General features: G+C 38.9%; 3 protein-coding genes across 3 annotated transcripts in view; all 3 read right to left on the minus strand.

Moving 5' to 3' along the window:
* Positions 1-7,701, minus strand: part of fstl4 (follistatin-like 4) — a 370,155-nt gene extending 362,454 nt beyond the window's left edge. Inside the window, exon 1 of the mRNA XM_071460311.1 lies at positions 7,142-7,701. The gene's annotated coding sequence lies outside the window, so the exon portion shown is untranslated. The remainder of the gene's footprint in view (positions 1-7,141) is intronic.
* Positions 7,702-21,768: 14,067 nt separating this feature from the next.
* cunh5orf15 (chromosome unknown C5orf15 homolog) lies at positions 21,769-28,171 on the minus strand. Its single transcript, XM_071461111.1, has 3 exons — positions 28,014-28,171; positions 24,447-25,318; positions 21,769-23,578 (listed from the first exon to the last, which is right to left on the minus strand). Exons 1-3 carry the CDS (start codon positions 28,126-28,128, stop codon positions 23,444-23,446), a joined length of 1,122 nt encoding a protein of 373 aa, XP_071317212.1. The 5' UTR covers positions 28,129-28,171; the 3' UTR covers positions 21,769-23,443.
* Positions 28,172-29,629: 1,458 nt separating this feature from the next.
* Positions 29,630-39,126, minus strand: vdac1 (voltage-dependent anion channel 1). The gene is made up of 9 exons (XM_071461112.1): positions 39,036-39,126; positions 36,602-36,671; positions 35,107-35,156; positions 34,002-34,154; positions 33,652-33,704; positions 33,180-33,407; positions 32,113-32,263; positions 31,330-31,387; positions 29,630-30,754 (listed from the first exon to the last, which is right to left on the minus strand). The coding sequence occupies exons 2-9, from the start codon at positions 36,666-36,668 to the stop codon at positions 30,663-30,665; spliced, it is 852 nt and encodes a 283-aa protein (XP_071317213.1). The 5' UTR covers positions 36,669-36,671; positions 39,036-39,126; the 3' UTR covers positions 29,630-30,662.
* Positions 39,127-60,948: the final 21,822 nt, after the last annotated feature.

Consider the following 60,948-nt stretch of genomic DNA (forward strand, 5'->3'; position numbering starts at 1 on the left):
GCCTGACTGCTGGTGCTGCTGAGACAGTCAGGGGTTCTCCCAATGCTGCAGAGGACTTCTGAAGCTCTGTTAGAGTGACTGTTGGGTTCTTGGGTCACCTCCCTGACCATGGCCCTTCTAGTCCGGTCACTTAGTTTGGCCATACAGCCGACTGTAGGAAGACTCCTGGTGGTCCCAGATTCTATTTCTCAATTACTGGGACCAGTGTGCTCCTGGGAACAGAATGGTTTAATACCCATGCCCTGATCTAACAGCTATACATGCAATAAATGAAGTATTCTATATTTATAATTATGTTATCTCTGTAATAGACAGTGGTTCTCAGTTGGCATGTGTGACTTCATTTATAAGTCTGTCTCGGCTGCATTGCTACATAATCAGATGTTCTTAGCTTGGCGAGCTAAGATAAATCCCACTATCGATCTGAACCCACTGAGATCACCTTCACATGTAGAAAGTACCTGAAGGGCAGCCTGCCTTTATAGATCAAGGCCTAATTACATGCACAGTTGTGTGTGCGAATTAAATGAAAGCCGCAGGTTTACCCTGTGCTTCCATGTACAGAAATCTGGCCCTTCATGCTTCACGCATACACACAAACTACAACTAAGACTCAAGCGTAGGTGGTAAAGAAGTTGTACCACCGTTTGAGGTTATTTTTAAGTTTTCTTGAGTTAATTAGCTTCAGTACTAGTCTCTCATTTTCTTTCCTGTTCCTATTAACAAACAACTTTGTATTTTCTATCATGCATTGCTTCTTTACAGGCTGCTTTAATCAGCACAAAGTTCACAAAGTGAAAAGCCACCTGAGTCCCTTGTATCATCCACTCCAAAAAGACAGACCCAAACATCGTGATGGGAGAGACAAATATAAATTTGTTCACCAATAACAAAAAACTATCTGACTCCCAAAAAGTTGCTCAAAAAAGGTCACAGAGTTCATATGCACAGGGCTGCACTGCCCTCTTACACTCTTCCCTCGACCACCAACATTGGGTTTCAACCAAAGGAGGTAAAATTTGTAATTCCCTCTGGCATTGAAATTGTCCTCACGTTTACAGAAAACAGCTGACAGTGTAAACAAAACCACATGCAGCATGTGAGCCCCAGTCCCCCAGGCTGGAACACATGGCCGCTCTAATAAGCAATGACACATTAATGCCTCGATGTTAAGCCACTGTCTGAATGCTTTTACAGGCTGCCATTTAGCTGGCTGCCTCTAATATACCTGTCCTTATGAAGCTAATGCCTGGCTTCATTCCTGCTCCTGACCTGCCTCAGGTGACTGCCTTCACACATCTCTGAAAATGTCCAACACTCCCTCCCACTGTTGATTTTCCTTATTAACATCTGTTGGTCGCCAGTCAAAAGCAATGCTGGCGCTGCACATGATGCCACCACAACAGCTGCCATGATAAAGTGGAAACCAGAAGTAGTCAGACTCTCGGGGGGGAGGTTGGTGTGCCCTCTATATGACTCCTACTTCTCAGGAGTGGATTTTTACAGGTCTCCCAGCAACCACAATCCTCCGTGATGGAGGTCATCTGGAGAACTGGAGTTTGCTAAATGTCTCAAAACCACATCATCACATAAGGGCTTTGCAAATTATATTTAATAAGATCATAAAATTTGCTTTTGGAGGTATTCTTTTGACTTTGTTAAACAAAAAAAATAGTACGTTTTGATTATAACACTTTTCTAGTCTTATCATTCAAAGCATTGCGCCAGGTGCAACTACCTTTTAGTTTTCTTTGTACCTCTCTGTTGAGGCATCAAGAAAGAAAAGAACGAATGAGGGGGCTACTTTCCTCCCATGCAGCGCTAAAGCCAGTCTGAACACGGCCTTACCCAGTGGGGAAAGAAATACAAACTACTGCGGTATAAATGTCCTTCTAGGGATGTCGACAGTGACATGTCTCACCATCACTGTTAACTGAAGCTCTCTCTGGACAATTCATTTGTTTCAGAGGTAGGTTTCATCATAAACATCGACACTGGACAAATTCTGCAAAACTCCAGATTACCTTCAATGCCAACATTTTTTTTAAATTGTTTTTTCTACTGCATCTGAGCAAGCAGCTACAATATAATTAAGGTTAGGGAGGGGTGTAGGGATATAGTTGAGGCAAACCTTGTTTACTGGTCTTTGACAGGATGCAAACTCCGGTCTCCTGCATAAAAGTTAATGTATTAAACATCCAACCAAAACCCTGAAAAGCACTGTGTGTAATGCAGCTTAATGTGTGTATTGGAGAAAGTGAGCCATTATTTGCAGCAAGCTCACTGAGGGGTAATTTTAAATAATATTCTTATTTCATGGAGGTTTAAATATGGTTTATTTCTTAATTGTGGTACTTTGATTTGATAAGTGTATTTATTCTTTTTAAATGAAATAGCCAAACTGATAATGGAGTTAATACATTCATTGTGTCCACATCTGAACACTATCAGCTGTTATCAAACCTCAATATCACATTATGCACATTATCCTGCAGCAGACCCACCACTTCTTAACTATCCCACTCTCGCACCTGTTCCTTTTCTCTTCAGATTTCTTTCTTCCATTTAGCCATCTAATAAGCACTCACTTAACATATTACAGCATCTGTAGCCCATGCTAGAGGGATAAAAGGTGAGAAAAAAAAGCTTCATATGAAGCTGATACTTAAGTTGGTCCTAACAGGGCTGCTTGTAAGGTCAGCTGCACTCAGATAAGCCAGATCAGTGAAAAGGAGTTAGAGAAAAGCCTTCAGCGTCAATTTTTCAGTATCAGTGCCTCAACATTTAATCACCTTTAGTAGAGAGTAACTCCACTGCCTGGCTCTGCCTTGCTAACATTAGTGGTGGAAGGATGACTGTGTTGCAGCTAAAATGTCTACATGTTCATCATGATATAATCGTTTAAAACCGCCGTACTGCCATTCCCCAAGAGTTTTATTTACATGATCATAGAGGATTGTGAGCCCTGCATATTGGTATGGATGCAGCTTTGGCTCATGCATTTTACATTGACTGGGATCGGTTTAAAACAACCAGAGCTTTTGAACACCGGGGTTGTTTTTACCATTTATTTAAGTCATTTTTGCTGATTAAATTGTTTACATATGAGAAATTATTGCGCACAGAGGATTTTCAATCATATATTAAGAATCTATTAGTGCTAGCAATATTTTCAATTAACTCCATTTTCAAGCTGTCTGCCATTTAGAGCTAGTTAATTTGACTAAAAGTTAACAGTCTCCATATAAATAGCACTTGAGGTATGATAAAGGAAATTAACCCCTACCCCAGTGAGCTGCTGAATGAACTGGTAAAAGATAAGAAAAAAAAGAAACAAATTACTAACATTTGTTCTGTTTTTATCCCAAAAAAGGCACCATTAGCTTACCCTTCTTGTTTAAAGAGAAGTTGGTTCCTGAGATGCTCAATTCAGGCCAAGATAGACACAGTAGTGTTTTAATATATAGTATTAGAAATGAATTTGGCTTTTTCAATCACAAGTCATAAAATTGGTTCTGGATTGCTGCATTTTATCACAAGTGGTGCGCTCAGCAAATTGTTACTGGTAGGACAACTGTGTGGAACTACTGCGCAGATTGGACTAAAGTCCATTTGCTTCAAATTCAACTACCTCAGCAATTAATCAGTACAGGTTAAGGGCACAACGAATCACTATCTGTTTGCAACTTCTAACGGAAGAGAGCGAGTATGAGAGAGAGTGAGAGAAATAATGTAGATATATTTGAATGAAATGGATTGGAACAGGATTACATGGGGCTTAGATTGACATAGTATAATATTCAGGTAGAATTAGAAAAGAATAGGGACAGAATAGTCAGACATAGATTTTTTTCTAAATGGACCCAAAATCGGTGAGACAGAAAGAAGACTTTCTGAGGTATAATGTCTATCCTATAAGCTCTACATCCAGGAGCTGCTTTATTGTTAAGACAAGATATGAAAATTACACCATTAAGGGTAAGTGGTAGGCCTTGTCATTTCAAACTATACTTCACTCATATAGATTAACCATTATGCTGTATCCATCAGATGGGCAGTTTCACTATATATGCTGCAGATGGAAGCAAAGTGAAAATCTTGCTAAAGTGGTAACCTCTCCAGAGGTGATAAAACCGCTGTTCTTTATATGCTCATGACCATGGAGGCCATTGAGGGATGGTGAAAACAGTATATGTCATTGCCTTAAGATACTACTGGCCTAGGATGGAAAGGGACATATGGAAATGTGTGAGCTTTATCTAAATTTCTGAGTGATCTGTGCATGGTGATTTACTTCAACAACATAATTACATGTGCTTTCATCTTCATTGTTGACAATAACTGAAAGGTATTGTAAATGTTTTTCCCCCCAGTACTTTGAAATCCAAAAAGTGACTATGCTGCACATCATGTCCTTGCAGGACTGTGGCTAAACTGGTGGATGGTGATCAAGTAATGCACCGAAACATAAGGCTGGAACAGAGGAAGGGCGAGATGATGGAGAGTTCAATGCGGAGCACAGAGCAACATCGACCAACTGTGCACGTACACAGAGCCAACACCACATGTCCTCCACAAACAGCAAACTGGCTCCCCATCCACCATTTCACTTTCCCCAAGATGACCCTCCATAGTCTACTCCTGCGCCTCCACTGTGTGCCGCTGCATCTCCAACAAACATACAGGACTTAAAAACACAAGGGAGGCAAGGGTAATAGGGAACAGATTAAACTAATTAGGGCGGGGCAGGCAATTACATAAGTGAAAAAAAAAAAAAAAAAAACCAAAACCCAAAGACGGGAAGCAAAACAACCAAATACACAACAGGTAAAAGATTACAAAATAAAAAACAGAACCACTGTCCATATTAAGTCATTTAAAAAGGGGCAGATCATGACAAATAGCTCCAAAGCTCATTAAGGAAACAGGTTGGTTTATAATTAGTTTTTAGTAGTTATGGTAATGCAACTGCTGTTTATTTCAGGAAATAACATGACTCTGTAATCCACAAAGGATTTGTCTGAACTGTGTCGTGGGGGTGGTCAGCATGACACACATGCATTGTAAGGCACATCTGGAGCAGTAGCAGTTGATTAATGTCTTCATTATGGAACTGCCATACATGTGATTTTGTTTTTCTGCCAGATTGAAAAATGGATTTTGTATAGTGAAATATTGCAGTTTTTGCTATGCTCAAAATGCTCTTGATAATTTGGCATCTACCACATCTTTTATATTTGTTTAGACAGGATTTAATCTCTGATATGAGTTGTTATTAATCCACTTTGGCCAACATATAATTGTCATGGATCATTTAAGTGTTCAACACCAGAGACATCTGTGGCAAGATAAGATTCAAAACCTATTGTAGTTCATAGCACTTTATCAGCACTTGTGGCTCACCGTGTAGGGCCAGTTACTGGCAAAGTAGTCATCCTTTTGATCAAGGTGTTTGAATCATGTTTGTTTTGTTTGGTTTTTTTTTTTTTTGCTAATGGTTTATATTGGCTAAGAGTAAAGTTTATGATGGGGAGAATTACATGTGTATGTTTTTGCGTTCTGTCATTTTTTAATGTCACTTTTCATGGAGGACAAAGCAAAAATTCTAGAAGTAGCACATCTAATAATGTTTAACACCCACTTCTCATTAAACCTGCAATTGAGCATCCTGTAAATTGAGGATACCAGAGGCACCGCATACTTCAAGACAGTTTAAAGAAGGTAGAAGGGACCAGAAGAAAAGTGCCGGAAATCACTCCCTACCTAACAAATGGCCAGCGTCCACCTAAAGCTACAAGCAGCGAGTGGTATTATACTAAAAGATGAAGTGAAAACTTCTTCATGCAGGGTCAGAAATCTCTTGTGTGCTTGAAACTTATGGTTTGTTTACTACAGAACATCATTCAACTAAAAAAAAAAAAAAAAACGATATGGTCACCACATAATGCACTTCCCTACATCTGTCAGAGGAAAAGAGATGGCAGAGAGAACCTGACCAAAGTGGTCATGTCTCCACAAGAGGCACATAAAATGTGTTTTTGCTGTCCTGGCACAAAACAGGACATCAAAAAGTAAGTAGGTTGAGTGCCTCATCAGGATTAGTGCTGTACACCGATGTCCTCAATGGACCCCCCCCCCCACCACCACCCGATATGGCATACAATCCCATATCTGTAAGTATTTAAATATGAACAAAGCAAAACTATTCGAAGCTGGGTTTGTAGGTTCTGAGTTGAAAAATAAATAACTTTAACACACTCAGTAGAGCACATACCTCCACCAAGGCCAAACAATCCTACGCGTGCCTGTGAAGCCTCTGGAATCAGATGGCATGGAACTAAATGGTAAACTGACACCCACTGATTGTAGATTTCAGTGTATTTGCGTCATGGTAGAGACAAAGTGCTCAAGAAGTTACTCAATGTGTTCTGGACGTCTTCTACAAGTTTGGGGCAACTAAAAGATTCCCGACCAAGGACAGGATTTGTGCTGAGCTGAACCATTTAATTCATTTTTTGATTCGATGTCCCTCTTAGTCATTCAAGACAATGCAATGTGGTAGCTTACCAAAGTAGTAGGTGCATAAGCTAAATGTAAAACAATTATATAATATAAAGATCTCTCACTCCCAAATTAACATGGGAACTTGTGCAGGGAGCAATAGTCAGACCCAGATTTCTTTATTAGACACAAAACATGTATGACCATGTGTGTGATTTACCAGTTTTGGAATCAGTGCCACATTTGCTGTCAAATAAAGTAAAACTGCGATTGTTCTGGTCATGTGCACATTTATTCCCCCCCCCCCCCCCCCCCCCCAATTAACATGCAGATGCGTAACACTGGGTATCCAAAGACTTCATGTATAGCAGCATTAAGCTCCTTATATCAGACAGCCTGCCACGTCGCAGAGAATTAGCAGCAAAATAAAGCAGCACACGGCGCAGTGATGTATAAAATATAGAAACTTCACAGCGGCTGCAGCCGACACACATTTTTAAAAGGAGGGAATAAAGAAAGCCTCACACTTTTTGCACACATTGTAGCACACACACACACACACACACACACACACACACACACACACACACAAAGTACTGTACTACGAATTGCAACAGTCAGTGACTTTTGTTGTACTCACCTGTCTCAAAGTCTCTCTGAGTCCTGTGCGCCGTGAAGTCCTCCACAGCTTCGCTCCAGGTCCGGCTCCTCTGCGCGTCCATCCTCAGCCGGAAGCACAAACAGTTCACTGAGCCTCTGTGGCCTCGCAGCGCTCCAGAAAGGCTTCAAGCACTGGGCCGAATGAGCTCTGCAGTTACAGCACTGGTTTCCGACGGCGGTGCACACCTCGCTGACGGTACAAGTCACAGCTGGAGGGTCCAAAGTTAGCATTGAAGCATTTAGCATTTTAGCCAGACCCGACATGCACCTGTCCGCCAGGCAACATCGCAGGTGTGTTTCATTTGGGTCACTTGGCGTGTGCGCCGGGTGGGGCAAATCATGGTGGGCTAGATTTGACCTTTTTTTTTTAAACTATGACCGAGGCCGCATAATGACACCGTCCTTAATTTTATTGCATAGTTTTGCATGGAATGGGAGACAGTTTTGGTTTAGATGTAGGAACAGTGACAGCTTTTACTTTTTGTTTTTGTTTTGTTTTTTGTTTAATTTGATATATTTTTAAATTTATTAGTGTCATTTTGCAGGTTAATTCTGTTAACAGATTAAATGTTGTAGGGTCAGTGAGAGACTGAATAAATTCATCTTGTATTATAGATGGCTCTCATAGACTGCAGAGTTCCCTGAGAGAGATGTTGAATTACTGCAGCAGCGCCAAACCTCAGGGATGTTTTTTCTGATGTTTTTCAGAGAGGGCTCACCTCTCTGCCCTTTGTCACCCTATAGCTCCACAGAGAATCAAAAATCAGATGATCAAATAGGAACTGAGTGCAGAGAAGCTTGACTGCAATTAGATTTATTCACAGGGGTCAAGGTCACAAAATTCACCTGTTTGAGAACGTCATCATTAGTATTGATTTATCTTCATATTACAACCCTATTTCCCAGATATTATGTTTATATACTACTAATTTGTGACTATAACATTTTTTGAAATTGAATGCTACTTGAAGTTGGTTTTTTTTAGAAACATAATGAGGACACAATATTGAATGTGTCTGTCAAGTCACAAAATGTTATTCCTTTGTTCACTGTAATTGCATTTCATTAGCTTTTCAATATCTGCTCTTGCAACACAGTATCCACTCTTAGCAACTAAAGCATGAGGGAACTTTTTTCATTTTCATGCAAATGTGTTTATCACCCACAGCACTACACGGGAAATTTTGTGGTTAAATACTAACGAAGTGAAGACACTAGAATCATGGGATACAATATTTTTAGTTTATTAACATTTAACCAAAAACCACAGTCTGTAACTAATATAACGATTTTGTTGTCTAACCTTAAACACCATGCACAACCTGGTCTCTAGTAACAAACTCTAGTGCTTTGCACCCCACCCCAACCACCTTCCTACACCTTTTGTACCGTACTAAAACATAGTGCCTCCTTCACTTCATATTGCAGCAACTACATTTCCAAACAAAACATAACTGATCAGCAAAATTATTCGTACATGAACATGATTTCCCAGAGACAGGGTTGCATATTGGAAGACAACTATAATACTCATAATAAAATTATCATTGTTTCATATTGATGTGATTCTTTATCCACCTCAGCAAGGAAGCCAATCAGGAATAAAAAAAATAAAAAAAAAAGACTTTAATATCTTTTTATTTCCTTTCAAAATTCAGTAAATTCCCTAAAATGCTTGGCCATGCATAGTTTAATTCCTACTTTTTGTAACACGGGTAATACACACATAGGGCAATAACATGTTTTATTGGTCCCAATGATTAGAAAATAGAATAGATTTTCTAGGTCTTAGAAATAGCAGACATACCACATGGCCATCATAATTCCAAAGCTTCATCAACAGGTAGCATCATTTTGCTCTTTCCAGCTCCCCTTGGCAATAAAACCTATTAAAACCTAATTAAAACCATTAAAATCTGATAAAAGTAACATAATTTTATAGATCCCAACACCACAAGGATACCACCACCACAAACTGGAAGGCAAGTTACGTTTGTTTCTGTTACTAACACTGCAGCCTTAAACACATACTCAGAGAAAACGAGACTGGTCCACCTAAACCGAATGCAGCCATTAATGGGATTAGTTACTCCTGGGCTTGACGTGTCATCATGTTCACTGTGAGAGAGGTCTATTTAAAGGCCCCACACACTTACACAGATGTTCTCACTTATTCTGGCTGATTGAACCTCTGCTCAGATTGTTGGTGGGAGAATCCATGCTGGGAGTTGCATTAGGTCACCTCTCCACCTTATATTTCACAGAAACAAGGAGGCACTGAGACATTTTATCTTTTAACTTCCTGTTTACACAGAGATCACACTAAATAACTACACAATAACTATTATAGCTTCATTTTAATTGAACAAAATTCTTCTAATCCTGACAGCCTTGATGCTTTTACACTCGTCTTCCTTCGCTGCAGCTCAGAATAACTAGGGAGACTAAACCCTCAGATTAGAAAAATTATCCACATGCTGTTAAATATTTCCAGTGATTAAAAATGAACATTTCAGTCAGAACTCACCACTCATCAACTACTTTTCCTCTCTTCTCTCTTCTGTGTTTTCACAGCGGCAAGTCTGGCATTACTGTAACGTTGTTTTTTAAAAATCTGCATCACATATTCTTAATAGTTTATTCATCAGACTCAGTACTAACTCAATGATAATTCATGTGCCTATTTACAGTAGCTGTATCATTAGTCTGACTTTAAAAGCCTTATTGGGAATATTTTGTATTGTTTCTTTTTTATTCTAATCACATTTTTATTCTAATGTCACTGTGACCAAACTCACCTGTAGGTATCACCGTTTCTTCCCATGATTCCTACTGCTCAACGAGAAACAGCTCGACTGGATGCTTAGTTGGACAAATAAAGATTAAAAATACTCATGAGTCACTCTCATTTGGTGGAAGTTGTCTTTTTTTCAGCTTTGTCTCTAACCCTCAGTGAAGCAAAGGCCAGAAATGAAAACAAAGCAGGAGACAGAGGTTCATTATGGCACAGAGAGCCAATTGGCCACACTATCGTTTTTCCGATAGAGACGGCTAACCGCTGCTCGGGGTGATTATAGATTTATTTATCTCTGCTTCCTCTTCACCTCTTCACACATCACAGACTCTTGCTAAATGTTTCCCTTTGGGGATGAAGCGAAGAAAGTTGATAAATTGTGCTCGTGTAAGAGAGGCTTTTAAGTGATCTCCGTGAACATAAGCCCACTGAATCACTGGAGTATTTCCAGTGGTTTTCCCCATTATGTTTATGTCAATATTGTTGTTTATTATGTTTATACGTTTTATGTAGAGTCATTTAACTAGGTAGTTCCATAGAGATTAAATAGCTTGTTTTCAAGTGAGATGTAGCAAAAAAATGAAAAAAAAAAACAAAACTGATTAGAGACATAAAAGCTGCTGCCAGAAACATAAATGATGAGCACAATTGCAACTAAACACAGCATTAAAGGCAACTGCCACAATAAAAGTCATAATAAGAGTTTAAAGCTAAGCTAATCAATATTCTATTAGATCAGAATATATATATATATATATATAATATGTAACGTATAATATGTAAGAATTACCGTCCAACCCTCCCGTTCCCCATTGCCCTCCCAAGTGTTGTGGCATCTTTTAGCTGTTTGTTTTGTTTTTTTTTATCCCACAAACTGTCATCACTGCTGTCAACAACCTCACTTCCAGCCATAACAGGAGATGTTTTCAGTAAGCTCTGATAAACTGATTGTATGCTACCTGCCCCGCACCAGGAGTTGGACACAAAAAAAGGAGAGTTAATACTGAACTGAAGCAATTGTGCGCTAACACGTTAATGACAACAACTATATATGGTGACGTTACTCTAATCTTTACAGTTTCTGCAAATAAAATCAGTCAATGCAGCTTTAGCAGCAGTTATTATCTAATATTCAATTTAAACATATGTTGAATGTTGAAACAAGACAGTAAATCATTGTATTGAAGTCTTGTTTTATGATCTACAAAGGCTTTATTTTCAGTAATAATAATTTCAGAAATCAGGGTTGATATGATAACAGAATCTGTTTAGAGAAGAGAAATTGTCATGATATGGTTCTAACAGTTGAAAAAGAGAGAGAGAGAGGAGAAGGGGTTTCATTCCCATAAAACCAGTCTCTGCTGACTACTTAATATTTTAAAAGTACAATCATCTCTTACGTTACTATTTTGAAACCAGAGATAATTCATGGTAATAACTTTCACTTTAACTCCAAAGCCCTCATTTAGTAAAGGCAGCTCTCAAGTCTGTAATAATGAGAACCTCATTTTGGAATTAAAACTCCTCATTCTCTTTGCACTTTCTCTGCAGCAGGGAGACTCGACCCTCCTTCTGCTCCTGCATTGCCGTCGCCTCCATTATGAAAATTACACCACCTCCTCCTCCCCTACTTATCCCCGTCTCCACCACGTTCCTCCCCTGCTACTGGCTGCCATGACACCTCTCTCATAATTTCTCCTGCTATATGGCTGCTGTCAGGTGATGAAATGGTTTCCTTGACCAGAGCGGGGCCTGGCAGTTGTTTTAGTGTTTGGGTTTTAGCAGAGCCATAAAGCATCGCTGGCTAACCCTAGCTGACAGAGAGCTATATCTAATAGGCCTGTTCCTCTTGTGCCAAATCACTTGCTGCATTTCAATTAAGAGCTCTTCAGGAGTGAAAAAGGCAATAACAGACAGAGTGTGTGTGAGTTACTATTAATGCATACATGCACACACGCGCACACACACGGGGCTGACATAGTCCCTTGTAGAAGCGAGGTCAAAAATCTAATATGTAATAAAACAACAAACACTGAGCTGTTGGGTGCATGTCTGGCAAGGCTTCAGGTTGTCTCTCAGATTGCTCCTGATGTCAGGTCTCAACCTTACCCTGTAAAGAGCCTTGAGATAATGTATATTATGATTTGGCACCATACAAATAAAATTGAATTGAATTGAATTGAATTGAACTGAACAATAACATATGCCTGTAGGTCATAATAAGCTGCCCTCACAAACAATCAATGAGATCATTTTCGGTCCCTGTACTAAACATGGTATCATGAGGTCTCAAGTGGATCAACATATTGATCTTTCATTCACAATTCTCTCACAAAAATGTCTACTAATACTTTCACTCTTTCTCATAACACTTTTATGCTCACAACATAAACTTTTTTTGTACACCATACCATGGGTACTTTTACTGTGAAACCACCTTTCACCACAATTGGATGAAACCCGCCCCAAAAAAGCAAATGTTGGACGTCTTTGATCCATCCTGCAATTTAGTTTTCTTTACACTGAGCAATACAGCAATATAGCAATAACAGAGGTTACTGAGGTTTTGTCTCCAGTTTTAAATGTGAAAAAGTGGTTATTTTGAGCTTGCACAGTGAGCATAAACATCTATCTCTCTTCCTGTCCTTTCCTATCCTCTCTGCCTCACCTCACCTTCTTTTTCTCTTGTCTCCTGCTCCAGAAAAGCTTCATCCTCTATACCTTCTGTTCTATTGTGCAGTGGCGGCGTCCTCATCAAAGTGAAGCAAAAGGGTGAGGAGAGGGTTCAGCATCCAGTACAAAGAACAGACGGTGCAACTGTGTATGTGTGTGTACGTGTGTGTGTGTGTGTGTGTGTGTGTGTTGTGGCTGATTGAGGCTCCATTTAAGCAGTCTGTCTTTATAACTGTGATAAGTTTTATTAAGATTTATGTATAGTTACAGTGTAAGTTACAGTGCCTCAAATAGAAGAAAAACATGCAGCACAATCAAAGCAAGTAATAAAATTGGAGAAGAAAAGCATGCAACTTAGAAGAAAATGTAGGAAAAGAACAGAAACATTTGGTAATTACACTTTTAAAATGGACGTAGTGATGATTTATGGATTTTAAAATACTTCAGAGCATCTAATGATATAAGAGATGGATTGGATGAAAGGATTGTGTGTAGTGTGCCAGTGTAAGCAATAATTTTGTTTGAGTTATGGACAAACTCTGTTGTCACGTACAATGATAAATATTGCTTTGAAAGTGGGGTCAGTTGTTGATGCAGTACCCCACTAAATCATGTCATTGCAGTTTGAGGTCTAACATTAGATCCAGCTTCCTTCAGTTTTCTTTTTGTAACCTTTGTCCTTTTTATTTTGTTGGTTCACAAATACATCCCACCCAAACTTAGCTTCCTTTGAAATCCAGTGTTAAGTGTGCATAAACACCAAATGCAGGCTGAACGTCTACAAACTCACAGTAGAAATTTAACACCTGAGTGACACAGTGATCTTACCTTTCAAAAACAATGAACTATCTTTGAACTTGCAGTGACTTTAAAAAATACAAACTCAATCCAACAAACCATGGTCTGTAAGAACAGTGTGTTATTGATGCCTCAAAGAAAGCAAGAAGGAAAAGAACAGAGCGAGGAAGCTGTGAGCCATTGTTTTCGTGTGTTTCTGAGGATTCAAGTCTTTGAAAGCCTTTGGAGGTTTACTTCATTCAGCAGAATCACAGCATGCAGATGGCTTTAGGAACATCACCCTCAATTTCAGGTATAGGTCAGGGTTAGAAAAAGGTTGAACAACCTGATGGTTGTCAGCACAAAGAAGTGCATGAATTGCTCTGTCTTGCACCTGGGGTAGATGAGCCTGTGGCTGAAGGTGCTCCCCACCTGCCACTGCTCATCATTGAGGGGTTGTCAATCATGGTTGTTATTTTATCCCTCATCCTCCTCTCCACAACTCCCTCCTACAAGTAAGCCTCCATTCTGGAAGCACAGTGTTCTAGTGTGGTTATAGGGTACATGAGCTTTGTAAGATATGAGGGTGTCTGACCATTAAGGGCTTTATGGATGAAGGAGAGGATTTTAAATTCTTTTCTGGATTTTACAGAAAGGGAGGTAGTACAGAGAAGCTAAAATGGGAGAAATATGACCTTTTCATAGTTCTTGTCAGTACACGTGCAGCAGCACTCTGGGTCAGTTAGGGAGTTTTAGAGATTTGTTGGGGCAGCCTGATAGTAAGGAATTGCAATAATCCAGCCTAGAAGTAACAGATACATGCAATGTTTTAAATTTATTATAGTAACTTCAGTTTTGTCTAAATATAAAAACAAACAATTTCAGGTCATCCAGGACTTTATGTTCTTAAGGCAAGCTTGAAGTGTGGCTAACTTATTATTTTCTTCACTGATAAATATAATTGGATATCATCTGCATAATAGTGAAGGTTTATGGAGGGTTTCCCAATAATACTGCCTAAAGGAAGCATATATAAAATGAATAGTAATGGTCAAAGCACAGAACCTTGTTGTCTTTAATGTGCACAAACTGGAACTGATCTGATAAACAGAACTCAAACTAGCTTAGTGCAGTTCCTTTAATGCCAAGTAAATGTTCCAGTCACAGTAACAGGATGTGGTCATCAGTGGCATCACATGCATCTCTAAGATCTAACAAAACAAGCACAGAGACAAGTCCTTTGTCTGATGCAATTAGAGGTTCATTTGTAACTTTCATCAGTATTGGTATGATGCATTAAATCCCAATTGAAAATCCTATTGTTATGTAGGAAGTCAAACAACAGATTGGCAACTACTTTCTTGCAGATGTTAGAGTGAAAGGAAAGGTCACATATAGGTCTATAGTTTGTTAAAACACCTGGATCAAGAGTGGGCTTTTTACGAATAGGTTTAATTACAGCTTCTTTAAAAGACTGTGGTATAAAGCAGAGTGCAAATTATACAGTGACAATCGGAGAGATTGACTTTTTCTCTGGGGTGAAAGGGAACTTTCTGTGTGTTACAGTCCATACAGTGTCTTGTTTAACTAAAGCTATCAAATAAATGGAGGGGAATGCAAAAGTACAATATTTCCATCTGAAATGGAGTGGAGTGAGTAACATAAAACTAAAGTACAAGCACTGCAAAATTTTATTTAAGAACAGTAATTACGGTAAATGTATTTAATTACTTTCCACCACAGCCAATATAATTACTTAGCCTTCAGCACAAATGGATTTTAAATATTGTACAATTACCCAGGTAAAACTTCCTGAGTGAAAACAAACAGGGTGCCTATTATAAAAGAAGGTAAAAGACTAACTAACCCACCACAGCCACACAGAAGACAATGTCCCATCCATAGGGTGTGAGGGGTTGCCAATTGAACACCTATGGGAGATTTTGGACCAAAATGTTAGACAGCGCTCTCCACCACCAACATCAAACCACTAAATGAGGGAATATCTTGTCCTGCCTGTTTGTCAATTTGGGACACTTGCTTCAAACACCAAGGCTGCAAAACATGCAAATGAATAACAAACCTGAACTGGATGATTACTTTAAAAGGTTTTTGTCAGCTTATGATTATGTCCTTAACTTGACTCAGCAGATCCAATTTTTTTCATTTCATTTTTGTCATTTAACATTTTGAAAGCTCTGATAATACAGTCACTGTTTCAGGTAAGTGGCTTTGCAAAGACTGGATGTTGGCATAAAATCAGGACGGAGCATATTATGCCCCCGAAATATGTGCAACACACAGTAGTTGACATTGACTGGATGCCCCAGTGAAACTTAAGGTACATTGTGTATTTGAGCAACTGTTATATTTCAAGTATAACTTTCGTATTTTTGAGTTTTAACAATTTTGTTTTCTTTTATTCCAGGAGATCACACTGTGGGAAATAAAAAAAAACATGTTTAATAAATTAGTTTTTAAAAATCACGACTAGCCAGGTTCTTTACAGAATCCACCACACTAATTAAAACTTTGTTCTGATAGAGAAATTGGTGCATGCTCATGTGCACACATTAGTTAGTACTATAGAACTATTGTGCTAATTATCTAAGAACAACATGTCAAATTTCCCACAGACCCATCTTGAAAATACTTTTATCACCTCTGCAAAGACTCCACAGACTCCTCTCTCTGTCAGAAAACTTGGATCAGTGTAATGAAAGCCCCCAGGCAGAAATCTCTTATAGACGGAGGATAACAGGATGAGAATGTTTCCTCCAAAGCCGAGAAATACTGTGGAGAGCAAGCCAAATACAGGAGGGCCAATTAATGCAAAGGAGACATACCTAAAAATACACACACATACACTTAAACCCACCAAACAGGTTGCTTATCAGAGGCTGGGAGAGGAAGATCAAAGTAGCAACAGCAAAGCATAGAGAGGAAGAGTATGAGACTGAGACAGAGCTGAGAAGTAAGGTGCACGATGTGTAGGATAGGGGAAAAAAGAAGGATAATGGAGCAGAGGCAAAAGAACATGAGGAAGATTGATGGAGAAAAGACAGAAAGAGAAAGAGACAGAAGCAAAATGAGACAGAAATGAAATACTCAAATCCAAACCGTCTGAGAGAAAGGCAGACACACACAAAGATTTAAAAGCAAGACTTTTTGGATCTTGGTTTGAAGGATAGAATAACTCCCTCGAGTCGAGAAAAGATCCAGATAAAAAAGACAAATGACAAGGGCTGATAAAATGTTCGGAGTGCAGAGGGAGGAAAATAGGAGAAAAAGCAGTGTGAGGTAGACTGTGACAAGAACTTTGAAGAGGACTTAAAACAGCCATTATAATGAAGGATCTAATGTGGAGAAAACATTGAGACATCAACGCTTTAAACTGCATGTTTGAGCGTATTGCTGGAAGGGACAGGTGGACTTCAAACGTCTGTTTTGAAGACCAAGATATTTAAAAATCCCTTTTTTCTTTCAACTCAGAACTCTCTTATTTTATTGTTTCGGCTCATCCAGCAAAGTCCAGCCATTTGCGAAGACACTAGCCTGCTGGCAATCAGGTGTGTGAAAATCATAGCTGGATTTAACAACTAGGGCACTAAGGGGGAGCTCTATTCTTTATCTTTTTCAAAAAATAAAACAGCTATGTCCAGTTGCCACTTTTGGTGAAACGTTTTCTTGTCTCGCTTTAACCTGTCACATACTGTCCAGTTTGTGCAGCACAATGTGTTTTTCTGTTGGTACTTCTGCTAGATCTAAACTGCTCTTTTCTCTTTCTGCCTCTCTACACCCCGCAGGTCATTTCTCTGCCTCTCTGACATGTCACTGAGCCTCTCCCCTCTCAAACCATAAAGATGATGGCCCCTGTATTTTCTTCCGGGCAGAGAGCAAAAGCAAGAGGCTCCACTCTTAATGCCAACCAAGCAGAAGATAAAGAACAAGGGCGGTTAAGCTTTGTCAACACAGTGACACACAACTCAGAGATAAAACAGAATGGAGCAAACATAAAGCCCACTGTGGATATAATGTGCCGTTCCTGAGAAACTCTGGGCTATGGAACTCACAGACAGGAAATTAAATATAAGAGAAGCTGGAAAAGGAAACCAGGCACTCCACAGGTTGACAAAGGTAATGGAGAAGAAAGCTACTCCTCTTGTGTTTGTATTTCCATTTAGGGAAATATGAACACCAGCTGCCTGAAATGCAACCAAAAGTCTGAAAACTTGAATGAATCCTAGTCCATCCAAGAAACAGAAACTCCAAAAACCTCTCTTTCTTTTTGTGCCACCAAAAAACCCAGCACTCATTTAGAAAGCATTGTGGCATCACAGGGGTATAGGTATAGTGGAAAGCTTCCCAGTATATAGCAGGAGAAAAAAACACTCACTCAATACAACAAGTATGCAACAAGACTCTTAAAGGAGAAATCTCAAAGATTTCCATTTGTTGGTGATGGAGCACATGTCACTAACTTTGTGGTATTGGCTCAGTCACCATTGGGTTACCTCATTCAGGAACAGATAGTGACTTAAAAGACACCTATTTAAATAAACAATCTTTGAAATTGCCACTTGCAGTCCCCTGTTAGATTAACTCAGGTGACACTTTGCACTAACTACTATAACACAGGATACTGAAGGATAGAAACTCCTGTAGCACTTCTAGTATTGAGAGCAACTTTACTATGAAACACAATTTAGACCTGTGGGGCTGAGAGGTGTCAGTCTTTCATTACTACAAGTGTTGCTGGAGCTTTGATCCTTCAGGAAAGCTTCCTTTCTTCATGCACCTTGCATGAAGTCGTGCCAGAGCCCCTGTTCTGCAGTTATTTCTAGCCTTATACAACAGCCTTGATATTTCATGAAAGTTTCTTAGAATAGCGAAAGATTTTGAATAATATACCGTATGTAGTGGATGACTTCAGTAATTGCGCACACACACACACACACACACACACACACACACACAGAGTGTGAACCCATCAGTGTGAGTGTCCAGCCCTTGACCTTTCACACATGACGTAGCTAATAGCCCAGACCACATGGTCTGATCTGACTACAGCATGTGCTTTGATAAGCTCTGGCCTTAACCCAACTGTTTTATCTATTATACCCCCAGGTCTCCTGCTGTTCAATACATTGACGTCTTTTGTGGAAAAAAAAAAAAAAAATGGATACCTGCTGGAATGGAGTTATAAGAACTGGGCCAACCTAATCCAGCCAATGCTGAAAACACAGAAATTATTACAGAGAAGGCAAAGTCAGTCAATATCTGTCAGAATTGTCCTTGATGGATAGTTTCACACAAGCGATGTGGTTGGTCAAAGCTGCACTCCAGCTGTGCAAATTATTCCCATAAAGCTTCACAGTGCTAGCGGTGCTTTAGGTCGCTTAGATTGCTATGCCAGTGTTTTTTTTTTTCTATACTGTGGGAGGAAGATAGTGATCTGTCTCTCTGCTGGAAAGAAAAACTTTCAGACAGTAAACCTCTCTGCTGTTTAGGCCGTTGCTGTTTTGAGCAATGTGGTGTTGCCTATATTTGCCTGCATCTCCTGCTGCTATAATGAAGAAGACTCTAAAGACATTTTCGGCATAATTAATTTAAGCTGGGGTTTTGTTGTAGACATGAATTTGAGATGAACTGCAACACTTGAAAGCATTAGATATTAAATTATTCCTTCAACATGAGAGCCTACGTTCATGAAGTCACAAACAAAAATCTGTTATGTTTTCTTCTCTTGGTTTACAGCAGTCAACCAAAATGACACCTCTCATAAATCAGAATATTTATCACCTTAATCGTGGGAGTGAGAGCTTCATTTCTGTGTATTTTTGTGTGATCACTGATGCAGAGATGATAATGTGAAGAATCATTGATTAGAATAAATTGAAGAATCCACCGGGTATCCTAACAGAATATTTTGGAGCAATTTTTTTTCTTTTTTTTTGGTGTCATTTTGGTGGATTTTATTTCAACATATTCCACCCATTTTGAAAGCAACTCCACAGCTGAAGATCAAAAAAAGATTATCCTCTTGTAGCAATATTTGCACTTTGTTCTTTGTATGAAAACATTGCTGTTTTGTAAGTAAATGTCATAACAAATCAGGCTGATCAGGCTCTAAACTGAGTTTTACTCTTTTATATATTTTATAGGAACCTCAACTAGAAGGATGTTGTTCTCATGAGAAATTTCTTATCTGAAAGTTAGAAAACCGTTTTCAAAAGCTACTGGAAAACCATTGTCAAGATGTTCACCCCTCAGTGATCAAAAGTAGTTGTGAGATTTTCCGGCTGGTAGGTTTCATTTGCTGCTGTCTTTCAGATAGATTCGCCTGGCATAACTTTGTACAAATATCCACAAAGCCTGGTTATCTTATCTGCTGATGACATGCAGCCAGCAACCATCACTTCCTGCTTTTTCATTCACAGGTTTTATATTTTAGGCGCCTGACAGATGCTGTTATGCAGCGCGGCTTGTGATGAGTTCAGTATCTTGAAAAAGGACACAAAGGGGTGAAAACTCTGACCTTTCACACACTTTTCTGTATGAGCCTAATCCATAGTAAATGTGTTAAACCCAAATCCAGCCTCAGTTTATATCATCACACCAAATTAATTATTCTCATTTTCTGTCATTGATTCTATTCTAAAACTAAATTTTTTAGTCTAATTTGAGTTCAGTTTTCAGAGAATTTATCATATTGTTAAATTGGCTAAATAATTAAGGATTTTTTTAAAAATGAGTGAAGAATTAAGATGAAGGACTATTTTTCTACCCTATATTTCTGCAAAATTCTGCTCAGTAGGAATCAGATCATGAACGTATCTTGTTTCCTTTGAACCATATTTGTTGCATATCTTCGAGAAACTGTGCAACTGACAAAATAACTGCTAGCAGAGAGAAAAAAAATTCTGTTAAATATAATTTCAGCTGTGCACTATAGGAACATGTTCAGCTAATACTTTTGAGGTGATCAACTTTTCCTGGTTGTGTATACCTTGTTGAAATGATCCATCATGTGGTGCTGAACTTTAAAGCACAGTCGAATGATTTAAGAGGGATTTGTTGGCTTCTGTCAAGGCACTGTTTCTTTGTAGGTCTGTGGCACATTAGGAAGACTTCAGCTCAAAGAACAGACTGTGACAGCCATTAATCAAAACTAGACAGTCAAAGATATGCATGTCCAACTTGGTCTGCCTTTTCTTTCTCTCCGCTTCCATCTGTCTTGTCAGTCTCGGCTGTTTACATACTTTAAAAGACAGGCATGCCGTGATAAACTTTTGAAACTGTTTGCTGTCCTGAAAATCCATCTCAGTGATGTTGTGTGACATTAAAGATTCTGAATCTGAGAAACACACAGACTCAGTTTTCCTCCCTTTGCTGTTTCTAAGAGATTCTGGGTAATCGTGGCGCATATGGTTCGCACCACACATCGTCAGAAAAAAAGCGTAAAATTGTTGGAGGTTTTTCAGCTGAAATTCCCCTTTATTATGCTGATATGTTATTTGTGTCACACCGAGAGGGAAAAGGAATGGAATACCAAATTAAAAATTACATTTTTATTTGTGCAGGCAACAATTTGATATGGAGTTAGTTATACACACTCTAGACATGCTGCCTTGTCTCTCACACAGTATGTGATATGACTCCACCACCATCATTCAATTTGTTAAAGGACGCAGCAGAAAATCTGACTCTAACACACGGGTTTGACTGATCCACTTATTCGTGTGTACACACTGCCTCCTTGTGGTGAAGTTACTTATTTTACCTTTTAGCTGCCCTGGTACTAGAGTCTGCCTCCGTCAGTTCATCTTAATTACTTGACAGCGTCAGATGAAAACTTACGATCATTCAACCTGTTGTGCTGCAGGAGTTTCTTTTTATTTCAGTTCATCATTAAGTATTAAGTTTAAGATCTCCATCTAATGTAAAGAGTGTGCTCTTCTGCAAAGTAGACTTTCACTTTTGCTAAATATAGATTTATGTGTTCTAAAATCTAAACACCCTTTCAACTGCTTTTAGCTCAATAAATATGTTATAACTTTTAACTGCAATGTCTCAGCTCAGTCTGGCTGATATAATGAAAGGATACAACCTCTGAGCCAAATTCGATCAAAGGAGATGAAAGTGAATATCTAGCAAGCAGTGTCCAGTCTAGTTAATGATGCCAACACAGATAAACTAGGCATTTACCACACAGAGAGGTGGATCATAGGAGATTCTGTAATAAATACTTTCTTGATCTGACTCAAAAAATCTGCCAGAAGAAGAGCATCTCAGATTTATCATTTGAGCTGGACAAACATGGAATCATCCACCATAAAAAAAATGAAAGATACAGCACAGACTCCTTACACAATTTGTGCTTTATTGACAAAAAAAAGAGATTGTACAGTTTCTACTGTTGATTGCAAGAGCAGTGTTGATCCATCATCTCTACACAGGACACCTCCCACACTTCATATTCTAGCTAGTATGACTGTATGGCACAGTGCAAATCGCATTATATATCTACCCACTGTGTACCTTGCATACATCCAAAACAGATGAAAACAACTGGCAGAAGGCGACAAGAGATTAGTATCAAATATGTGAATTTATGTGCCAGTTATGGCAAGTTAACTGAAGGCATGAGATGGCAACAGGCAGAAAAAGCGTGGCAGTGATGAACACGGAAGAGTGTCTAAATTTCTTCTGAACATAAAACAATCCACCAACTTTGACAGGAGGTAACAAAAAATGAAAGGTTCTGTGTGAGCAGGAGGGAACACAGCCATCACTTTTTGCCACAATGAAGACCATAAATGATTAATAGAGACTTCACCGAAGTCATAAAACAAAGAGGGCCAGCCCCAGGATTTCTGCATAGCAAAATCTGGGTAGTAGAAGTAGAAGAGATACCGTATAAGACAAGTTAAATATAAACTGATGAACAAGGAAAAAGTCTAGAAATAAAGGCTTCTCCCGTACAATATTAGTACATTTCAACCTGAACCATATACAGTATCTGTCATTATTTAAATGGCTTAAGCACATGAACATACCCCCCTGAAGAGTAGTCACATTCCTTGACTTAATGCTTAACGTGCAGCTTATTTTAATGTGTAAGTAAAGGTGTAATAGAAATTATAGGTGATGGTGAAAAAAAAAAAAGTCATCTGATTAATTTTATATGAAACGTTAAGGAATATCTCAGCTTTATATATGATATATATATAAAAATCAATTTGTCTTTTTTATATTGTACAGTAGTGTCCTTAGAGGAGATCTATGACACACATTTTGACATAAGTGTGGAACAGTTTTTGGAATGACTGCATATGTATATATATGTTTAAGTACCTGCTTCTCCTAGATTGCTCTTTTGTTTGCATACTTACACCTTTCACAATACATAAGTATGCATGACACAACAAGTGCTTTGAAAACAAATGCTTTGTGTGCCAATTCATATCTAGGAAACCTGCTCAGAGAGAAATCTATTATTAATCTTGGGGAAGATAATCCACTGTCATAATTAAGCATTATATTATGACTTAGAAGTTACATTAACATGTAATTCTTCCAACTATTAAATTGAGTATTACATTATATTAAGACTGTTTGCAAGAAGGAAAACAAAAATAGGTGTAAGAGGGACCATAATGCTGAAACTCTGGAAAGAATAAAGATAATTATAAGATCCCTAATAAACCACAATATTAATTCTTAATTTCCAAGAAGTTATTAATTTAGAAAAACAAATGAGAAATAACATTAAGATATAACAAATAAGGATTAAAAGATGAAGAGTAAAAATCTCTCTATGCAGACAACAAAAAAATCCTGAAAAAAAAAAAAAAAAAGGTTCAGGATTTTTCTAGGACACATCACCCCCTGCTGTCCAGCTGGTCATTAAAGCAAGAGAAAGCATCAATCAAGCTCCACGACAAAGCACAGCATCTCGACATTACAAGTGGCCAGGAAGGAAGGCCGATAGGCTCTGTCCAGGTCATATGGACATATCGGTCCTCTGAACGTGGATCAAAAAATGTAGTCTCGGGTCATCTTGAGGGACGGCATGGCTTCGTTGACGTTCTGGTCCAGACGGTGATACTCCACGTTGTTGCGGGAACAAAAGCTGTCCTTCCAGCGCCGACTCTGAGCCAGGAGGAAGATCTGAAAAGAAGGAAAAAGAAGCAAAATGCAGATAGAAATCAAATTAATGTGATTGATGTACAAGCGCTGATCAAGTTAAATTTCTTGGTTGACGGGGTAGCAGAAAAGATGAAAGACTACATAATTGGAATCCTTACTTCAGTTGTAAAACCCAATTTTACATGAGGCCAGTATAATATACATTATTGAACCTTCCTCTGCTGATTCGACAGAGAAAGAGCTTGTGTCTCCAGAAATAAAAAACCTGCATGTTCCTCACTAAAATACTGACCAATGCTACATGCTATGCTATGATCATATATTCTACAGTACACATGAAGAATAGAACAAACTACCAGGAGTTGTATTGAAAACCATTTATGAATGAAGGTTGTTGAACTGGGGATATCTCATGTTTCTGTCACATCTGGGGGTTTTTGTTTCATTGTAAAGAGCTCTTTTTGTACTGTAACGGTCAGGAAAATCCTCACAGTTTCACCACCAAATCTTAACTTTTACACTTACATAAAGCTGTGTGTTGCAATAAATGGAAACATACGAAGGTATTTCTGGCACTCAATTTTGTCGCACTGAAAGTGTAGTTCTAGATCCAAGATCTGATCAAGCCCCAAATTATGTAAATCTTTACCCAAAATGCAACAGTGTTTTATGCTTTTTGTAGGGATGTGTAGTGCTTCATTCTTCATCTATTAATCATATATATATATTTTTTTTTTGGTCAATTAATCATTTGTTTAGTGTTTGTGCATCTGAGATTACAATAACATGCCGTCTTCACAACTATAACATATTACTGCTGAGGTAATATCATCATCTCTGGCCTCTACATCCAGAGGATCTGCCCAGCTGCTGTCATGCCAACACTCACCTTCCTCTTGTTGTGATAGGTGATGTACACAATGGCCACCAGGAAAGCCAGGATGACCAGATGAAAGAAGAAGTGGGAGTCCTCATCGTCTGTGTTGTAGCGGTCTGCTCCCTTGTAAGGAGGCTCCTCGATCCTGTTTGACTGCTGCCTGTTGAAACTCTGGTCTTTACCATCGTCAGTGTCATTGTCAAATTCGTTGCCAGTGTTTACCGTGTTCTCAACGTCATCAATGTCCTCCCAGTTACCGTTGTCGCCGTCATCATCGTCATCGTCATCATCACCATCATCACCATCATCGTCTCTGATACCCTCTTCTCTGTAATTATCCAAATCACTGTTAAGTCCTGGTCCTTTGTCAGTGGTCTGAAGCAGGTCTGGTTCAGTGTACTGCACTGTGGACGGACTTTGTTCATTGGGGGGTTTGGAGTCAGGGCCAGGTTGCTCTGGCTCTTGCGTTACTGGTTTGGTTGGTTCAGGGGCTTTCACAGAAGTGGTGGCAGCTTCTGGAGTAGAGGCTGGAGTGGCTTCAGACACAGCAGGTTCATCTGTTGCCTTAACGCTGCCTGGATTAGCACGTGTTTCTTGGTCCACATTGCTGACAGGTTGTTGTGGCTGTTGATCAGCAGAGGTAGCAATGATGGAGACTTGATGACTGTTCCCATTGTCTTTAGATGTTGTTTCGATGGTGGTTGTGTCGCTGTCTTTAGGAGCCTCTGCTTCTGTTGTTATGGAGGCACTGACAGCAGGTGTTGCAGGGCTCTTGGGAGGTGTTACAGTTTCTGCACTCTGTTCAGGTGGCGAAGGCTGTGTGTCACTTGCTTGCTTGTTGACAGTGGTTTGATTCTGAGACGTAATTCCTCCCTGATTCCCTTCTGTCAGTTAAGATAAAATAACAATGCAAGACATATATATTGGGTTACAAAAATAAGGGTAACAAAATACTACTTAAAACCCCTAACATATCAACTTGAAATGTTTGCATGCTAATCAAATTATACATTTTCAATCAAGGAGGGGGACTTTACTAACCACTTTCTACGCTTTCATCTAAAGTAACATACTGATAACTCCATCACAGCGAGACAGTTTATTCATACCAATGCCAATTAAGGCATTCATGGTGTCATACTACCTGTGTGATCACATCATCACCTATGACTGGAGAGGTGAGCTTCCCCTCCTACTCAGAGACTGCCATCTGAAAAGGCCCTTGGGCAAGGCTGTTAACCCTCTAAGTGGACATTTGTACTGAACAGGAGTTTGGTTGTGTGGGATTGTGTGAAAACATTCATTCAGTCTCCGCTTGCCCTACTCCCATGACCACAGCCCATATTGAAACAACTGTGCTTTGAGACAACGTTTCTCATTTAAAACACAATGTGATGTGTTATTGCATACTATACCATGTTAAAAAGCTTTTGTCAGCCTACCATATACTTTGCTGTGATTCACTGAATTGAAGACATTTTATTACATGAAAGATCTTTTAACAGGAGCTTTGAAAATATGTCAGTGTTAGCTGGATTTTTCCATTTTGGAGCCCGTTTAAGTTTATAAAGGTTGGAGTGTAACTGACATAGTTTCATAAAAAATGAAATGAAATTTTTAAACTCAAGTATCTCCACAGCTAAATCAGTTCCTAACTCTGTCTATAAATGAAAGTTGAACTTATTCTAATGCATCTGGCCTTCCTAAATCAATGACGCCATTTAGCCAACACATGTCAACATTATTTCATCCTGTGGGATTAGGAGGCATTTCTTAGGATGGGGGGATAAGACTAGGGACTTGAAGCACAGAGTAAGACGTACCCACAAGAAGAAAGGGACCATTCATAGACATTGGCCATGGGCAGCATGAATAATCATGACTGAACAGGAGATCTTTGTAGCAGTAACAGTCACAGGCTTTGCTGCACGAAATGGCATGTAGAAAATTCAGCTTTTGAGACTAAGCAGGTGGGTCACACTTCACAAATGTCTCAATATTAATGATAAAGCATGTTTATAATATTTCTTTAAAACACCACTAAGGATCTTCCTCCACCCTAAACTTTTGCTTTTTTGGGTCTTGGGTCAGTTTTACTTAGATTAAATACATTTAATAATTGTATGATTTCAAAGAAATATTTAGCGAGTTAGTGGCAGATCAAGTTAAAGTCATCAAAACATACAAGAATAAAACCCAAAGGGATATCCATAGTATGATTATTTCTGATTTCATGAACCAACACCAACCATCAGAGTTTATGTTAAATGTAAGCTGACTATGTAACTTTGAAATGCTTCAAAATATGATGTGGTTTTAAGTCACTAAAAGCTGCAGTTACCATTGTAATTCCAGGCTTCAACAGATATTGTGAGATACTGTGTACGTTATACATACTTGCCTATCACACACATAAGGGTCTTTCATCTTCTTTGAAATAATTTCCAGAAAAAATAATCCATTAATCAACATTTCTGGTCCAAATTAAGAGTCTAAGTGTGCGTATTCTTGTGCATCACTGATTATCTCAATAATACGTCCAGAAATAAGCTGTTTGAGTGATACAATCGAAGTGATGACTTGGCACAGTCATATTATGAAGAGGAAATAAACCAGGGACGTTTTTTCCCATGGGAACACAATGCTGCAACTTGACAGCTGTCCCAAACAGGCCCTAACATGACATTCATTTGATAAGAATACGGAGAACAGTCCAAGAAATCAGCACTGCTGGCCCTGCCTTAACAGATTTGGGTAAACTACATACACCACACAGTCAAAGTTTAGCGGCATTGACAACAATTTTACAACCTTTACTGAGGCCCCAGTTCTTTGTTGGTAAACTTCTAAAGGATTTTCTTTAATGAGCAGTGTGGCTCCTGGACTGACAGGGGGGTTAATTAACAGCTCAGATATATGACAAGGACATCTGGACCAAATCACTCTAACTGACCACCACAAATCATTGCAGCTCAGGAGCCCCTGGGGCTGGAGGTATCACAAAGACCACAACAGACATCCATGTTAACCGGTCAAAGTAAGTGTATGTCTAGTACAGGTTTACGTTGGGTGTGACGTTTGAAAAGTTATTGATTTATTGACTGATGGTTTCAAGATTTTTGCTTTAGAGTTTATACAGTTATTTAACACACTATTATGTACAAATACACATTTAGAATCGAAATAAATGTCCACATAACATCTGAACAGACAGATGTTGACGTTAGTACGTTTCGACATTGTTTCAAATGACAATCTTGCGATGGAGCATTTTCTAAACAAGACGGAGTGTCACATTTGTTACGTATTCGGTTAATAATTTACTTGAAGTGTACTGTAATACTTTGATAAGGGGTTGGGCATGACAAATACTGTTTTATGTCGTTTCCGGGACATACAGGCTGCCTGTCATCGCCCTTCTCACCTGACACGGTGGTTGCTAGCATGACGTACTAGCCAACTAGCTACACAGACGTTAGCTACCTGACACTGGCTAGCTCGCTAACTAACTGCCCTGTTGGTTGGTTAAAAAAAAAAAAGCAGTCATCGTCTCAGATAGTTCACACATGTAAGACATACCTGTCGTAGTTATTGGAGATGAAAGGCAGCCGCTGGTCAACAGCTGGAGGAAAATTACCAAAGAAAGAGCACAAATATTTATTCTGCTTCGCCCCATCTTCCTGCATGTCGCCATGTTGATGTCCGTGTAACTAGAGAGGCGTGGTTTAGCATGGCTACATACACACTGGGCGTTTGGATAAGGTAACATACACTCACCAGATATAATGGCCAAACTTTTACAAGCTTATATTTACTTTGTAAAATTAAGTAAGCCGAATTCACTATCAACAGTTTCTCTTTGCAATGCACCCATGGATATACTCACAGCTGTCAGTAAATTTCTGTCATACCGAAGAAAACTTAAAAACCCGATTATTCTCCGGCCAGTTCCACAGTTATTGGTAGCTTCTTTTTCTATGATTTCTAAGCGAATTTATGGACGTTTCTTTACAATGGACTTCAGAGATCATGATACCCAAAAAAATCTAAAAATGTGTGTATTTAAGTTGCATGCCTTAATAACCTCCATCAACTGTCCCTCATTGTGCTTTCCTACAGTTTGAAAACCTCTCAAATATACCTTTCAGAGGTGAAGATTTATTACAATCCGCCCAATGAAAACTAATGCCGAGCAGGCGTAAAACCGCTTATTGTGGGAACATTGTGAGAGAATGACTGACTGTGATTCAGAGTTTTGCAAATTGGATGCAAGAGGTGTGAGTCTGACTAATGTCAGTTGTTCCTAAATGTGTTGTCATCCTCCACATAAACAGTTTCACTTCACTGGTATGTTGTATAACGTCAAGGCTGGACTACCAACCGGGCACAGCAGGCAGCTGCCGGGGAGCCCCAAAAGGCCCAGGTTTAGATCATTTGTTAGAAATTTGCGCTATGATGGGTTCTCCATCTTCCATCTAGTGGTTCTGCTCTTGTAGAGGGACTCTGTGTCAAAATCTAGTTTAAGACTTCACTGTTTTACTTTAAATTGTCCTTAATGGTTGTAAAGTTTCATTGATCTTTTTTTTTTTCTGTGTAATGTGGTTAACACACAGAAAACCTCAGACAAGCTAGTATTATCCTACTTCATCACAGAACATTGATCATTTTCATTATCAATTTGTCTGACAATAATCAATTGCTTGCTCAAAAAGCACTGTCAACACCAGTCGCAGATATAAAGCATATAATAATCCATTAAACGTAACCAGGTTTTACAGCATGGGTTACTGAGACCCCATGCAAAAATGCATCATTTTCTGTTTAGGGTTCTGAATGTCATCAGTTCAAAAATCATCGACACAACATTATGGTCCAGGACAAACCATAGCAGAGAACATCAAATCTAGATATCTAGGGAGTATTCAGAGTTCTCACTTCTATATTATTGTCAGGGGCTGTTCAATCACTTTTTAGTCTGCTTTCATGAAACCTTATTTCAGAAACACAAGTTAGACAAAGCAATGTTCAAAATCCATCGTCATGGCCTGAGTTTTTCACGCTTGATCTTGCTGGCAATTAAAATGCTTTTCAAATGTCTTCAGCTGTCACAGGCTTTTAAATAAACATGGGTTGGAGCTATAATCACGAGATGCCGGTCATATGACAAAAGACACAGGGACACATACAATCAGAAACTGGTTCAAGATATTCTTTATTTATTTCAGGGAATGACAATACTGTCAAGTACACTAAGCATGATTCCCATAACCAGTTGTGGAAGACTGCCATTTCCTGTCCACTGTATTTATTCTTTCCATTCTCCTTCAAAGAAATACTTATCCAGAGAGGTTCATCTGTGTGCGTGATAGGTTTCCTTTCGTTTGCTCGACCAGGAAGAATTGACAGGTCTTTGCCTTCGTAAGACTTAATAGGTGGATTCAACTATGCAAGACTGTCAATAAAATAATATTCTTTTTGCTATATGTAACAAAAGACATGATTCACACCAAATGCACAGACACAAAAGACAAGTGAGACGAAAATACAGAATGTACGCATTGGGATGTAGTGTCTCTTTGAGCTACTGACAGCCGCTTACATCAGGGACAACTAACCCTTCCCATTGTATAATATATCCAGACAAACACGAGAGCTCTCCAGTGCAAAAGTGATCAAATAAAATGATTTCACCACTACATGTTTTGAGTGGGGAGTGCTTACCGGTGCTATGCAACAGCACCATCTGGTGGTGTGATTACTCAACTGTACGCCAAGTGTGTCATGCCCTTTATGCATTTTGGGCTGAACTAGTTTTGATCTTCCCTTTTATCTGCATTGGAAAGCAGAGAGACACACAAATTAAAGCGTTGCGTATCAATGAATTGAAATGACAAAGAGTGAGGCCAACATGAATGTACTCGAGGCTACTTTTCCCTTGCAAGCTACACAATTCAAGATAAAACGTTCTGTTTACCGGTTGTAGTTTTGTTCTGAACTGGGCTCGTTATTTTGAAAATATAATGTTCCCTTAAAGTGGTCCTTTAAAAGTGGTAGATCGTCAGAAGAACGATTTAACCTTTATGCTGTCTCACTTCCAGCTGTAGCACGTCTAGGGGAAACAGGGGTTTTGTGAGGGCTAGCTAAATCAATAAAGGATTTGGATTTTTTATTTTTTGGTGGGGAATGCATGTGCGCTGGGAGGACTGAGAGTGCATCTGTCTGATCCTCCTACGCTTGGAACTCGAGGCCGAGACCAAGCTTGTGGCCACCAGCGTTAATGTTCTTGCCATCAAGGAGAGCGGAGAGTGTCAGCTTGATGCCTGCAGGAACAGACATATCAAGGATAAGTGATTCAGACAAGGACATTGTGTGTAAATGTATACATCATGTACAAGTCTGCAAACATTATGCAGGGTGCTTGCTGAACTATTCCATTCTTGACTGACTGAAGAACACACCTCTCCACTCCATCTTGTCACTTTCCCTCAAGCATTAAATTCAAAACCCTATTTTTATGTGATGTGTGTTGCTACTGTTGTTTACCCTTGTGGAAACTCAAGTTGTAATGCTGAGATTTACCCTTCACAGACATTCCGCAAAACTTTTAGTAACTGTTCTTTTTGCATTTGTGCAAAGCCAAAAAAAACTCTACAAGGAATCCATAATCTGATCAAGTGTATACCTCTGTCTAAAATTCAATTCAGTTATCAACGTAAATTAAAATAATCCACATACAGAACACATCTTAATCGCACTGCTCGGAATATGACTATTTTTAACTTTGAAAATCCTGGTTAAATGGCTTTTTTTTTTGTAATGTTGTGTAGTACTTCGTAAATGTTGAAACATTGTTGTCTTTGTTAACATGTTCAAGTTATTTACAGACTGCACTTACCTGGCTTCAGAGTCTGAGTGTAGCCCAGGCCAACAAGGCTTGAGTTGTTCACCTTGGCCTGTGTGAGAAGCACAGATAAAAAATAAAATAAAATCATACAAACCTCATATTACTAATAGATACATTTATCATGCCAATTGTGGATATTGCCTGCTCCAAGCTAAATGTCAACAAAAACTAACCTGTGACTCATTTTGAACTCTGAAACTGATACTGTGATTTAAAAGTGCCGCCACTAAAGCAGTTTCACTTCAAAATGGCATATTGGCTACGTTATTAACATGTTAATAATAGTTGTTAGAATACATATAATTACACTGACAAACAAAACAGCCATTCACACTAATTGGCTCTGCTGCAAGTGGGATTTAAGGACTAATGTGATAGGACTAAATTAGCCAGGGCCTTTCTGTAGCAGACTACTCCCGTTGGCTATTTTGGCTTAGATGAGGCTGCTCTCAACTAAGCGTGATGTGTTCACATTGACTTGGTTCGTCCTTCCAAGTTGGTCAACTAGGCAAAGACATCGACCCAGATATAAATAGGGCAAAATAACCAGTCATAGTGCATCTTAGTTCATATCAATGACACCAAGAATGTGTCTCTAAAGCAAGAGAGGAAAACCTGAACCAAAAAAAAAAAAAAAAAAAAACAAAAACATTAAAGGACCAGTTTCACTGGCTTCTGCACTGCATGACACTTGAGCGAACATGACAATCAAATTTTATAAACAGACTACACCACTACTACAATTACTAAGTCAGCAATTAAAGCAATACTCACAGAGAAGGATGCATCCGGATCAATCTGATACTTGGCAGCAATGCCAAAGCGGGTGTTGCTGTTTCCAGCAGTCCAGGCCAGATTGACAGCTGTCTCCAGCTGGTCATTCACCTTCTGGTAGATGGAGCCACCAAACTCAGTGCCATCATTTCTGAGGAAAAACAGCAGATTTGAATATACGCAAGTGTTTCCCTACAGCTTATATTTTCCTCTCGACTGGACAAATAATGCTTTTGTGTTTTGTAGACTAAGTATACCTTACTTGGTATTTTGCATGTCTGTTAAGGACCTCCTCAGATGGCTGCACTGACACTGATGTAAAGCCTACATTACACTTCAACTGACCTCACATCACCACCTCAGCTGTAGACTGAAACAGACAGGCTTGGCCAAGAACACAGCAGGAAACAAGACTAACACTGTGCCCTGTCCCTCCCTCTCTCTCCCTCCCTCTCTCTCACTGTCTGGCATTACCTCACTCCGCCATTTCACTGAAGCCCTTTATAACTGCCAACCATTCACTCCAATCTCACTTGCAATATAGCAAATCCCATCACCTGGGTGTAAAAATAACTACCAGGCACCTGGGTGAGTGGCAGACAGCCAAGCAGGCAACAAGTTAGAGTCCAGACAAGGACAAAAAAACAGCGTTGGAAGGCCTTAGTCTAGTCAAGGTCAATTGTCTGGACTCGCTTTTTAGCCTGTGACTGGGGTTCCACAGAAGTACCACAGAACAGAAACACTAACTTAGTATCAGTATCTGAAAAAACATGCATACACAAGGGTGTGTCTAGGTGCTTATTCAGCAATTTTTCAGTGCTGACTGATTTTATTTTTCCTCACCAGCTCAGCTTTAGAATTAAGCATCAGGACAGTATTCGGTCTCTGCTGCCTTAAATTTAAATGGACTACACCAAATCCACGGCACAGTGGTTATGGTGTGTCACACTGTTTATAAACCACAGAGTACAAAGATGAAGAGAACTGTTCAACTGTCCATTACTATGCGTAAAGGGAACCAGGCCAGCATTTTACTCGTGTCAGTCTGCTGCTTGATGTAATCTTACACATTCGTATGGAGCTGGAACTCGTCAGTCTTGTATCCAACCGCAAAGTTGCTCTGGGTGATCCTGTTCCTGCCAGCCTCGAAGGTCATCTGGTAGCCGGCCAGCCAGCCCTCGTAGCCCACCACTGCTGCACCATGGATGGCTGTACCATTGATGTCATAGTGAACGTCACAGCCAAGGTTGATGTGGTCACACTTGTAGCCGGTCTTCATCTTGCCACCCTTCTTGCTACAAGATGTAAGAGAGAGGGGACAGTTAATCAGTTGTTAATGTCTGTTACTAGTGATCTTTGCAATATGCCCTTTATTTATTTTCCCAAATGTAAAAGAGAAAATGGCCCATTAAAGGTAAAATAAGGCCATTGGACAGTTAGCACCAAAAAACATTTTGTAATAATCTAATGAATCCACTTATCTCTTGATTTTTTAATGAAATTAACTACAATTACAGGCTCTCATTCTGTGGTCTTTACCCAGTGTTTGGCGAGAAAGAGGAATCAAACGTCAACTTCAGCCCCTTAGCCAACTGTGGAAAAAGTAAGAAAGATTTTACAACGAGGCAAATAGCAGTACATCCACTGCAGAAAAGGTTACATGTTACTCCTCAGAGCTGTGACTAAAGAAATTTGGTTTTGAAGTTTATAGACATTTCTACAACTTAGTCTAAAACAACCTGTACACCTCTCAGACGTATTGTCATTATAATTTTTAAATTCTGTGGTCAACAGCAACGCAAATCAGATTTTTTTTTTTTTTTTTTTTTTTTAAATCACATTTAGTCAAAAAAAACATATATTTCCATTTTCTTGTGCCCAAGACCAACCTGGTCTTCAAGAGTGATCTCTGTTCCCAGGGTGTTGTCGGTGTTCCACTTCTCTGTGAAGGTCAGTCCATGTTCCGCCCACTTGTACTTGGTCTCCAGGGATCCAGCAACCTTGCTGGTCTCAGTGTTGGCAGAGCCTGTGCTGGTGAACTCCTGCAGATGATAGAAAAGGTGTCAGGGTCATAGAGACAGGTTAATGAACCAGGTCACGTTAAATTCATCTTATTGTGAAAGTCTTGTACCAAAATATATTTGCGTTATGTGTTTACATAGGGTTTTACACAGGGATGTTGTCCTGGAAACCTTCCACCAACATTGTGTCTGCAATCAACATCTAATATGACTAATTAACTAGAATGGCACTCAGTGGAGCCCATACCTCTCCCAAGGCCAAACATTTTCTTCCACCAGATCCAGATTACTGTGTAGATCTGCACCAGTGTTATGATAATGATATGATGATATGCTTGACTTTTTTTATATCAAGATCCATATATTACTTTCTGAGAAACTTGTTGAAAATGTTGAAAAATGCTCTGTCTCACAATGTTAAGGAAAGTGTTAAAATTCCTGGATCTGCCCCTTTAATCAGATCTGCCTAAATATTCTGTGGTTTCTTCCCTGGTCCATGCCCCATTCCCCAGCCAAGTTTGACGCAAATCAGTTCAGTAATGCATGATCAGTTGACAAACTAACAAACAAATAGACTCGGGTGAAAGCATAACCTCCTAGGTGGAAGTAATTAATCATGGAAATAATCCTTGAACCCTGGAACAGATTTTCAGGAAACTCAGTTGATAGACAGATCTTGAACAAATGAATGACTAACTAGGCTCTGGTGTTAAAGCCAATCTGGGATTTTTACCTGAGCTATTGAACTAGTGATAACTTGAAGAGAAAAAGAAAAAACCTGAAGATACATTTACAAGTTCAGAAAAGCAATTTGGTTACAACAAATGAAAACAACAAACATGGCAGCTTCAGTAAAATAAGGTCAAATAACCTGCCAGTTGATCATCAGCCAAGAGGCTCTTAAGCTATGATAGGACAGCTGCTGTCAGGGGTGGCAGCTCTGGTAATCTGATAATGACTGTCGACGACTTACCAGTCCATTCTCAGACTTTGTTTTCAAGTCCAGCTTGATGAGCCCGAAGCCTGAAACAGACAATATTTAACAAAAGATAAAAATGATGACAACACATATATTATCAATCCAATAATAACCACTCTGAAAGATGTCATTATTAGATGCCAATACTCATTACCATACAAAACCAAACCCCTTTATGTTAACACACATACAGATATTTCACAACTCATTAAATCAAGTCATTGATTGGTGTCTGTGAAATACCCGTCTATCAGCCTCCAGAGCATATTTAAAGTTATTTAAATCCATCAACTGATTGACGCAACCACACCTCACATGATATGATTCCTCACTCCTCCCAGCTTCCCCTTCACTAAACCCTCTAATGATTCAACCATCACTGTCCAACTTTCATCCAAAGCTGCTGTTCCCGACCAACGAAATGGTCACCAGCTGCACAACTACTCAACTATTCTCAATTCTGAGGCTTTTCTGTGAAGGTGATAGACTCAAAATGTTCTGCATGACTATCCCCTAAGCCTGCAGTAAAACTGCCAAACTTACTGAGGTTCAGGTGCACATGAATTAGGCTGCTCCACTAACTGTGAATTCGCTAGATATTAAGTGGACATTGTTCAGAAACCCTTGGAGCCTCACAGCTGTGTGTATACACAAAACACAGTTCGAGGACATGCGCTCTGACTGCGGGTTCTGTACTCCACCTCAACATGTGCTCAGCTAGTGGTAGGGCCATAGATGGTAAAGTAACTGGTTTTAATTGATTTCATTTGGCATTCTGGTGAACATTGCTTTCTATGCAGGGGCTGGATTTTAACACTCTCTAAGAGGAAGTGTTTCACTGGATCTTGCAAGAAATCTCCTTCATTACCTCACAGCACAATACAGAAAGAAGGTGCTGTTCTTCCAGAGAAAAGAATGATGAATCATAAATATTTCCCCAGTGGCAGAGGGTATAAAAAACAATGATTAACTTAAAAAAAAAAAATCAAAACACACCAGAACATCAACTGAAGAAGCTAATATGTGATGAAGTTTTCTTTGAAAAAAGTCTTGATTTACAGAGAAGCATTAGCACTAACAAGGTAATGCCCCAGGCAGCTGGTATATGCTGTGAAAACAGTTTTATTATGATTTCTGTGGCTCAGGAGGAGCTTTGCCAAGTCTTTATAGTTGTTTTACTATTAAACAAAGGCACGTGTGTACACACTACATAGTGCACTTTATTCTTGTGAAAAAGGTGAAGACTCTATCCACTTTTGTTTCTCAAAATCAATCTCTATGCAAGTCTGTGAAACTATAGCATTCACTATATTGTATGTCTTGTTCTGTACCAGAGGTCATCTCTCCAATTACACCAGGGCATCATTTTTTTTTTAATTTTTAGCATCTCAGAATCAACATGGCGGTGTTTTACTGGGATTCAAACCCCTTTCCTATTAATCATACTACTGTAAAAGTTGATACAAGTAAGTGAGGGTGACTGCCTTACCATATCCCTTGGTAAAAACATCCCTGGCAGACTTTCCAAGGTCAACGTAGGTGGGAGGTACAGCCATTATCTGCAAAGCAAAAGATGACGATCAAGGCTGAGACTAAGAAGAAGGGAGAAAGAAAAAAAATACAACAGCCATCACTGCTGTCGTCCCTCTGTGTCACAGCTTTAGGATAGTCGAGGCTCACTGTAACACAGCAACAGTCGACTGACAGATCAGATGTGATGTGCTTAGGCAGAGAGCAGTGCTGTTGAGAGGGGAAGGCAAAAGCATTTAGAGGTCACTGATGGATAGGAAAAGTACAAATCTGATGAAGTTATTGGTACATGAGCTACACACAGGAGCATGCACATTCCCTCAAGCTTGCATTCCTGAGAGTACAGAGGCCAACTTGTATACAGGCCCCACATTTGCAATTAGCTGTTCATTTCCAGTCTTTGGATTTTAAATATATGATAATGCATTAACTAATTCATCCCCCCTGTGTTCATCCAGTGTTTTTAATTAGTTTGCATTTTTGAGAGAGCAAAGGTCATCTTTGAAACTAGTCAAATATGACATTTTCAAGTGGAAGAGGCCAAGTTTAAAAAGGACAATGAGGGTCACAAACTGAAGCACAAAGCAGACACTTTGCCAACCCCCTAGATTGGCTGCTCTCGTGTATGTGTGCAACTCTTTGTCCTTCATTTTCCTGAACAGCCTGTTGTGCAAGACACATCTATTTCATCATTAGAATAAATGTAGATTCCATTTTTCAATAGCACAACAGTTATCAAGGTACAGTAGTTGCGCAGGCCTATTGATAACATACATGTTCATATTGATAGAAGATAGAACAGGAATGTGAGCAGTTTACCAGGTGAATAGAAACCTTAGGATGTACAATTTCTCAATTAACATTTCTTAATCCCAACAGCAGCAACTATTCTACAGTATTGCAATACGTCCCTGTACGATTGAATGTGGTATACTACTACAACGGTACAATTAAGCAATTACTCTCAAAATAAAAGTTAAGCACAAACACAATACACCTGAACTCAGTAATATTGGAAAGGCTTTAAAAAAAACACACATAGATATTCTATTAAAAAAAGCTGTAACCAGCAGATGCCTAGCTATGGGATTCTCTACTTCTACGACAAATCACCAACATTAGATCAGAAAATATTTCCTTCAGTGCACTCCTTGCTCAACATTCCCATCCAGTTCCCTCAAGCCTGTTTAAACAAGTTTATAAGCAGTCACACCTTTTATCAATAGCATTATATCCTCATTGACTCTTCCTTTGCCTTTGTCTGGGCCAGACATGTCCCACTGCACATATCACTTTATTTTGAAATTCTGAATTTTTTGAAACTGAAAATATCAGATCCGGCACAACAAATACATGTCTATCCCTGGCATGTTCCCATGTCCAGCTCTGTGCTCTCTGAACCACTCAGGATACCCCCCCCCCCCCCCCCCCCCCCCCCCATATGCAGAGACACATGTCACGTATCTGCAGTGCCTGTTAAAACACACAAATAGCTTGACAACTAAGCCATTCACCGAGTGCTTACACACACCAACAGTCTGCCAACACACCCCACTGAGTCTGAGTAGTTTTACGGCTGTCACACATGGACACAGGCAGAAAGGTCAGAGGCCCTAGAGCCTGCAAAGTCCTGTCACTGAGGACTGAGGTGTCCGAGGGTAAACTCTACATCTTTAAATACACCAGATGACTTTGAAAGAGGGCATCAACCCCACAGCATGATGGGGACCTTCCATGAAATGTTACTTAGCATCGAAGTTTTGGGAATCTATCGCTGTCCTTCAGCACCACCTTAGTTATAGTCCAATTCAGGAAGATTGAGTGGTCTGACAGACCTAAACCCGGTTTGAAGAGTCTAGTCTCCCTCGATAGTGAATACAACAGCGGTCACTTGACTCAGACAGAGTGGTTATCACGGCGGTGCGGGCAGCATCTCTCTGCCCTCGCCTGCTAACAGATTAGCATTAGCTAGCTATCAAGGTGGACGGCGTGCTAGTGTATCCCAGCTTTATGACAAGTTGACAGGCAGGGAGCCCGTAACGCTTCAAGGGGGCAAAAAACGAAAGTTATCTAAGTGTCCTCGTTATTTGCTACCTGTGTAACAGCTGACCACTGCCCGCCGCACTGTCAAATGACCGCGCCGCAAGACATTAGCCGACAAGCTAACTGCATTTGGTTTTGTTGAAGCGGCGGGCCTAGCATCTCTGCTGCACGTCGAGCTGCATCCAGCCCTGGTTTAAAAAAAAAAAAAAAAAAAAAAAAAAAAAATCAACGGATGAGACGGACATCTCCGGACCCCGAGGTCAGAATCCGCCGACCGATGGCAGCGACAGATATGTGGGGTAAGGAAAAAGTCAGCTGTGTTGCAGTTCAGTGTAAGATGCAAAGCTCACCTCTGTGTGTTCCAGTCCCGGCCGAGAAGGAAGGAGCTTGTCAACCTTACAAAGGGAGGAGAGAAGGAGGAGGTGGCGCGGCGTCACGTACGTCGACCAGCACGCAAGCAGCAGCATCACTTGTCATCGTCAAAGACACAACATTTGCTCAAACAACGAGATGGTTACCTGCCACTTTCCATACACAAAATACAATAAGCTTATAAAGCACGATTCATTGTAAATGGTGCTGCATCACAATACTAATCCAATAATATAGCCTCATGATATCAATAAATCTAATGAATAAAAAAACGGTCATTCTGCAAAATTAGTGCTTTGCTGATTCGACTTAGTGGTACCACAATATTTTTAATTTAAAAAATTTACTTAAAGATTTGAGGACTGCCTTCACCACTACAATACTTTGCAATCAACAATTTGATCGAATTCTACTTAGGCCAGTAAATCAGCTATAGTAAAAAAAAAATAAAAAATTAAAGGTTGTGTTCTGCAAGGCTGGAAAATAAAGAATAGCTTGTTTAGGTTAGAGGGGAAAAAAAGTCTGCTGTTTTCTCGTAGGCTCATTGTTCCTTCAGTATGGCTGTTTCCACAGTTGGCCAAATTATAGGAGTATAGAGGCCGTTTATAGCCCTACAAAGTAAATCGCTGTAGAAACATACAAAAAAACAGGCAGCATATAGCTATAATGAAATAAATACATTTACATTACGTTACATTTACATTCAGTCATTTGGCAGACGCTTTTATCCAAAAGTGTGGGGACAACACTAAAACTTAATAATATAGTGTAGGCTATACAAAATACTATAGTAATAATACAAAATATTTTATCACGCAAGCCACAATAATGAAAAAGTTATTTTATTTTCCACCCCTTCACCCTTTGCCACGAATCATTACACACGAAAACGGAAATGGTAAGACATGAACCCTCTTGTCTTGCTATATTCTCTCTGGTATGGGATGAGTCTTACTTTTACGCAGGCGCAGTTCACACCGACTGCACGCAACTCCCGTAGCATCACTGGAAAAAAACAGTCCCGTTATCAGCTGACTGGAGATCAGCTTTCCACACCTTCACCGCAAATCTCATCCCATCATGCAGTTCATACAAACCGTTCCGGGACAGGGAAGACACCTCAGCAGCTGTAATGTTACATCACATCTGGGCAGAACAGCGGAGGATGTTGACCCCTGCTGTTATATGACGAGTTTCACAACCTGTGACTACTACACAGCTTTGTCTACACTTTTACTTTCGACATTTCAGAGGCAAATAATGTAGCTGTGTGTGTGTGTGTGTGTGTGTGTGTGTGTGTATGTATAGAAAGAGAAATAACATAGCATAACATGGTACATAAAAATAAAATAAATTACAAAAATCTAAATTTTAAAAATCAAAATATTAAATGCTGCATAATGAGTATTTTACTAGTGATATGTTGACACTTTACTGATAATTCTCTTTTAAATCCTGGGCTTTTAGGAGATAGTAGCCTATTACTACTCTTGCTCAGGTAAAAGGTCTGAATGTCTTCCACCTTCCTGCTGGCCTACTTATAATATGAAGGTTACAAATGCGTTTAAGTAAATTTTTCCCCTGATGTAACTATTGAGAAAATGTTTGCAACTTACATATACAGCAAGTAATCGCAAGGAGGTGAACTAAACCAAAGCATGATTCCATAAGAATGGTTTTCATATGGTTTAATTTTATCACCCTGTTAAATCACCCTGCAGTGAGTGTCTCAGACTGAAATCATTACAAAAATATAATTCAAAAAGTGAGTGCACGAGTCACAAATAAAATGGTGTCTAAACTAACTTTATTTTTTACCTTATCTTACTGGTTGTGGCAGCAGAGCTGAGCTGTAAAATATTTTGCAGTTTTGTTTAACTTTGTGTGCAGGATTCTGCAGAAACACAGCAGTGTGGTTGAGTTTTGGGATGGCTGCCAAAAGGCGCTTCCTTTGCAATGGCTGGCAGGAAAAAGCTCACAGTGAGACACTGCATACCAAACACCTTTAACCCACAAATAATTTCATTTTTAATAATTTTGTTTGCTCCTTGTATGTCCACTTCTAATATTTAATCTTTTTTTTTTTTTTGTCATTTTAGAGGATTGTAGATGCTAGCCATGTTTCTCTCTATTATATATAATTGACATGAAATGAAACTTGCTCAGCTTGATATAAAAGACTGAATTCCCCTGATATGAAAACAAGTTACAGACCTTTATCAGTGGATCAGGAAATTACAATAAGCCAACAACCAAACACTTCATCAGTTTATCTTCCTGTTCCGTAAAAGGTTTAAAAGCAAACATTTGAAGCCAAAGGCCAAACGAGGGAGCCTGCAGTGGCAGAGCTGCCGCCTGTATCAAAACACAAAGAAAACACAAATGTGATAGAGTGATACAGAGAGGCTGATTACACAAGAAGTTGTCCTTACAGCCAGTAGATGTCAGTGTTGGTAACAATCTGAATAAATTCACTAATGTGAGTAAATTCTGGGTATTTCAGAGAAATGGGTGCACTGTGGCTTAGAAGCAGAGTACCTCTGTCTCTTTTAAGAATGCAATTTAAATTCAATCTGTTATCCACAGTGTAAACATGAAACCTTTCAGCATTCAACATTCAACCTTCAACATTTTCAGTGTGATACTGTAACTTTTAATTTATTATTATCAATGTGTTGGTTAATATAGATTTGCAAACCTTAAAAATATATTAAAATATATTTTTTAAATTGCAATCAAATCAAAACTTAATTAACATATTTGTTTTGATAAATTCATTAAAAAAAAAATCCTCACAAAAGGTTCTCAAGCTGTATATGAAACAATAATAAAATGTCACATTTAGATTTTTTTTTTAATTCAATACACACACATTGAACAAGACATTCAACGTTTTCACTCAAGTTTTACATTTCATTACTTTTTGCCTTAGTTGAATTTTTAAACTTCAGGTAATTTATTTAATTAAAGACTCGACTGCAAGCAAATATTCAGCTCACAAACATTTGTCAAAGAGCCTGCATTTACTTGATTCTTAATGGGAAAGGATTAACATGCAAAACGCATAGTTTATAAGATTAACTTTGCCAAAGAGAAAAGTCAAATCCAAACACATTTTATCACTTGCCACGAGGACTTTATATTGAACATGTTTTTTTTTTTTTTAGTATATTGAATATTAAATATGGATTTGTGTATTTTTCAACAAAATATTGATTTATGTAATTTTTACCTGTGACAAGCTGCAGATTGACTTATCTGCTTCTCGAGACTGTTTCCCAGCTCATTCTTCAAATAATGCAGGCTCTCTTTACTGCAGACTTTTTAGTTGTTTTTAATAGTTTCTGACACATTTTGATGCAATGTCAAACTTTTTGATGAATCTAATGTTTTCAAGATATACTGACGGCAGTTCTGGTGGGAAAGCAAGATTAATAACATTAATTAAAGTCATAATTACAAACAGGATGGCTCATAAATAAAAGGAGTTGTCCCATGAAGAGATCCTTTGCTCATTCACCAACATCCACAGCTTGTTGTCATTAAACTAATATATTCAATGTATTTCCTGATGTGTATTTAGAAGTTTCCATCTCTGTTTTGTGTTCTTGCATCACTGACTCTCAAGTAACATTTAATCAACAACTAGTAACATGTTTGTCGCCTGTCGGTCGCCTTCAGAGGCAGCCAAAATTCATTTCTAGATTATCCTCCAGTCATATCTGGATGCTGTGCTTTCATCCCAGAAGCTTCAAAGCCAACGCTACGCTCGCTTCAAACAGCCGTCACCGAATGCCAATCAAATCCTGCTCCAGAAGACAACAAACACTACAGAAAAAAGTTAATCAACCCGGGCCAAGCAGCACCAAAGTAAATAAAATAGATTGTAAACAGATGCCACAATTTGCAACATATGGATAAATAACACAGTATGTCATATTTCTTTTTTTTTTTTTTTTAATTCAGTGGTTCACACAAGGTCCTAACTCCTCTACTTCTTCCATTTCCCTCCATTCCCACCCTCCATCCATCCATCCCAAACCCTCTCTTATGTGTCAGTGACGTCACTGCCTGCTGCTGGTTTTTCCAGCTCAGAGTAGAGGTCCATAACCCAGGCTCTTGTTAATACAGAGGTATAAATCACTTCGCTCATGGTCCTGTGTTCAAACAATCCGAGACCAGTAACCTTTTTACCTTCGTCTCTGTAGGATCAAATGCAACATCCAGCGAGCTTAAAAGGTTTATGTAGATGATTTAATGGTTCAAAGTTTCCACTCCTTCAAACTTGGAGGTATTTCTGCCATCAAATGAAAACGCTGAAAGAGATGACATGTCCAAATGGATGAATAAAATCCCTCATTCAGTCATTGGGCACAGTCCACAAGTATCAAAATGAAAACTACTGATGCATAACATTTGGTTTTCATGTCATGAACTGATGTCTTTCGTTCTGCAACTCATGAAATATTTGTGCTGGTCAGGACTCATAAAACATTGTAAGAAAATCTCCATCATTACCAATACTGTGTGAGAACACTGGTGAAAGTGGTGTCTTAGAACAACTGTTGTATTTTTTTTTTTAAATAGATAAATAAATGCATGCTTGTAACCAAATGATTCAAGAATTAGAGTTGGAATAGAAAATACAAATTTCCGAGTTGTAATCATAGCGTGCTGGTTGGTTTATTGCATTTTAATTTATTAAATAAATTAGTAGGTCAGTTAGCTGTAGATGACAAAAATGTGCTGACCCCTCTTTGTTCAGTATAAATAACTGACCACAACTTGTTCTGGGACAAGCCCAGTGATGTAATGTCTAGAACTAAACACAAACAATGTGAATGTGTTTTGCTAAACAACAAAGATCTGTTTGTGTTCATTATTTCTCCCTCTCCATCTTGTTGAGAAGGGTATCATTCTGGCATTGTTCTCCTATTAAAACTATAATAATAATAATAATAATAATGTATGTATGTATGTATGTATTATGTTTGCTTTGACAGACAATTAAAAATCAATTGCAACAGTGGTAGTCAAAAGTAACAATGTATGTAATATGAGGCTTTAAGTTTATGTCATGTAGTGAATTCCTCTTAAAATCCATAAGACTGTAAGTTTTGAGTTAATGGGAAAAAAAGGAGGGGGGGGGGGGTGAAGGGGTTTGCTCATTTATAAAAAATCACTTTAAACTGGAAACAATATGGAAACAAGCAGCTTTGTTTCAGCTTTGGTGTTTCAATTACCACAAGTTCAAATTTCATATTATTTGTTTGCCTTTTTTTTGGTTTTGATCAGTGTCACTGTTTATAAGTGGTTGACATGATAGGAAAAGTGAGAGGTATATCCTTCCTGTCTGAACTTTGGTAAATAGACTGGAGGCATGAGAAAATGTCAAGGCTGAACTGTGGTCAGAGCGCTGCAGTGGAGGAGTGACTCATTCTCACTTTGCATGTGTATGTATGTGTTGGTGTGTATGTGTGAGAGAGAGAGAGAGAGAGAGAGAGATGTGGCATGTTGTACGTAGCAGATGTAGCGATCTTTATCTCTCATTCATGGCGTCCAAGGAAATGTAGCGTAAGCTGGTTAACAGTCATTTTCTCAGTATCTGCCTGGCAGAGATGTGCTGATAATCACTGCCATGTCGCTCATGCAGCCACCTGCTGCCTTGTTCTGGGGAAACTGAGGTGATGCTGTAGCATTGCCCAATAGTGCTCGTGTTGCCCACATGCTGCTCAGTTCACTGATTGCCTTTTAAATGTTGCATAGTTGTGAGCATGTATTACCCAACAGGAATACAACGTTGAGTAAACCCAGTGCAACTTTACTTAATGTTTAGTGAAATTATCTGCATTCGCTTAGCTCTTAAATCACAGGTACAAGCAATTACAATACAAGTTGGGATATTTTAAAACAGACTAGCCTATACATTATTCTCAAAAAAACAAACAAACAAACAAACAAGCAAAAAAAAACCTTGAACTTTGTGCTATCCAGCATCTTTCATCTTCCTCACCAACTACAATGCAACTAAATGTTGATTTTAGAATGTGCACACTCACCTAATCTAGTGCTGTTAAAACTAAATGTGGATTTCACATATAACCACTGGTAGAGTGTAAATTGTGACAATGACAGCTTTGCCTTGTCAAAAGACAAGCCTTTAAAGATGGCACCTTTAAAGGCTCTCCTCCAGTAATGACAGAGCTCCATTGTTAGGAGCGCTGGGCCACCACTGCTGGTTGTTTAGGACACTTTGGTAAGTATTCACCAAGTGACATACAATACTCCAAACCAGCCCAAGAAAAGCCTATATTCTAGGCCACACTGATCAGGAAAAGCTTATATTCTGATTCACATCTGCCATTGATAATCACAACATGAAACCACAGGCTTGGCAGAGAGAGGGGAGCTGTGGCCCTGCCAGCACATTTACCACAAACTATCAAACTGCCACGCCAAGCCTCCCGCTATACACTGCACCCAGCATCAGTGTGTGTACTGAATACAGGATCCTGTAATCAACAAATTCTCCATATTCTCCCCCCTCAGGTGCCTTCGCCAACATCAAAGGAGGTAAAGGATGGTGTGGTATCTCTGTGTGCCTGTGCCTGCTACTGTATAAAACAGCCCCAAGACACAGGCGGGGAGCAGCCGAGGAAATTTAATTTCATGACTGCCACGTTGCTACCTGGCAGGTAGGGCTGTGGTTCATGTGTTTTGTAGGTTTTGCCTGCAAGCTGATCACACCAAATGCCTCTTTAAAACTGCAGGATCAGATATGAAAATCTTTATACCAAAGTTTTTATGATTCTGTACAGAACAGAGTTTGAAAAAAGTAACAAAAAGTCACTTAGTTTGACTTTTGTTTTGTGAACATTTCAGAAATTAACAGTGTAAGGCCCCGCTACAAAAAAGGAAAGCAAGAATTACTGAACTACCCTTTAAAAAACAATGAAACATTCACAGAGAGTGCATCAACACAAAGCCTAATTCAAACAATATTCTTTTGATTAACAAACTTACAAAATAAGTGAATGAAATGGAACATTTATAATTTTCCAGTGAAGTTCTAATGAACAAATGTTTCCTACTCTGAAACTGATGCCAATCAAAATTTAGAAAACCTCCATCAATTTAGAAAAGTCAAACACACTTCATTGAATACAAAAACACTCACTTCCTCCAGCTGTACAAGCATTTCTTATCTAGACACTCTCGAGTTTGAGTTATTCTTCACTACCCTGTATTTCTCCTGCAATAGAATCATTGTGTGGTTTTATATAATATGGGTTTCTCCGACTCCAGGCACTAAAGTATGACTATTAAAACAACAATTTTCATTCACTCATATCAAGAAACATAGGTGTGAAGTAGATCCAGGTATAAAGCTGATATCTTGACAGACACTTTACCAATTTGATATAAATATCAAATGATTCAATGTAAATTCTCATATGAGATTTATGAGATTTTGTGTCTCATCAGTGTGATTTGCTGAATGACCTTGGTTGCTCTTTGACACTTTGCCCAAACATTAAAGTTACTGAGGTTAATTACTGCAGCGAAGACCCAGAGAGGGAAGCTGTGCACCAACTGAAAATCCCTGGCACTGAATGCCAAGCCCCGAGCAAGTAACTTTAGTGTGCTTTTTGATCCTGACTTGAATTTCACATCAGAAAAATCACCAAAACTGGCTTTTATCTTCTCCAGAGTACAGCCAGATACTGAAAGGCAGATGCCTGCTTTTATCACCAGCAGACCTGACTACTGTAATGCTTTCATTTTAGGAAATTTCAAGATTAAGTGCAAATGCAGAAGCAGATGTGTCATTGGTTTCCCATTAGATGCAGATTTTAAGGTTTTGTGATTGGTTTTAAACTAATGCCTAAACTCAGCCTGCTTTTAATAAATATTCCCCAGATTAATTCCACTGGATCGGTGGTTTCAGTTTTATTCAGTTTCTTGTATTTAGCAATCTAGTCTTTATGATTTATTGTATTTATTTATTTTATCATTACAATATTGTTTAGTTGACGAAATCTCCGCTGAGCTTTTTGGAAGTCCTTTCACACCTGTAATCTTGCCTAAAAAAGCACACTTGATTTGATTTGATTGCATAAATAAATCATCTTGTCTTATATAAATACGCATGAATCAAAATGACAAAAAAAATGCAGAGAATTTGAAAATTGAACTTTGCAGGAGTCACATCCTTTGGTTTTATGTCAATAGTCATTCCACCTGAATGAGCCTTGAAGCAAAGCTCTTTATTTTTGTTTTCTTGTTTCAAGATTAATTTGACATTTTGAACTGTAGTCTTTTGTTATCAACATGCACATATTTGCCTTATCTAGATTTGGTGGCAATGTGAATAATTTGTGGCTGAGCTTTGGTGAATACTGGAGCTATTTTATGTCAAATGAAAGACCAAAATACGTCAGTCTAAGTTTTAGACCTCGATACACACTTTAAGACTTAATGGCTTCTGTGCATCTGCCCAAGAAAAGAAATGTATCCTGTCTCAAATGTTTGTCTTGAATGTTGCATTGATCTTACAGTAAAGCCTTGATGTTAATGGTTTTTAGCATTAAAGTACAGTGAAATGCTTTGCGAAAGATGCTTTTGTTAAAGCTCTTGTTTAAATGCAGAAAATTCACCTTAAACCTCAAAAAGTTCCATTCACAGAACACACCTATGTGTGAGACTGTTACAGTTTGTTATAGTGAAGCGGTAAAAAGACATTTTCCATCGGGGTGTCTGATCAACCCCTGAGATCTTCCAGTGCTTGTGTAATTCTGTATGTCCTTAAGAAACACGCCTCAGTATCTTCAAAAAGCTTCTACTGAAGATGTGATGAACTCTCTCAACTGAAAGAGATGTGAAGAAATCAGACCAAATTGTTGTCTGGGCGTAAACATGCTGTTTGATGAGATGCTAACGGTTAAGTCTAAATGCCAGGCCCACCTCAAGGTAACGTACAGACAACCACACGCAAGCTCCTCACCCACCCACAGAGGCACGGACACATAAGCAGTTACATATACATATATACTCTGCATCTATAGTCATATACACACACACACACAACGACAGATACGGAGAACTGTCTCCCTAAATGTGGATGAACTCTGTGTCTAAGTTTACCTCTTTCAATAGCACGTTCTCCAGGAAGGACCACAAAGATGTCTTTATAGAGTGAGAAAACAGTGCATGTAAAAGCAAACAGTATTTCAGTAACTCCTGTGTTGCTACCCTGAGGAGTCCATCAAATTCCTATTTAATGCTCACAAACCTGTCTGGCAGAATAATCACAGGAGCTCGCGATGACACGTGTTCTGTGATCCACCATATTAAAGTAACATTGAAGGTGAGTGATCACAGAGAAAGCTAGAGGTAACAAAAAGCTGCCCTCTTTTTGTTTACTTTTATTCACCCAGAGACAGCACAGTGAGAACACATGCTCTTTTTTCTGTTCACACTCAAACAGTTACACACATTCGCACCTGGGAGCTGCCCAGTACAACCACAGTCTGGTCTGTCTGATCTGTCAGACACTGAGCTTTGCTCCTTTGGGAAGTCAGTTTTTGCGTGTAGAAATGTCATGCTGTTACTCACTGTAGTCAAAGGCCAAAACAAAAGAGAAAAATTTGTACATGAGAAATTATTTGTACAGCCTCTTTCGTACATGTCTGAGCATTTCGAAGTGTTTTACAGATGGCTGACGAGCAGAGAGTAAGACAGCACAAAGACGACGAAACCACTGAAATGTCCATGAAAAACAGAAATGATAAAAGTGAAATGATGAAGCCAATAAAATGGATAAAAGAATAAATCAAAAATCAAATAGATTCAAGATAATGAATACTTTAAAAAAATACAATAAAGAATGGCAGTTTGATAATGGCCGTGGAACACACATCTAAAGAAACATCAGGAGAGGTTATCAACAGCCTGCTGCCGGACTCTCGGGCAGACTGTCCCAGCAGTAGGGAGCAACAATTGAAAGGCTTATGTGAGAGCAGAGGACCTTTCCTTATTCATGCATTGCAAGCATGTCAGTCAAATAGGCTGGTGCAAGATCACTAAGTGCTTTATAAGCTAGTAAAAGGCATTCTACAAACAATACAACTGACAAGTTAAAGAATGAGGGGAAGTGTAATGTAATATATCAGTGTAATGTAATAGTGTTTTTAAACTGGCGTATAGAAACTTCCTGTTTTTACACTTTTTGGATTGTTTTCCTTTTTGATAAAAATTATATGATGCACAGTTAGCTGTTAGTTAGCTCCAGCTCTACTAGAGTTTGTTCCATCCTTTCATCGCATATACTGTTTCTGACAAAAAATTGAACTCTTAAACCTCTTAACCTCTAATGGGAATTGTAGTTGTTGAATGAAAGGGGCCCTGCATGATAGACATTTAAGTAGGAAATACTGTATATTTATACACAATGTATATACAGTAACCTGTACATTTTATAATATTTTTTTTTAGCAATCAGCCTAATTTATTGCAAGTGTTGGAGCCAACAGTCTATCTTAGACCCTTTAATGTTTCTGTATGTTCGTATCGTTTAACAAGTAGTTTGACCTACCAGCCAAATAATTTGAGAAGTCTGGGGTTTGGGGGTCTGTCTAAACATTTCAATCCTATTTATCTTTGCTCACAAACATCCTAACTGCATCCAGAACCAGTTCTCTAATAGCAAATTTTAAAACAACAACAAAAAAAAAAAACTTTATTTAAAACGCATGTTGTTCAAAGAAGCTTTCTTAATGTCTCAAAACAGCAAAACTACAAAAACAAAGGCAATGAAATAAATGATAAAAAGAGTTTACAAAATGCAAATAGAGTTATATAGGAATATGTTACTCCTTCTGATGTTTTCCCAGAGCAAAAATAAACCAGTTCTTTATCTTCTATCTATTTTTTTTTTTTAGTATGGTTTCATATATCACATAGAAATGTTACTTTAATTACATGTTCTGACCGGTGTAATTTATATGGTCAAAGTCACATCTCCATTCAGTCAGGCCTCGTTAGCTGTGATGTAATACATTATTATCCTACTGTTTTTCCTTGATACCACCAACTTTATGTCTGATGATGCAACCTCAAACCTCAGTTACTCTTCCCAGACAAATACATTTTGTCAATCACAAAACCCCAAATAAAGGTTTTAAACAAAAGTCTTAAAACCCTCAACAGCTACACATCACAATGGCATTCTAATTAGTGCCATATCAGTCGAATCTCACCAGAAGCCACACATCAAGACATGTTACAGATAGTTTTTTGTGTGTGTTTATAACAACCAAGAGACAGAGCTCATGTAGAGATGGTGACACATTTGTCGCCATCATAACAGGGGCCCTATAATCTTCCCAATCAGGAAAACCAGAACAAATTAGGTTGTGCAGTGCTTCCAGTGTACCATCACTATAAATCATCATGATGACCCTTGACATGTACAAGTACATGGGGCCTGGGAGAATAATGTTTCAAAGATTGGTCCACAAGTACTGCATGATATACTGTGAGAAGAGTCCCATTCACATGTACTTCTCACACACTTATTGTATGGTACAGTGAAACTACAGGTTACAGGCTCTGGAGGGTTTGCGTTTGGCCCTCATCCTTCCTCATTACAGGGTTTGTTAGCTGTGAACAAGCATTATACATGTCAGTGTGATTGTTAACCGTCACTGTGAGAAAGCACAACCCTACAACAACAAAACAAAGACCTTGACAATGACAGTCACTTACACAACAAATAACGATGCACTTTTTTGGGTCTGTGAAACTTTCTCAGGGACTAAACAAGACTGAGAGTCTCCAACCAATCCAGCACTGGCTGACACATGTTGTGAGCATGTTGCCATGCTAGCATTAGCATGCTCACAGCACTGCTCTGTGCAGCCTCACAGTGCCGGATTGGCTGGAGACTCTCAGTCTCTCAGTTGTGTTGTGAGCATGCTAATGCTAGCATGGCAACATGCTCAAAATAACAATGCTAACATGCAAATGATTAGCAGGAATAATGTTTACCATGTTCACTACTTTAGTCTAGCTAGCGTGTCACTATGCTAACATGTGCTAATTAGCAGAGCACAACTGAGGCTCTAATTTCCCTCAAAAGCACAGAAGTGAACCTGCTGGTGATGCTAAAGGGAAAGCTAGAGGAACATGAAAATCATTATGATCCATCCTCGCTGCACCTTAAATTCATAACTTCATGGCAATACATTGCTGCTGTGATGTTCAGGTCTGGACCAAAGCGATGTACTGACAAACAGGCCGACACTGCCATTCATAGAACCAGCTTCTATAGATTCTTGTAGCAGGGTTAGAAACAATGCCGACCTGTTCCTCCACAGCAACTTTTGCTGTTATCATGAACTTTTGTTGCTATCATTAAAGTTGCAAATAAACAGACTAAAAAGCAAAAACAATATAAAACACATGAGGAGGAAGACAATGTTCTGTGTAGTTTAGAACAAAGGTTGTATTAATATGCACCTCTGATGGGGGGAGATTTAGGAGATTAGAGAATTCCAGCCAAAAAAAGAAGTCGCTTCATAATCTCCAGATCAGTGTCAGCTCTGTTTTAAATAACTGCAAAGTACATTTTATTAAGCAGCTAAAGAGCAACAAAAAGAAAATTCAGTTTCATTCAACCGATGCTGTTTTTCAGTCATTCGCCTCTTCTTCTACATCTTTTGAAAAGTAAAACTCTGTACTTAGAAAAAGAAACCTGAGAGAGAGGAAGCAAGAATAAAACCTGAGCGAGAGAGAGAGAGAGAGAGAGAGAGAGAGAGAGAGAGAGAGAGAGAGAGAGGGGTGCAAAGTGAAAGAGAAAAAGACAAAAGGAAGTAGTAAACCAAAGAGAGAGAGCGAGACGCTGAGGAAGACAGGAAAGAAAAATACTGAGAGGAAGAGAGACACAGGCAGGGAGAGCCAGAAAGGACCAGTTCAGCTCCAGTTGCATATTCAATCTATGTTCTCAGTCTCTGAGTCAAGTAAAAACCATCAAAGCTTGAGGTTTGGGGACTCAAAAGTCGGTTCAATCTCCAGCCATTTCCCACAGCCTTTCAAGGGCTGCCAAACGTTTATTTGTTTTGGATTAATGTAATTAACCCCCCCTTTCCTGGTGTCACACACAAGAAGCGAGTCACAGTGAAAAGATTACAAGGCCTCTGCTTCTCATACATCCAGCCCAGCCCAGTGGCTCACAGATTTCATATCAGTGGATTATACTTTGCTTTAGCTTGACATGTAAATCTCCCTTTAACAGTTCTCACAAGCACATCAGCAAATGGTTTGCAGTCCATGCAGTAAAAAGATAAACTGGAGCACAGGACTGAGGAATGCTTAGAGTCTAGAGTTACTTATACATGTACACAGTCACTTCCAGTTTTGTTTGTGAACATTTATAGTAATTTGAAATTTGTATTTATTGGAGCATTGTTTGTCCTCTCTTGGAGCTCACATGGCTTTATGGCAGCTGTTGAAAAAATTTAATAGAATGGAAACTGTTTTTGTGTTTGGCATTGAGCACAAATAAAAGTTTCAATCATAGAATAATCATAAAATGCTCGTGAAGATAAAGTTGTTTGATTTATCTTTAGAGGTATTTTCTCCAGAGAAATGTCTCAAATGACTAGCAGTAATGGTATCGGCATAACATTATGTTGTGTTGAGTTTACTATTTGTTACCCCATTAAAATACAACAAGAAAAGATATTATTGTGTGTGGGCTCAACATATCTCTCTCTGAGGTATACATGTTAAGACAAAATCCCCCTGTAACTTAATAAAAAGAGTTTCCTACTTAGAAATAACATTTCCAATTCTGTATGGCACCATAAACCAGTTCATCGTGCAGTGTTGAGTCATGTGAAACTCTTAAATCTCAAAATATTAAACTATTCAAAAGCTCTGAAACCCCTGCTGATTTTTGTCATTGACCCTAGTGCAAATCCTGAGATCATGCCGTGTGTTTTAAGTGGGTTTTAAAGGTCCTCGACTTGGATCATAAAATTTATTCTATTATACTTTGTTCAAAGTATAAAACAGGTTTTCACAAACCAACTCATCGTCCTTTCCAAGCAGCCCTGAGCCATAATTCTTCTGGCATCAATAATTTTTCATGTGACAGAAGTCACAGTAAAAATGATGTGTGAGTATGTAATACATTAGTGCTCCAGCCATACTAAAATGTCCCATAAATCATAGGGGTTTTCTGTTTCATACGCTACATCTCCGTTCATTCCAGAGGAAGAAAAAAAGCTGAAAAGTATTGTGAAGATTTGGCGATCAAATCCAGATGGAAACAAATCATTTTTGAAGATCTGGTACAATGAATCTTGTGCTTTCTGACTTGGGTTAGAATGACGAGATGTTTTTCTTCAGGCTGGGAATTGGTTGTTGGTTTGACCATTTTAACAAGAAGTAAAAAAAAACAAACTGTCTTTGAAATCATAATGTAGTCACCTACAAAGTATCTTTGGACAAAAACACTTCACCCGTTTATGTGAGAACATCAAATGTACAATCATCTTATCGGCATCTATAGTTAAGTGTTGTCCTCATTTGTTTTGTACATTTTCAAGAGGGGAGAGTTTTGCCAGCACTGAAGAGTAAATCATTTGTTTTCAGAAAAGCACACTTAAATAAGAGTAATTTTAACCCTCAACAGAGAATAATGCCAGAGCAACTGCTGCTTTTCAAATGACATAAACCTCCCTTCCTCCTTCTGCTGTGACGATGTGGTGGAGCTCACACCTTTTACTAAAGGCTTTCACTCAGATTCATTCCCGTATTGTACCTCAAGAGGTCAGTCTAACTCCCTGTGCCAGCAGTGGCTGGCTGACCACCACGACTGATGACCAGCAATCAATGTTATGATAGAGGGTGTGTATGTGCGTCTTTGAATCTGTCATTCAAATACTGCACCTCTTCTTCACTAAGTAACACAGTATAATATGAGAGGACTAGAAGGTAACATGCTGTTTAAACAGGGGCCTAAAACTGTGCACAAATTCTTTTATATATATTTGGGCTTAACATTGTTTGAGGTATCTTCATGCTACATAAGTACATTTACTCTGGCACTGTGCTTGTGTAGTGTAACTGTACTGTACAATTTTGAGGTACTTAAAAATCCTTCACTTCTACTCCTCTATATGCATTTGACAGTGAAGGTTACTAGTTACTTTGCAAATGAATATTTTACAAACAAAAGTATGAAATACAATGCACTGTGACAAAACTGCAAACTACAAAACAATATATAAAGTTGTTAAAATGAACTATCTACAATCTATACCAGCTTTAATTGAAACATTTTCAACAGCCTACGACATCAATAGCAGAAACAGATTTTGGATTCAACTCAGTAGCATTTTTTTCCTCTGATGTCCAACAGATGTACAGGGAGAAATGCATCAAAGAGGAGCCAAAGACAAACAACTTTCCACCCACAGCATCTCTGAAACACCTGAAAGCACTGCAGCCAAACAAAACACATCTAACAGTTTGGAATAATTTTTGTTTGTTAGTTTTGTTTTGATTTTTGCTCTAATTTTTTTTTTCCAGTACCATTCTATTTAGGCTTCTGGGAAATGTAGGAAATCATGAGAGTTAGATGGGTTCCTTTAATTTAGTGACTTTCCGCATTCGTTGTCATCTGCTACCAGCACCTCCATTAAACCAGTGTGTGGTTAGACTTTTGAGAATGAAATGAGATAACTAAGTGTGGCTCACTACACTTAATGGAAATTATCTGTGGTGATTGCTTTTACTGCTGTCCTTACTTGAGGATTTGTCGAGTTGAGTAAAACCAACTCACAAGCTTGCTGAGGGATGAAAGTGCCTAAGAGCGCTTAAAAAAGTTATTTTTAGAAAGTGCCTTCAATTAAAAGGAATTCTGCGAGCTTTCAGTGCTTTTCCTACGGCAAACCAGTGCAGAAGTCCTCTGTTTGAGTCTTTGCCTGTTTCCATGGCTGCTGCCAGTTTGCTGGAGAAAAAAAAAAGCCAGGATGTTTTCTTTGTCCTGCACGACACTCCCTACTTTTGACCTTGGTTTCTAATGAGGCTATTTGGGCTCTCTGTGATGCTTGGGAAATAACAAAGAGCCGATGGATGAACTGGTGTTTTAACTATGAGTATTATGACTTGTAGTACTGTAACTCCTCTCTGATTTATTCTTTACAGTGAAATCCCTTCAACTATAATGTTGATATATCCTATACATTTTCTGTATGTCCATATTTTTTAATGTTTGCAGTATTAGGGGAAAAAAACTAGATCTTAAAATAATACTCTGCATCTTTGTTTGCTGCAAATCACAAATTATTTCAACCTTTTCTCCAACACAGAGACATGTGTAGACAGTTTTACTAGAAAACACACAGTGGATGATCACAGGAAAGATGAGACAAAGATTCAGACCTGCACAACTGTAAGCACATCCCAAAAGCCTCAGCACAACTATTGTCTTTTTAAAGCATTTCTGTGATTATTACTTGCCTGAATTTACAGTCACTCTCACCAACATACATCCTAACCTTTGCGCGAATTGCAGTTTTCTGAAGTCTCATAACCAGAGTAGAAGCAGCAGAAACAGTGGCAGCTCCAGCTCCTGGCTCTGTTTGACGTAAACAGCATATTTTCCTGATTTCACTATGGGCTTTCTCGTGTTGCACATTTTACTTAGTCTCACTCTGATCAGCGACAACAACTCTTTGATTAGTTTCTTTGGTCAAATAGGAGAATATGTTTATTCTCTGGCCAAAGCTTATTCTTTTATCATTACAGTCCTACAGAATCCTTTGCATCTCCGAAAGTCAGTTTCTCAGAACAAACACGTTGATGTTCTCTTTTGAAACTCATGAATTTTACATTTTGCAATTCTTCATCAATAGTCTGACTCATGAAATGTTTTCTGCATTTCGTAGACAGTGTGAGGAAAGATCAGTAAAATCTTTTTTTTTTTATGACTTTGGATAATAGTGTGTAGTAATGATGTAACAGTAGACAACACATCATTCGAACGTGAACAGATAACGCAAGATATGACAGTATCTGAACTTTTACTTATGATCCAATACTGAAGCCTGGCACCTTATGCAACTTGACAGTAAGTGGAAAATGAGAAGCTGAAGTTAGGCGCTGTCCTAAAAGTACATGCACATGGCAGGACATAATGTCTGTTGTGGATAAAGGAGTGCTTTGTGTGAAAATATAACAGCATATACCAGGTGGTGTTTGGACTGAGGATCTGGAAATGAAACTTTTTCCACTAACTATTACTACATCTATGTATATAAGTGCGTGTGTGTTCATTTGCACATGCATGCATACGTGTAGTGTGCACACGACTAGATAATTTGCTGCTTCAATGCAGATGTTTGCCTGCACACATGTATGCATGTACTGTGGGACTGATCCAGAATGCTTCTTCTCCAACTGTATGGACTAGCATGGAAATACTCATACACATGCGCACGCATACACACACACACACACACACACCCATAGGCTCACACACCCACTCCCCAAACCTAAACAATGATCCATCATAGGAATCCACATCCTCCTCTGGGCCACATCAATCCCTTTGCTGCGGAAAAACTGATCCCAGAATCGGCTGCTAACTGTCAACTGCAGGACTCTGAGCCGCCCACTCACCACTAGAAAGAGACCACTGTGGACGCACACATTTAATAGGCCTGCCATCAGAGTAAATGGAGGCTTAGTTTGAGAGCACTCTGATCTCTCCCTGGATTTGTGACGCTCCTCTTTTTTGAAAAACCTCAAGGGGAGAGAACACAATGGTGGATCTGTCGAGGCAGTAATTGTGTTTTTAGTTTTAGTTTTGTTCCTTGTCATTGAAGGTGAATTGTCTGGCATGTCGTAGCTGTCGTTGAGGTTTGTGTGCGGTGTGTGTGTTTGCATGTGTGTGTGCTTGCATACATATAGGTCTCTGGTCTTTCTGCTAAATGAATGAAACACGCAGCAGTTAGAACTGCCTGTTGGCAAACATTCAGTGACTTTTGATCCAATTGGAGATACCACCACTTCAAATATAAGCCATGGCTGCTGATTAAATGCACAAAATAAAAACACAATAATGTTCAGTTTAAGGGATGAGAAGAAGCTGAAGACCTGATCTGATGCAATGTGGATGATGTGAATGCACAAATTTGATGTGATTGTAAAATATTACATGTAAATATTGTTTTTCCTTAAAAATCAGTATTTCAGAGGATCAGCCACAATTGATCCAGTGTGTGTGCGTGTGTGTCTGTTTACACAGTCATATTACGGGAACTGGTCTTCCTTATGGAGACAAAAAGCAATAATGTAACGCGTGTGTGTGTGCGTGTGTGCGTGCATGCGTATGTGTGTGTGTGTGTGTGTGTGTGTGTGTGTGTGTATGAATCCTGAACAGACAAGTCTGTAACGCCTGAGATTGCAGTTGTATGACACACGTCTGCTTTGTAATAGCCAAATGGGAAACATATCAATCCAATCATGTTGTTTCACTGACGCAAGAAACCTTGCACAAGCATAGCAGAAGTATAACCTGTGGGAAAAAAGCATTATAAACCTTATTTTGGGGAAAAGTCATGAAAGTTTTAAAGTGTTTTTATCAGATTTGACTGGTGACTCAATGCTTGTAGTTTTTATGTCCTGGAAAACATGGACAATGAAGTTATAGCTCTCTCCCCATTCATTTAAATAGAACCCTGATCTTATTAGCCTGATACAACTCAACTGCACAATGGCTTTGCCAAGATGGCTGGCATGTGGTGAGACTTGCCTATAAGGACTTTGTAATGAATGAAGAAGACGTATTTAACACCCCCAGTGGCTTACTAACACCCAGTTTTCCAAGCCCTGTTGAACAATGTACTCAGGGACTTACTAAATAAATTTCTCCTTGTCTACCTCGATGAGCCTCTGGTCTTATCCAGATCCCTACAGAAGCATGTGGGAAATATAATGAGGGTCCTGCTCTTCGTGAAAGCAGAAAGGTGTGAGTGTCACGCCTCCAAACGTTTGTTCTTTGTGTTTGGAGTTTGTTCTCAGAAGGGGAAGCATCCAAATGGTCCAAGCCAAGGTCCAGACACTAATGAAATAGCCTCAGCTTGTGTCCCCTCAAACTTCAGCATTCCCTAAGATTCACAAACTTCCACAGATGCTTAATCTGGGGATACAGCTCTGTCGCTGACCCTCTCACAGCCCTTCTTTTAAGAGCCCTTTGTCCTGGTTTCCTTGCCAGAGGCAGTATTTCAGTGTTGGGGCCGTCCTCTCCAAATTCTAAGCAGGGGATCAGAAGGTGCTCCCCTGTGCAAACTGTCATCTGTAGAAGGAAATTATGACACAGGCAACTGGGAGTTGGAAGTGGAGGACTGGAGACACTGGCTCGAGGGCGCAGAACACCACTCTGGTGTTTGGACCACTCATAAAAATCTAGGATATATACACACTGCCAAACAGTGAATTCATTCTCCTCCTCCCCAATTACCTGTTCACCAGATTGTCTTTGTGTCATGTGCCTTAGCTTTCCAGAGAACTCTTCCTTTCCTGCCTGTTTTGATCCTGCTCGTGTTTTGAACCTCGCCTGTGCTTTTTATATTTTGCATAAAAACAATCCTTTGTACTTTGTTTGCCTGCTTGGAATCTTGTATCCTTGTTTTTTTTTTAAGTAAGGACTTTTCATTTTTACATCTGCCTTGTGAGGCAACACCACAAACTCTTTGTGACAGTTACAAAATTATTATTTTTTTACCATATTTTACCATTTCCCAGCCTCTTGGCTCCTGAGTAGCCCAGAATGCAAATGTGAATGCAGCTAAGATAAATCTTAAGATTTGGTTCAGTTACAATTTTAAACAACATGGTTTTCAAGGGAGTCTATGAACAGGGAAGTGTGAAGCCTGCTCGTGAGTTTATTCTAAAAGGATTTGAATCTGTTTTAACTTTACAGCTCCTCCAAAGTGGTAAACTGTAAAAGGTACAAAGAAAAAATATGCAAGAAAATAAGCTGTACTTTATTATGCAAAGTAGGCAAATGTTTCTACTTCAGTAAAGAAAGTTGAGCAAACAGTTAAAGGGGACAAGCATGTCAGAGTCATATGATAAACTATTCCACCACCATCAAAATTTTTTGTAAATTTCAATGTGGTCTTACCATTGAAAGCAGATGACAGTGTGTCTTGCTTCTCTTTTTCCCCCAAATTCATTAGAGACCAAACTAACGAGGGGAAATTATGCAGAAGCAAGGCAAGAAGCAAAAAGTCAATAAAATAAAAATATCAAATTAAAAACTGTGCAGATCTCTCACATCAAACAGTCAATAAAGCAGACAAGAAGAAAAGAGAAGAGCCGAACTAGACTTTGGTTATTAACGTCCTGTTTCATGCAGTGTGTTGTTTCCTGGGACACGACGCTCTGGGCAGAACCTTCATCAGAGACACAGTCGGGCCTCTCTCAGCTGTGGTGAACACACTAACCACTAATATCAGGTTGGTTCAGCAGAAGAGAACAACAGCACGGCCGCACTAACCAGACAGCTGCAGCTTCCTGCATCACAATATGCTGGAGGAGGGATTAGCCACTCAGCTAACATAATAAAAACAACAACAATACTGATGACAATAGAGCAAATAATTATCATAATTACACTAACATCACTATACTGGTCCAGCCGCAACTGCTACCATGGAAATGTTGTATAAATAAATAGAATAGTATGTAGACATTCATACTATTCTATACAACAAACAGACACAATTATAACAGAAGTCGTTTACCACAACAGCAGCAAGAGTCTACAGCTGTGTGAGGCTGCACTTTGATGCTAACATTAACTTGCTAACAGATTTACAGTGACAGTGCTAATATGTTGTTTATGATGTTTATGGTGCAAGCACAGATGAGGCTGAGGGGAATCTCATTGTGTTTTTGCAGGTAAAGGACTGGCATATTGAATTTTTGATGGCACTGGATGTAAAGTCAGGGCATCACCAAAGTCACAATTTCATAATTTTTATCTTCAAGAGACTTTGAATATCTGTAGCAAATCCATCAAAAAGTGTATAATATTTCACTAAAATGTTGAAGCAAAAATGTCTACCTCATTGGTGGGAGCAGAGGAAAAAGTCAGGGGATCACCAAACTCAAAAAGATTAATCATCTGAGGACCAGGAAGGTCTGCACTAAATTTCAAGGCAATCCATCTTATAGTTGCTGAGCTATTTTAGTCTGGATCAAAGTTGTGGATCCACAGACCTACAAACCAATGTTGCCATCCCTAGAGCCATGTCACTGGCTAAGAAATAGAAAATAGATACAATAAAAGCACAGTGCAAAGAAATACAGGTGAAAACAAAATGCATGGTCACACTGTAGTTCAGGAATGAGCTAAAAGAGTGCATTCGTTGAATGTGCTCATGTTTTTGGTGAATGGTGAATTGAATGTGAAAATGAGTGTTCTTAACTCTCACGAGCGTTAACAACGCTCACACACCAGAAGGTTGCAGGAATATCGAAAAAAGCCGATAACTACCAAAAAAACATCAGAAGAAGAATTGTGCTTTACGGCAGCGCCCAAGAATTAACAGATACACCATGTGACCTGAAATCATGGTGAAGTAATGAAGCCAATGGTGGAGCCTGTACCAGTCTGTGGTCTCTTCTATGTTTTTGAACTGCTGCATAATTTGGTTCATGCAGGCTAAATGAAATTATCATTCACTATATTCAATATATTCACTGTATTTCACTCTGCAGAAAAATGTATATAGGCTACACTTGGGGCTGTCCTGCTTTATGACACATAGAACTGAACTGAGTTAGCACTTGTGAAGTGTGATCTTGCAC

This window comes from Trachinotus anak, unplaced genomic scaffold (assembly GCF_046630095.1).
Source record: "Trachinotus anak isolate AG129_WGS33_773 ecotype Australia unplaced genomic scaffold, CSIRO_AGI_Tana_v1 ptg000024l, whole genome shotgun sequence".
In the NCBI taxonomy this organism is placed as follows: Eukaryota; Metazoa; Chordata; class Actinopteri; order Carangiformes; family Carangidae; genus Trachinotus; species Trachinotus anak.

Excerpts from the sequence above, each read along its gene's own strand:
- vdac1 (XM_071461112.1), bottom strand. The coding sequence starts at position 36,668 with ATGGCTGTACCTCCCACCTACGTTGACCTTGGAAAGTCTGCCAGGGAT. Across the intron at positions 33,408-33,651 it reads TCTTTCTCGCCAAACACTGG|CAAGAAGGGTGGCAAGATGA; the intron begins GTAAAGACCACA and ends TACATCTTGTAG. Across the intron at positions 32,264-33,179 it reads TTCCAGCTCCATACGAATGT|AAATGATGGCACTGAGTTTG; the intron begins GTAAGATTACAT and ends GTTTTTCCTCAG.
- cunh5orf15 (XM_071461111.1), bottom strand. The coding sequence starts at position 28,128 with ATGGCGACATGCAGGAAGATGGGGCGAAGCAGAATAAATATTTGTGCT. Across the intron at positions 25,319-28,013 it reads ATCTCCAATAACTACGACAG|AAGGGAATCAGGGAGGAATT; the intron begins GTATGTCTTACA and ends CTTAACTGACAG. Across the intron at positions 23,579-24,446 it reads CCTATCACAACAAGAGGAAG|ATCTTCCTCCTGGCTCAGAG; the intron begins GTGAGTGTTGGC and ends CCTTCTTTTCAG.